This window comes from Ursus maritimus (genome assembly GCF_017311325.1).
Source record: "Ursus maritimus isolate PB19 chromosome X unlocalized genomic scaffold, ASM1731132v1 scaffold_X1, whole genome shotgun sequence".
In the NCBI taxonomy this organism is placed as follows: Eukaryota; Metazoa; Chordata; class Mammalia; order Carnivora; family Ursidae; genus Ursus; species Ursus maritimus.
This window is the reverse complement of record NW_024423319.1, coordinates 123,499,883-123,571,971: the sequence shown is the minus strand read 5'-3', so window position 1 is coordinate 123,571,971 and position 72,089 is coordinate 123,499,883. Positions and strand designations below refer to the sequence as shown.

The window sequence follows — 72,089 nt, the reverse complement described above, 5'->3', positions numbered from 1 at the left end:
AGACACGCCATGACTTCCTTGGCCTGCCATGATGGGGGTGTAGGTGGATGGATGCAGCTGGATTTAAGACGCATTTTTTAAAAAAGATTTTATTTATTTATTCGACAGAGAGAGAGAGACAGTCAGCGAGAGAGGGAACACAAGCAGGGGGAGTGGGAGAGGAAGAAGCAGGCTCCCAGCAGAGGAGCCTGATGTGGGGCTCGATCCCAGAACGCCGGGATCACGCCCTGAGCCGAAGGCAGACGCTCAACTGCTGTGCCACCCAGGCACCCCTAAGATGCATTTTTTGAGGTACAGCGAACAGTGCTTGGAATGGATTGGATGGAATTTGGGGATGGAGAACCAGTCTCGAGCACGAGATAGTAGTCCTTAACTTGGAGCGAATGTCCGTCAAGGCTGTCGTGCTTTTCTGAGCATATGATAGCATTTAGCAGTTTCAAATGCATGAGTCTGTATACAGCCTAACATTTAGTAACATATATATGTATGTTAATTTTCCTTTTTCAGGTGTTAAATGAATGTTACTTTAAATATATATTTTAATGTACTAAAAAGTACAACTAAGCATCAAAAAGAAAAAAAAAAGCCAGACTCGCTGGCGATTTGCCTCCAATTTTCTATTTTGTTTACATTTTTTATTCAAATAAAGCAAATTACTAGGCCTTGCACTTAAGTTTAAATGCAATTAGGGCTTCTTTTAAAGGGTATCCTATCATGAAACCATTGGGAAAGTTATAAGAATTTCACTATCACAAGGCATAGAATATTAATGTGTATGCTATACTATGTTAACAGAGAATAGGACTTTATAAAAATATTCTGGGGGCACTTGGGTGGCTCAGTCGGTTAAGCGTCTGCCTTTTGCTCCGGTCATGGTCTTGGGGTCCTGGGATCGAGTCCTGCATGAGGCTCTCTGCCCCCCAGGGGAGTCTGGTTGTCCCTCTCCCTCTGATCCTCCCTGTGCTCGTGTTCTCTCTCTCTGCCTCAAAAAAATAAATGAAATCTCTTAAGAATAAATAAAAATAAATAAATGAAATGAAATAAAAAGAATTCTGGTTTCGGAGTAAAGCAGTCCAGCTTCCCTGTGTAGCGGGAATTGATAAGAGAGCGTGATGTTGTATTTTCAGTGGCCCGCGATGCAAACACGGATTGACAGTGTGTGTTGCTGTGTTTGTCACGTCCCTCAATGCTTCCAGGACCTGCCGGCTGTCAGTATGCCTGTGCTGTTGGCTTGGGGGCCTGAGCGCAGCGTTCGTGACGAGGAACTCCAGGCCCAACATCGTGCTGCTGATGGCGGACGACCTCGGGGTGGGGGACCTGTGCTGCTATGATAATAACACAGTGAGGTAAAGAAGCTGCCCCTGCCTGGCTGTGGAGGGGGGCGCCTCTGGCCCGCGGGAGCACCTGGGTCCTGGCAGGGGAGCGGCGGGCCTTGGCGGCCCGTGAGCACCGGGAATAGCCGAGGTCGGCCTAGGAAGGCTGCAAAACCTCAGGATGGCACTTGGCATCCTGGCCTCTGGGTCTGGTAGGTTGCTGTTGTGGTTTTGTGGTGAGATACCCATAACACAGCACGCACCTTTGTGACCCACGGAAAGGACACTGTTCAGAGGCGTGGAGCCCATGCACAGGGTTGTACACCCATCCCCTCTGTCTGCTTCCAGAACTTTTGCATCGTCCCCAAAAGGCAACTGCACACCTAGTACCGGTAGCCTCATCCCTCAGCCCTCATCCCACAGCTCCTACAACCACCGATGTGCTCTCTGTCTCTTGGGATTGGCTCATTCTGGAAATTTCATATGCACTGAATCATATAATGTAATACCGTGCTAGGGCCGCCATAACTTATGTCACATCCTGAGTGGCTTCCACAACACACATGTATTCCCTCCCGGTCCTGGATGCTGCAAGTCTGAGATCCAGGCGGGGCCGAGTCCGGTTCCTCCCAAAGCCACTCTCCCTGGTGTGTAGACCCTGTGTTCTCCCTGTGTCCTCACGTGGTCGTCCCTCCGTGTGGGTCCTCATCTCGTCTTCTTATAAGGACCCTACTCCTGTTGCATTAGGACCCACCCCGACTTTGTTTTCACTCAGTTTCCTCTTTAACGACCCCACCTCCAGAAACAGTCCCATTCCGAGGTCCTGAGGGATAGGACTCCTACTTATGAATTTTGGGGAACCTCCATTCAGCCCATAGCACGCCTTATGTGCCCTTTTGTGTCTGGCTTCTTTCACCGAGCATCGTGTTTTCAACGATGGGGTAGCAAGTATCACTCCTTCCTTTCTGTCTGCAACTGAGTAATATTCCACGGCAGAGGCCGATGATATTAGAGTTTTTCAGGGTCTTCCCTGAATTATTTCGAAGCCTTTGGTGACCACGATCCTTCTGTATGTCCTTGCTCCCCAGCACCAGACAAATCTCATTCATGTGCAAACACAAGGTGCGTCTTAGCATGAATTTAAACACCATCGTTTCTCCTTGGAATGTGGCTCCTGGAATAGTCCTGTATTTTAAGCATATTTTTGGACTTTGAAAGGAGCTGGTCCTCTTAAAGGCATTTAAGGTCTACACGAGCACCTTGGTTTCCCTATTTAATTCCCACGGGGAAGTAATGGGTAAGGCAGGAGACACTGCTTGAGAGCCTGGTCCTGTCCCTCTCAACCGGACACTGACTCTACCTGTACAAAATATCAGGCTGCACACAGACTCTCCCCCACACAGATCGGAGAGTGTTTGGCAGTATAAGGCTCTGTCCCCCATCATATTGCTGTGGGGTTGTGAGACTAGTATGTCATTCATGTGTTATTCAGACTCGGGATACCTTAGTTTATGGGATTTGCTAAAAACACCTGTGTGAGCCTATATTCTATGGATGCTCTAAAAAATTTTTGGAGACCTTAAAATACGAGATGAGCAATGTGGGTAGTAAATTAAACTCCAAAATGTCACCATTTGGTTATTTAAAAAAAAGATACATTTTACTATAAGAAATACAGTGAAATTTTATGTAATCCAAATCACCCCTTCATTTCAGGAATATCATATGAGCAAACGGGCTAACGTGTGCATCTAAATGCCTATGAGCTCAGACGGATTATAGTTTAATTACACCCGTGGACCTATATTAGTCTGCAATTGTTTTGCCTGAAGATATATTGTTTTAAAGTCTGCTTTCCATTTCCTTGCGACCAATGAGGAGGCATCTAAACAGGTAGATGGATGGAAGCTTAAAATGCATCTATTTTAGGTTTACTGGAAACAGAGTCAGTAGGGCTCAACGCAGGGTGGCTTTCAATCTCCTTTGTTTTGTTGAAAATTAGAAACCCGCACGCTGAACCCTCCTTCTGTCCGCAGCACGCCGAATATTGACCGCCTGGCCAGCGAGGGTGTGAGGCTCACCCAGCACCTGGCAGCTGCCTCCGTCGGCACCCCGAGTCGGGCTGCCTTCCTGACGGGCCGGTACCCCATCCGATCAGGTGGGGAAGGGCAATGCAAGACAATGTTGTCTTTCTGTCATGCTTTCTTCTTTATTTTTTGTTACTCTTTGTAAGGGTTCTCAAAAGGTCACTTAGGTTATTAAGAATCTACATGCAAATGGGGGTCCTGTTGCTATGCCTGCAGAGCTGAACTTGCCAGGGGCCACGAAGCCTGCTCACCTGTGTGCATAGAATGAAGGGTTTGCAATTTCCCAGCTGCTTGTAGGATTTGCAAGTACTTGTAGTCAGAGCCTTCAAAATGCTCCTCTTGTGTTCAAGCTAGTAGAGAGCTTGTCATAGTTTCATGAAAAGTGGGTCTGTCCAGTGTCTGGGGATGTGATTGGAATCAGACGGAGATCTTGGGAAGATCACGGAAAAGAAGGAGACTCATATATATTCTCTCTCTCACACACACACAACATGATGTTGTAGAATCAACATTATGAGTATCAATTTCTATACTCAGCGACAACATATTGAATCTTTTACGATGTAGGAGTTACTAATATTCCCGATCCCTAAGTTTCTAAGTTTCTACCTAAATATAGAGACATCTAGATAGGACCTCAAGTTCAGAGGAGGGTCTAGAGGAGACGTGGATTTCTCACCATGTAGCAAGATGGGATCAAAGTTCTGCTCCATCAAATTTTTATACACACACTAACATCTATACATTTATTTATAATTAATTAAAAGATGTAACCACTCTTCTTGAAAACGATAGGTAGGCTTCTGTCTTTTAGGATTTGGCAAAAGGCATCCTTTTTAAGGTATCTGTTTCTGTTGAAAACGGAAAAACAAGAAGCCAATTGGATCACAATACTATTTTAACATGTTTTGATTTTTTAAATTAATTGTGCATGTTTGTGTGATGCCTTTCATTTATAGGTTTATTCTTGTTAGTTGTAACGTAAGTAGGACATATGCATCTCAAGATGAAAGTGTTCCAGTGGTTGAGATGCAAGGAAGAGTAGTTCTTGGGCACAGGAAGCCCATAGGGGCCCCTATAGCATCCCAGGAAAGTCCTTCTGGATGATGTTCCTTGAAATGTGAGGAGTCAGGAGGGAGGGTGTGCTCAGCAGAGGAAGCGGCATGCACAGACAATGCAGTCAGGCATGAGTGTGCTAGACGAATGAGGTAGCCACAGCAATAATCAGTCGTCTCAGATTACCAAACGCTGTGTAAGTTCTACCCCAGATTTAGATTTCAACAGAGGGTGATGCACAGACAGTGATGAGGTTTGCCCAGGGGAGGGACATGGGTTGGAAGGGTTCTTCAGAAGGTGCTGGGATGGTAGACAGAGATCGAGCTGGTAGACATCATAGCACAGCCCAGCTGAATCTCTGCTCCAAAGCTATGGCATTGGAGACAAATATCCAAACTGTTTACCAGGGTACAGTTATCAGGACTTGACATAGGATTGGATAGAAGACGTGTGGCTGCCTGAGAGGGAAGATCCCAAAGGAACTCGTGCACTGGGTAGCTGAGGGGATTATGGCGTCCTCTGTTGAGGCATGTTTGAAGTACGATAACCACGGACTCTGTGTTGGTCATGTTGAGATCCGGATCCCTAGGTACAGAGACGTCTAATAGGACCTCAACTTCAGAGGAGGGTCTGGAGGAGATGTGGGTTTCTCACCATGTAGCAAGATGGGATCAAAGTTCAGAACCGAGATCCAAGGATATCATCCAAAGACCCATGCAGTTACATTTGAATTTCGAATCATCAATGACTGGATTTTTAGGACAAGTATGCCCCGTGCAATGTGTGGGGCATCCTGGACTAAGAAGCCATTCATTGTTCATATGAAATTCCAGCGTGACTGGGCGTCGTGTATTGAGCTGGTGATCCTGATCCCTACAGAACATCTGCATTTGACAGATATGAGGACAGGCTAGAGAGAGACCAAAAAGCAAGGAAATGTTAGGGAAAGAACAGAATGGTGAAGGCTCAGTAGGAGACACTTCAAGGAGAGGAGAATGAATCTAGGAGTTTGTCATGAGTGTCATGAAAGAGGGACCGTGGGACTCATGGGGGGCCTCCTTCTTTGACTTCAGGAATGGCGTCTCCCTTCAACCTGAACCGTGCGCTCACCTGGCTTGGAGGCTCAGGCGGTCTGCCCACCAATGAGACGACTTTCGCTAAGGTGTTGCAGCACCGCGGCTACCGCACGGGGCTCATAGGTATGGCCCGCAGGACTCTGAACTCGGAAGCACGCTCATGCACATACACTTTCGCTGGCACTTAGCCTTCCTGGGACGTCAGCTGAACCCACACCAGCTGACCTCCTGTTGAGAGGAGACACGCGGGGTAGGGATCTAATGCATGAGTATTCAGGACCTTTGGTATCTCGAGCAGGGTATTGGCAGAATCATGCCAATGAAAGCAAATGGGCTCACCTATTGCTCTCACCAAAATGGAATACTCTGTAGGGGGTGAGGCGGGGGTATACTATTTTTATAACATCATTACTAGCAGAGAAGTGAATGCATTTTTTTAAATTAAATTCAAATTTTATTTAAATTTTAATTTAAAATTTAAATTTATTTATTTAATTTATTTTTATTTATTTATTTTTTTAAAGATTTAGCAAAGGGGTTTCTGCTGCCCTGTTTTAGTCTGAAAGATGCAGGGCGTAGGGAAAGCAGTATTGGTGACAAATATGGGAACCTTCTCAGCATCCCCCAGGGAGGTGACTGTGGTACCAAGAAGATACCCCAATGGCAAGGGAGGTCAAGTCGTAGTTAACTTTTGTGAAATGAAGCCCACGTTTAGAAACAGGTGGACGTGTCTGCTGCCATTTTGTTTCTCCTGTAGGCAAGTGGCACCAAGGTTTGAGCTGCGCCTCTCGGGACGATCACTGCTACCACCCCCTCAACCATGGGTTTGACTACTTCTATGGGCTGCCCTTTGGCCTGATCAGTGATTGCCAGACGTCCAAGACACCAGAGCTGCACCGCTGGCTACGGGTCAAACTCTGGATCTCCACGGCGGCGCTCAGCCTCGTCCCCCTCCTGCTCCTTATCCCCAAGTTCACCCGCTGGTTCTCCGTTCCGTGGAAGGTCATCGTCACCTTCGCCCTTCTTGCCTTCCTGTTTTTCCTTTCCTGGTACTCCAGTTACGGGTTTACTCGGCGTTGGAATTGCGTTCTTATGAGGAACCACGAAATCATCCAGCAGCCGATGCGGGAGGACCAAGTGGCTTCCCTTATGCTCAAGGAGGCTCTCGCCTTTATCGACAGGTATGGAGTCATTTCCAGCCCGAGTCCTTGGGTGGGAATTTCGCTTGTGTTCCGGAGAAGTCGGGGTTATCTTGGGGATGTGGGCGTTCTTGTGTGTGTGTGTGTGTGTGTGTGTGTGTGTGTGTGCAAATGCATGTGTGTGTGTGATATTTGCCCTATACTACACTTTCTCCTTAGAATAAAATTGAGCGTTCAATTTCCTGCAGATTGTAAACACGGAAACGGTAAGGAAATAACTTGTGGTCACTCTTTTTTAGAAAAATCGGAATCCCTGTAGCTTGATCCATATCGCTTCAATATGGATTGGGGTCTAAATGGATTCAGCCTTTGGGATTGATGTTGATTTTGGTGTGCCTTAGAAGCAGCCCGAAAATACTTCTGCATCCACGAATGATGAGGGAGGGGGTCTATGTATAGATACCTAATTTGAAGTTTTATGTGTTCAGTAGAAGCCACGTGGGCATGAAGGTAACAGTCTTTGCATACCAGCTCCCTTCTAGGTTACTAACTAGAAGCAGATTCAATTGTGGGTGTGGACACTCATTGACCTGGTGTGAATGGGGTACAGGGGAGTGGACAGAAGAGAAAAAGGCATAACTCTGTGGGGTTAATGCATCCGACAATGGGATCTCATGCACTCATAGGCTTTGACTCTTTGCTCTAACACAACGGTCAGAATGCAGTCACTCAGGTCTGCTCGTCACTCCCATGGCTGTTGTTGACAGAACACACCCAATCTCTATGCCCTTCCCCCTCTATAATGCCCAGTTGTGAAAGCGTGTGAAGGAGGAATCTTAAATGGCTCAATGTGACATTGAAATGCAGAACACAACAAACAAGACGTATTAACACGTTAGCTCCTTCTATCTTGCTACCTGTGGTTCTGTGCAAGCAGCCTCATGGCCCAAAGTTAATGCCAAAGCTCCGGCCATCACGTTTATGTCCCAGATATCATAGAGGAGGAAGAGGAAGAGGAAGGAATGAAGAAGTCTTCCTTCAGAAGACAGACTGCACTCATTATTTTGTTGCTAATGCAAATGTCCCGATATTCTTTATTCCTACTCACGGCCTTTCCGCTGATGTCCTTCTGTTCTATTGTTTACTCTCGTGAGTGGCATTGGTCACTTAAGGACATAGACAACCTCTATCAACTGTTGCGAGATCTTTCAGAGGATGCGGAATCCTATCCCAGTGGAGATAACGCCTTTGTTTGTGATGATAACTCAGTTCACATTCCACCCCTCAGGTATAAACGCAGCCCCTTCCTCCTCTTTGTGTCCTTCCTGCATGTCCACACTCCGCTGATCACCAAAGACAAGTTTGTGGGGCACAGTAAATACGGACTCTATGGCGATAATGTCGAAGAAATGGACTGGATGGTGGGTAAGTGTCGAGAAAAGCAACGTTAAGTAACTGATGCATGGGCTCGAGAAAGTGAATGCATATTTGCTTTTTTCAAAAACCCTTTGTCCCCAGGATGCCTGGATGGCTCAGTGTGTTAGGTGCCCTTGCGGACCTTGGGCAGTGAGTAAGCATTTGTTCCTAGGAACTGAATCAAAATCTGGCTGTAGGTGCAGCAAAATCATGACTATTCCCCCAAGAAAACAGTCCCAATGGTACATACGGGATTTTCCCATCTTTAAAATAAAGACTGTTCAAAACTGATGACGTTACTTTGTAAAGGATACTCCCCTTCTCCATCATTTTGATGGATATAAAAGGAAATGTGTTTTTCTCATTAGTTCACTTTTAGGAGACGTGCTTAGGAATGCAGGAGGGAATTTACCTCAACCGAAGCCATTTGTGTCAAAGTCATAAGGGTCAATGTGAAAACGAACACAAAGGGTCATAAATGAGGATGGGGGCTGCCGCAGAGACAGGTGGGGAGGGGAGGGAGGACCACATGCATATCAATAAAACAACTCATCGTGCATTCCAAACAGCATTTTCCCTCGATTGGACATGATGCAGTATTTCTTCATCTCAAAAAGCGTATTTTACTTTCGAAGCATGCGCTAATTTGTTTTTTTCTTCTACTACTGCAAGATGCTGAAAAGGGTTCTGTGCAGAACCACCTCAACTAATAGTCACAGAATTTTAAATTTTTTAAGTTTCTTAAATATAAAAATGTGACTTTTATATATATTAGGTCTATGAAAACATGCATTTAATATCTATTAATATTAAACCAATTAAGAATATAATTAATTTAAATTATTATTTTAAATCTACTCATGCACATTAAATATAATGTTCATATATGGATACATACACATATACTGTTTCTATGGCTATATGTGCATACTACAATATATATGTATTTTTTAATTCCCTGCTAGATACAGACGAACACTGAAACCTGCTACAGTAAAAAGAAGCTCTAACATTGTAACTTTAGTGTAGTTGTAAGATGATGGTTTCTTTCCTTGATGTCTATTATGGTCCAGGATACTCTGCTTTGGAAGCAAGGCGTTTTGCTGCATTTGTATCTTGTGAGCAGTTTTATGCAAAAAGACGTTGTGACCATGTTTCTATGCACAGTTTGCCACGAAGAGCTAATGAGGTTTATTCTGTGCTCTATGTAATTACGAGATGCAGGTGCTCTGTAAGTACTATTAACAGCATTTAGTAATACTTTTAACGGTATTCCCAGCGTAATATCGTTTATATGGGAGAAATGGAAAGTAGGTATTTCTCTGCGTGACATTTTCTCAATACGCTGTGTTTTTTTTCTTCCCTTCATGGCTTATGAAAGTCGTATCAAAACCAGAGGCAGATCAAAAATCAGACAGGTGTCTTTTGTATGTGTGTGTGTGTGTGTGTGTGTGTGTGTGTGTGTGTTTCTACTTGGCAATAGAAGCCTAAAACTTAAGCTCATTTCCTAAGTTAACCTTTTCAGGAAGAAGCCGTAAGAGTGCTGTCCTCAGAATGACTTGCAAAGCAAATCCTCTGAGGGCCGCAAGCGTTAAGCGATATTTTAAATTCTCTACTCGAGGGCACTTGTACTTTAAAAACATACTTTCGCGGCTTTTCATTCTTGCCTTCTTTCCTTGTATTTTTGTCTTGTAAGAGATTTTATGATTCTTCTGTTGCGATATGCACATAGATATGTACACACGTTTCTACATGTTTTATACATTGCATACGCAGAAGCTTGCATATATGTATTTCCCAAAACTGAAAGGATTCACGTGTATTTTATGTACTTGGTATAAGTTACAAATAACCTTTATGCTAAATACGATAGCTAGCTCTAGTGAGAATGGATAGTTCACATGTAATTATTCTCTTACCAAGAAGCCATAATAATGTTTCTCTTACAAAATCTGGGCTTTAAAATATATTAATTTCTAGCTGCAACGTTTCTAAAAAATGGCCAGTGTGGCTTCCAAAACAAATCACTTTTAAACAAGGAAACAGAAAGGTTAATGAGTTTATGCTTAAATAAGCTTTCTTTGCACCTGGCCACGTTGTCTTTCCATGTTTGAGCGGCACAAGATTGTGGTGGAGGGTGTCACGCTGAATGGTAAGACCTTGGGGTGACATTAAGAAGCCCAGGGGGAACGTCCAGCTGGAAACAGAAATTAAATCAGGGTAGTTTGGGATGTGGCTAGATCAGCTTTTTACTTGTTTTTTTCAAAAACCCTTTGTCCTCCAGATGGCTGGGGGGCTCAGTCGGTGAAGCATCTGCCTTTGGCTCAAGTCATGATCTCAGGGTCCTGGGATCGAGTCCTGCATTGGGCTCCCTCCTCAGCGGGGTGCCTGCTTCTCCCTCTCCTACTCCCCCTGCTTGTGTTCCCTCTCTCACTGTGTCTGTTTGTCAAATAAATAAGTAAAATCTTTATTAAAAATAATATGTTATTAATTATAAATTTATAGTTATAAAAATTTCATTATACTTACATATCATATATTGCATATTTGCATACCATATATTACATATTGCCATATAATATTCATAATATAAAAAGTATACAGGATTTAATACATAAATTATATTTTATATATTTACATACAAATAATATATTTATCATATAGTATATATCATGTATCACAATTTATTATTTACAAATACATTATAATATAGAAACACCTTTTATATTTTTAAATATAATTATATTTTTATCATATTATTAGATATAATTTATATTCTATATTTAGTATTTATTATGTATTTATACTGAATATATGCTTTTATATACATACATAAAATATTATATAATGTAAAATATGTAGTAAATAATTATCAACATATAAAGCTCAATTTCATATTGTACACTAGTGTATGTATTCTATGGCATATAGGATATATTTATGTCTCTATAGAATGCTTATATATACTACACATGTATTAGAGTAAATAATCATGATTTATTATATATTATATATAAAAATATATATTATATAATATATATTAATCATGATTTATTATGTATTTATTATATATGTGATTAGTAAATAATCATTATTATATATATTATATATATTATATTATAATGTATGTTATACATTATATATTTATATATATAAATAATCATGATTTATTATATATTATATATATAGCGCCTATACAATAAAATAACCCTGAATTATACTGTTGTGCTCACACATGCCTAATAATAATCAAGTCATGGACTGACAGTGGTCCATGGTGAAAGGTGAGAGTTTCTTGCTTCTCCCCGACCAGGTAGGATCCTGGAGACCTTGGACCGGGAGCGCCTGGCCAACCACACGCTGGTGTACTTCACCTCAGACAACGGGGGTCGCCTGGAGGTGCAGGAAGGCGAGGTCCAGCTGGGCGGCTTCAATGGGGTCTACAAAGGTGATGTGCAGAGAATCCCTGTGTTTTGGTTCAATACCTCAGTGGTGTCTACTTCGTTTTGCCTGCACGTGCGTTCATTTGCAAATTCGGTTTGGAGATTTGTGTGGGAGTTATAGTCTCTTATGAAGCTAGATGGAAAGAGGTGCAAGGTTTGGGGCAATGTCTGCGAATGTAAGACAAAAATGCCTGAAGTAATGAGAGCCTCTTGAGTGCAAATGCAGAGGGTTCCAATGACCATCTGAAGGAGAGCTCTCAGGCTTGGCATTCTGAACATTTGGGGCTGGATGACTCTGATGTGGGGCGTTCTGGGCACTGTAGGGCACTGAGCAGTGTCCCTGGTCTTCACCCTAGAGTTGCCAGGAGCACCTACAACTCCCCTCCTCATCAAAATAGTGACAACCAAAACTGTCTCCAGACATTGCCCAGTGTCCCTGGGGCCAAAGTCCTCTCTAGTTGAGAACCACTTGTTCTGGGATAATACTCATCTGAGTACCCAAATCCAGGTTGTTAATGGAATGAAATCAACTATGTTATAACTATGCTTCAAACACTGTGAAATGATCAGGGAAGGAGTTGTTCATTTGGAGTGGGTGCCTTTCTCCTCATTGTGAGTGGATTCTTCTGACTTCTTAGATGTAAAATCAGAACTTTAGGAGTTCCTTGTACTTTATGAAACAATTGAAGATCGATAGGTAGATGATGGATGGATGGATGGATGGATGGATGGATGGAATAGAGAGATGATAGATAGATGGATAGATAGATGATTGGATGATGGATGGATGGATGGATGGATGGATGGATGGAATAGACAGATGATAGATAGAAGGATAGATAGATGGTTGGATGGATGGATGGGTGGATGGATGGCTGGATGGCTGGAATAGATAGATGATAGATAGAAGGATAGATAGATAGATAGATAGATAGATAGATAGATAGATAGATAGTTGGATGGATGGATGGGTGGATGGATGGATGGATGGAATAGATAGATAATAGATAGATGGATAGATAGATGGTTGGATGGATGGTTGCAAAGACATGATAGATAAATGAATAGGTAGATAGATGGTAGATACATTGGTTGATCCTTAGATACATAGATAGATAAATGATAGGTGATTGATAGATGGATAGATAGATTGTGGATAAATAGATATAATAGAAACGTTATATACTGTGATTGACAGCAAGTGAGCTCCTAAATATATTCACCTTTTCTGGCAGGTCATGTCAGCTTGCTGTAGACAGACTGTTAATTAGCGTAGACCAAATTGGTGGCAAGCCTAGTAGAAAAGGTGTGTAATAAAATTAATATATGCCATTATATATGCCATCAAATGAGATGCTACGATTTTAATAGTGACATTGCTTGTGTATGTGTATGGGTGTGTGTAGTGGGGGGTTGTGTGTGCATAAAACCACTACTCTAAAAAGAGTGTTCGCATACCTCGCAAAGAGGCATGGTACAATTGTCGTGAGCAGTTTTTACCTTTGGAACTGGCCTCCAGCTCACCAAGAGGAGCTGAGTCCCTTTGACAGACGAATTTGGGTGTCTGGGTAGTTGATTAGACTTGTAGGTCCTAACACAGTTGCTGGCCATTAAATATGACCATGAAAATGGCAAGGTGTGTTTATGTTTGCTTTTTTGTTTGTTGCATATTGGTGTACAAACATATTCAGTGCAGGGAGCTTGTTAAGTTTTCCAGACAGAATAGTGCTGGTGAGCTGGGATGGCTTTGGACACTGGCTAGACCGGAGTCTTTGTCCTAAATGTTTTCCCCTCTACCCTCCCGTGTAGAGAGACCCCGTCTTGTCTTTTCTTTGTAATTCATACTGCCAGAGTGACCAGCATGTAAAAGGTGTTCCATGAACATTTCATGTTTGTTCTACTTTGGAAGAGTTTCCCCCCACCCCACCCAGAGAATCCCATTGTTTTCCCTTAAAGAGTCTGTATGATCTTGACTACGTCATTTGGCTTAGGACTGTATCTCTATTCTGCAATGAACATCTTGACCTCAGGATAGGTCCTAAAGCATGGGCTCATCTATTTTGTGCTCAGAAACACCCGAAATGTCCTTTGTCTGAGATGGGATCTCAACGCTTTCTCTGCGTCTGCACCATTCATGTTTCTATGACCCCTCTGTCTTCGTCCATATGGGGGATCCAGAATAAAATCCAAGTTCCTTAGTTTCTCTCAAGGATCAGCATGGCCCAGGTAGAACATATTTCTCCAGTCTTACTTGGAGCCTCATTGACTTATCCACCTTTTAGAGCCCAGTGTGATTCCAATAAAGACTGAAGATTTGCCAGCTTTCAGAATGTTCTCTTTTCTCATAACAGTGAAACTTGGTGGCACTCATTGGCACAAAATAACACATCGTATTAGGACGGCACTTGTTTTTATTTATTATAGTTGGGTTTGTCACTTGATGGCTGGACGTTCAGAAGTCGAGTTTCAACTCCTGGAAGGCAAAAAATCTATCTCAGGTTGTCTGTATCTCTCTCCGTGTGTGAATGTAGCACACTGGCCGTAAATTTGGCAAGCGACAGAAAACGTCCCATCTAGATGTAATTTCCAATGGAGTGGAGAGATATGGTTGACTTGACTTCATCTTTGACTTTCATCTTTGGTTTTAGGTGGCAAGGGGATGGGCGGATGGGAAGGGGGCATTCGTGTCCCAGGAATATTCCGGTGGCCGACAGTCCTGGAGGCTGGGAAAGTGATTGACGAACCCACGAGCCTGATGGACATTTACCCGACACTGTCTTATATAGGCGGAGGGATACTGCCCCAGGACAGGTATGGAAACAGTGCTTGTTCCGAACCTAGGCAGATATACCGACATAGCCTTGGATACATCTGCGAACGTGCTGTGTGTATGTGTGGTGTATTACTGAATTTTCAGTGATCTGCTAATATGGCCAGAGGCCATCTTTCTCCCCTTAATGAATGGTGGCATAGCTTGTCTGTTTCCCTATTAGAATACGTTCTACTTTGTCTCTCATACTTACGCAGACACAGGCTTGGTTGTCCTCATGGTTGGGATCAACCCTCATTGAGTTGTATATCCCCCACAACACCTAGACCATTAAGCAAATATTTATTAGGTGCATTACGGAATAAAAGTAAGTACGTGTCAATGGATGTGTGATGAATTATGTCTTATTTCTCTATGGGCTTTAAGATGAACAAATGCATTTCATGCTCTAATAGTTAAATTCCATGTGTGAGGACTAGTATCTGTTCCTCTGTGGTGGGGTTTTATTTGAATCAAATGAGTGTCAAGACCTGAATTTTCTAATCTGTGACACTCACCCATAGTATCTTACAAGCTATCAGAACAATAGCTAAGACACCTCCCCTACTGTCTTAGAAATTGTGTGAGATTTACCTCATTTTCTGGGTTTTTTTTTTCTTTTTGATATAAAATGAGTGAAGATGTGTAGTAAGTTTTTTTTTAAGTCTTTTCCTTTTCTTCCCTTCCCTCCCCCTCCTTCCCCTCCTCCTCCTCCTTCTTCTTTCCTTCCTTCTCCTCCTTTTCTCCTTCTTCTCCTTCTTCTCCCTCTTCTTCTTCTCTCTTCTCTCTTCTCCTCCTTCTTTTTCTTCTTCTCCTCCTCCTCATTCCTCTCCTTTTCCTCCTCCTCCTCATTCTTCTTCTTTTCCTCCTCCTCCTCCATCTCCTCCTCCCCCTCCTTCTTCACCATCTTCTTCCTCCTTCCCCTTTCCTCCCTCCTCCTCCTCCTGTCATAATATGTGTGACCAAACCATGCTTACTTCACCACTTCCTGCATCTCTCCCTCTCTCCTAAGAGTTATTGATGGCCGGAACCTAATGCCGTTGCTGGAAGGCAGGGTGTCGCACTCGGAGCATGAGTTCCTCTTCCACTACTGTGGGGTCTACCTGCACACAGCCAGGTGGCATCAGAAGGACTGTGAGTATGAAAATGGCAGACGTGTGGGAACGTAATAAAGACAAAGCCCTTTCCTCATCCTCTTGGGGGAAGTTGGGCTGTGTACAAACACCACCCAGCCATGATGGTTGTTTTTCCCTAGGGAAGTTAATTAAGCAGTCATTGGTTTGTGGTAGATTTTAGAGACATGTGAGCTCGTGTGCATGAATATGTCAGAAAGAGAGAGAAAAGATATGAATATCTACAACGAAGGACACTGAAATAAATAGCAACAAGGAGTAAAGTCTGCAGTGTAACCCACATAGCAGTTACTATCCCCTTCCAATTAATCATCTCTCCCTTACCTTCATGCTATAGGATTCGTGGAAACAAATATAAATTAACAAGAGATATTCGTTTCCTTACATCTGTAGACACCAGAATTCTTACTTGATGGGACTTAACTTAATTTGCAGAAAAGATATGGATTTTTCTCCCATTGGGACCCACGACTTGTGGTGTGATCCATTCGTCAGGTCAGTGTGGATGGGTCTCCCTCATAAAACAAGAACAATCCAACAAAAGACTCTTCCTTCTAGATTCTGTATCAGTTAGGGGCAAGGTCAATGGTAAGTAACAAAACAAAACAGCTCCCTCAACAACAAAGTCTTCCCAAATTTAACTACAGAGGGTTAAACAAATAGAATTTTACTTACATTTTCATAATAAGGATTTCAGAAGTTAGAAGCACAGAGCTGGTACAGTGCTCAACACCATGACCATGGTCTGTCCTTCTCTATTTCCACTCAGCCCTCTTTGGCATGCCAGTTTTCATTCTCATGCTCCTTCTAATGCTCTGGTTGCAAAGTGGCTGCTGTTTCTCCAGCCATCACCTCTGCACTCCATGCAGGAGAGAGAGAGAGAGAGAGAGTGCAAAGGGGGTAAAGGACTGAGTTAGGTGATTTAGCCCAATTTTATTAGAAAAGCATAGCCTTTCTGCAAAACCCCACCCACAGACTTCCTTGTAAGCCTCATTGATCAGAGGCTGAGAAACACAATGTTTCCCATCTAAAATTGATCTTTGGAAATAGAACTACTAACCACTTATGCAGGAAGAAAGAAAGGAAACAAGGAAGGGAAAAAGAGAGAAAGAGGGACAGAGGGAGGAAGAAAAGAACAAGGGATGATGGATCCTGCCAAATCACCTTTGTCAGTATCAGACCTGAAAGTGGTATTTAGCCTTAGAAAATTTTCCACTTTGCCTATGCCACGTTGGAGAAAAGTAGTGATAGGAGTTAGAATTTCCAGGATCATGGGTGCCTGGGTGGCTTATTTGGCTAAGCATCTGCCTTTGGCTCAGGTCATGATCTCAGGGTCCTGGGATGGAGCCCCACATCAGCCTCCCTGCTCAGCAGGGAGTCTGCTTCTTCCTCTGCCCCTCCCCCTGGTCATGCCTTCTCTCTCTCTCTAAAACAAACAAATTAAATCTTAAAAAAATAAACTCAAAAAAATTATCAGTTGTTGGTGAAAGTGTTTGAGAAATGTATCTTCAATGGAAAGAGTCCTAAAATGAAAAGAAATATGGCCTTCCAATGGAGTCCTGTTTTCCAGGTGCAACCGTGTGGAAGGTCCATTTCGTGACCCCCAAGTTTTCTCCAGATGGAGCTGGCGCCTGCTATGGAAGTGGAATGTGTTCGTGTTCTGGCGATGTCACTTACCACGACCCTCCACTGCTCTTTGACATCTCCAGAGACCCTTCTGAGGCCCGTCTTCTTAACCCTGACAATGAAGCACTATTTGACTTGGTGGTCAAGAAAATCGAGGCGGCCATCAAAGAGCATCGCAGGACTCTCACACCTGTCCCACAGCAGTTCTCCGTGTTCAACACCATTTGGAAACCATGGCTGCAGCCCTGCTGTGGGACTTTCCCCTTTTGTGGGTGTAACAAAGAAGATGACATCCTCTCCACTGCTTGGTGAGCAGAAAGGGGACACTTGTTACCCACCACCAACACACTGTTAACCGAGGTCATGGGAACAACTCTCAGCTGACTCATTCCTTCCATGTGGGGCAAATAATTATGCCCTCCACCATTTTTTTTTAAACCCTCAGATTTTAGTTCTTTCTTCCAGTCATGTCCAGGAGCTCAATGAAGTGAATATGGACCTGGATACCGTGTACCTAGAGTAGAGCTTTTGTGGTGTCATGTTTTTAGATAATTGTGTCATTGTTCAAGCAAAAAGATAGACCAAGGTGACCGTCTGCAGCTCCTTATGGATCTGTGGTTCTTAGAAGACGATTAGAAGTAGTAGGTCTGATGGCATTGTTTCTATGTGGTAATGGTAGAAACGTCTACTTGTGGGTCCTCAACCCAGACATCTCATTTTTATCATCAGTGATGATAAGTATTTTGTTTCAGCCTGAAGTAGATGGTGTACATAACGCTGGAAGTGATGTCACACTCATTTCCACTCCTCGATTTCCTGTCTTGTCTTCTTTCCTTCTCTTCCTGTCTTACAAAATGCCTATCTATACATCTCGGTTCTTCTTCCTGCTAACTTTTGATTGGGGAGGACTTGTTGTGCCTTGGTGTTTTCATGTGTAAAATGGGGGAAACCGGTGTCTATTGCATGGAGGAGCTGTGAGCATTACATGCATTAATTCACCTGAAATCACTGTATATACAGTAAGCACTCAATCAACGTTATTGTAATGAATGTTGTAATTGTTGTCCCTTGTAATTCATCATAGTCCATGAAGTACAGAGTAGGAAGCATAGAGAAGAGGCAATATTTGAAACAGGGAAAAATGGATGAAAAATGTTTTTAATTGATGAAAGGCATTCAGGAAGCATACTTAGAAAACGATTCTAAGCATCATAAACAAAAATAAATCCATACCTTGAATAATCACAGGAAAACTGCAGATTACAAAAGACCAACAAAAGATCTTTAAATCAATCAGAGGGAAACATCAGACTTCCTAAGAAATAAAAATTATTAAAACAAAAGTAGATTTGCTAATGGCCCCAAGGGAAGCCACAAAACAACAGAATAATCTCCTCAAATTATTAAGAGAAAACTGTCAACCCAGAGTTACCCACTTAAGTTATTTGATAATGATGGTGAAAATTTTAAAAACATAGACAACAATTATTTTGGAGTTTTTATCCTTTTAATCCTGCTTTCATGTATTTTGAAACTCTCTGGTATTAGGAGTTTTTTAAACAATTATTTTCCTGATGAATTGAACCTTTGATCATTATGTAATTTATCTCTGTATATCTGATAATGTTCTTTATTTCAAGTCCAGGTAAGCTGAAATGAACATAGCCTTTGTGTTAAAATAATTAAATTAAAATTTGCTTTAAAAAATTAAAATTTTGCTTAGTATTTAATGGTGTACGCTTTCTCATCACTTTAACCGATGTGTGGCTTTATATTTAAACTGCTTCTCATGGTGTGTCAAGTATTCTCAAATAAAAAAATAGATTAATGAAAAAAATAGATTGTTTCCTTTCTAGACATCATATAATTGGGTGTTGCTTTCTTATCCATTCTAATAATCTCTAGTATTAATTGGAATGTTTTGTCCATTAACATTTAGTGCAATTATTGATATGATTGGATTTAGGTCTTCTAATTCTGTTTGCCCCATCTGTTGCTACATTTCCCTCTTCTTTGTGTTCCCTGATTTTTTTTTCTTTTAGAATATTCTTTTATCTTTTGTTTTTTTGCTATTCCTCTGCATTTTTTAGTGCTGGACCTAGAAATTATATATGTTTAGCTTATTATGGTCTAATTAGAGTTAATATCCTATCACTTCCCCTAAAATGGACAACTTTGCTACTCTCTCTCTATTTGTCAACACACCATCATTCTATATGCTCTAGGTGTTATATGTATTACAACTACATGTGTTACATAACCCCTAGATAGTGTGATTATTTTGTTCTAAACTGGGCCTATACTTTAAAGAAATCAAGAGAAAAAAGTCGTCTCTTATGTTTAGCTCACTATTGACTATTTCTCATGTTCTCTGTATCTGGGGACTTGTGTTTTCATCAGTCGTCATTACCTTTCAGACTAAAGATATTACGTTAGCATTCTTTTTTTTTAATAGTTCAGATCTTTAGATGATGACTTTTCTTACCTTTAACGTTTTCCTTAACATCTATCTAAAAATGTTATTCTATCTTCATTCCTGACAGGTACTTTCCCAGGTTACAGACTCACACGTTGATTTTTCTTTGATTTTAGCACTTTAAATATGTTGATCCCTCAGTCTCCATATTTTTCACGAGTATTTGGCAATCATTTGAGTTCATGTTCCCTTGGATCTCAGGTATTATTTTTCTTGAGCTACTTTCAAGATTTTCCTTCTGCATTTGGTTTTTTGCATTTCGTTTACCGGGCGCTTAGACATGTTTTTCTTCATATGGACCCTACTTGCGTTTTGCTGAGCTTCCTGAATCTGTAAATTTATGGGTTTCAGAAAATTTTGGAAATTTTCTATTTATTCAAATAATGTTTCTATCGTATTCTCTCTCTCTTCTCCTCTGTGACTCTAATTTAGACTTTTTGATATTGTTTCATAAGACTTCATTTAATTTTTTTCCTCCCTGATCTGAAAAGTGGATCATTTCTGCTGATCTGTTTTCCAATTATTGACTCTCTCCCCTTTGTGCTCTATTTAGTTCTCAGGCATTTACAGTGAATTTTTGCTTAAGGTCTACATTTTTTTTTAAAGATTTTATTTTTTTATTCGACAGAGATAGAGACAGCCAGCGAGAGAGGGAACACAAGCAGGGGGAGTGGGAGAGGAAGAAGCAGGCTCACAGCGGAGGAGCCTGATGTGGGGCTCGATCCCAGAACGCCGGGATCACGCCCTGAGCCGAAGGCAGACGCTTAACCGCTGTGCCACCCAGGCGCCCCAGGGATACATTTTGATTCTAGAATTTACATTGAGTTCATATTGGATCCTTACTCTGTCTTTGCTGAGATTTACTGCTTTGTTTTTGTTTTGAATGTATTTTTCTTCATCTCATTGAGCATAAAGATAACAGTTGCTTTAAAGTCCTTGTCTAGGTCATCTTGGGGTTGGTTTCTGTTGGTATTTTTATTTGTTGGTTTTATTCTTGAGAGTAGGTCACATTCTCCTGACTCCACATACACAGAGTAATTTCGGACTCTATATTGGATATATTGAATGTGGTGCATGGGGGTTTTGGTTGCTTTTATAGTCATCGAATGAGTGTTGATGTTTTTGTTTTATCAGGGAATTAACTTGGTTGGACTCAAATCAAAAGCTCTGGCTACTAGGTCGCAGCTCAGAATACCCTTCCAATCTTTTCTCTTTAACTGGTTGTTTTTTGTTTGCCGTGCATGTGTGTGGTTTTGGCGCCAGACACAGATCTGAGATGAGCTCATATGCAGTGTTTACAACAATCTCACTCGGGCTCTTTCTTTTCTTTCTGTGAAGCTCACCTTCCTTTCCATCTGTTTTGGATGTTTTGGGCTCTATGCTCGAATCCTGTCTAAGCTTTAGCTGCCCCTTGTGGTATTACACGTAGGTCACTCGTGGATTTAGAGCCTTAAAAACTAGAAAAACTCACCTCTTGACAGTCCCTTCTTCCAAATGTTGACTCTTCTCCAGTATCTGCCCTTTTTTTGTCCACTCTTCAGAGCTTTCACTACTCCATTTTTGTATTTTGTGTAGAGATCATAGCTGTGATCTCTGGGAAGATGTGTCTGTCAGGACCTTGCTCATGCATTCTTGAGGTAGAAATCAGAGCAATTATTCTGAGCCAATGGATTTGGGGATCAGACATTGCAATAAGTCACTTCAATCATTCTCAATGACACTATTCTATTTTTGTGACTCAGTTTCATGGCTGAATCGTGGAAATTGGTAAGTGTCCATGAACCGATAAGAGTATGTATGTTCTTACTCTGAACGATCTTTGTGCAAGTGTTAACAACAGGCTTACTTCTTGCTTAAAAGAAATAACTCAGCCAACCTCACTAAGTAAACTAAGCCCAAGGGCCGAACTCATCTTACCTCTAAGGAGAGTCACCTCTTTTAACCCCGTAATATCTCACCTGGAAAATGCAGATAGTTATCCCTCCTCATTAAAGGTTAATGACAGGCATCACAAATTTATTTATGACGTAAATCCCACACAGCTATTATTGCTATTAGAGTGACCACAAGAATTTCACAGTCATTAAGTATGGAAATTTACTCATTGGTCTCACAGGATTACTTTTAATCATTACTGTGTTTTAGGAAAAATGCATAGCTGTTTCCTCATCACAGATTTAATCTTAATGTCCTCAGTAATTACATCTTTTTCTTCCATAACCCTCGTGATGATTTTGTGGGGCCGGGCGCACATTAAGTGCATAAACACATGGTAGATTCAAATCTTGCATGGCTCCACTTCCATGAGGTGTCGAAAATAGTCAGACTTGTAGAAATATGTAGTAGAATGGCGGCGGCCAGAGGCTGGAGGAGAGGGGACGTGGAGAGCTGTTCAATGGGTATAAAAATTCAGTAGTGAGAGATGCATAAGTTCTAAAACATTGTATCTACAGTTAACAGTATTATATTCTGCACTTAAAAATTTAAGAGGGTAGATCTATGTGAAGTATTCTTACCACAGTAGAAAAATAAATAAATAAAGGAACTTTCAAGGCTAGAAACCGCCTTGAATAAATTAGGTCAAAAATTGGATGCCATTGCTACTCCTTGCGTCCCTGGAGGGCTCCCACATTTGCCTCCCTCTTAAAGAAAGTAGGATATAGGACTGGAAGGATCGGTAAGAGAGGGCAAGTAGAAACTATCCATGGTCACGGGGCTTAAAACAAGGTAAAGAGAAAGAAACTTTTGCGTGAATGAGTCATTTGACAGATCAAAACTATATCACCTCATCAAAGAATTTCAAGGTAGTGCCCTATTATTATGTCCTTTAAAACATACAATTTGCAAATCATGGTCCTGGTCACAAGACACACCTGAGTGTGTTTATAGTTTCTTCACTGAGATATGAAGAAGCTTGTGTCGAGATACCACATACTATTTTGGGGGGGGGAGCGTTTTTTTTGGATGGGAGGCTGTTTGATTGGAGGATTCACTTGTATAAAACAGATACTGAATTTATGCTCATGAACTTGCTTCTAGTAGAAAAGAAGACTGTTTTGTCCTGTGGGAAGGCTGTCCAGGGTTTGCAAGACTCATTGCCTCCATCGGTGTCATACTGCCTGCAGATGGCCATGTCTTGCCTTACTTTCTGCTCCCTTGAGGCTAATGTTAGTTGTCTTCTGGCTTCTAGCTCTATCTCTCTTCAGTTTAATGCTTCCCTAAAAGCTTGAGAGTATCAGGACGGAACACAAAGAGTCAGTGTCTAGCATATCCCTGTGTAAAGGAATTAATCCACCATGACTTCCCTGTGTGAATGTACAAAGTAGGTGACATGGCGTGAAGATACGACTGAAAACATACTTATGAAGTCATGCGTTCCAAGGGTATTTGCACAAGAGGAATGAGACACATGGTCATGAAAAGCCCTGTACAAGGATGTTTATAGGACACAGTGGTTTCCAAACAAACTAGTCAAGCATTGGTTTGTCTGTCTTATCATGGAACTAAGTCTTTGCCATATTTTTTTCAGATTTTTTTTCTTTCTCGTAAACTTTGGTTGTTGGGATTTCCTATAAACATTGTATTCATAATAGCCATTAGTTACTTCCAGTCCATTGATAGAATAACGAAATTCTGTCTTTGTTGATAGAATAGCAGATAGACAAATTGCATAGGATGGGGTACTTACTCCAGAGGGAACGAGAAGAGGCCTCGAGTGTACGTGACACCCATAGAGGAATTTCAAACCCACCATCCTGAAATTAAGAAATAAGACACCAGGGGCGCCTGGGTGGCGCAGTCGTTAAGCGTCTGCCTTTGGCTCAGGCGTGATCCCGGAGTTATGGGATCGAGCCCCACATCAGGCTCCTCCACTGGGAGCCTCCTTCTTTCTCTCCCACTCCCCCTGCTTGTGTTCCCTCTCTCGCTGGCTGTCTCTGTCAAATAAATAAAGAAAATCTTAAAAAAAAAAAAAAAAAAGAAAAAGCTTAAAAAAAAAAAAAAAAAGAAAAGAAATAAGGCACCAAAAGAGTACATATGGTATTATAGTGTTATTCTAGTTATAGGAAACTCTAGAAAAGGGCAATAGAATCTAGAGTAGGAGAAAACAAATCCGTGGTTGCCCAGGGCTTGGATTTTGGGTGGGCAGATAGATTTTCGTAGTGGTTACATCAGTATTACATTAAACAAATGTTTTTCTTTGTCAAATGTCATGGTCTCGGCACTTGACACACATCTATTTTGTTGTGTGTAAGTTATTAGTTGATAAAGTCGACAATTTAAAAAATGTACCTTCTTTTCTTTTTTAATTTTTTTATTATATTATGTTAGTCACCATACAGCACATCCCTGGTCTCTGATGTAAAGTTCGATGATTCATTACTTGCGTGTAACACCCAGTGCACCATGCAATACGTGCCGTCCTTACTACCCATCACCAGGCTATCCCATTCCTAAAAAATGTACCTTCTAAAATATTTATGCATTGACCTATAAATTTTTCATTGCAAGCTCACACATTGCTTTTGTAAACATTGCTATCTAAAAATAAAACTGAGGTATCTTGAAAATGCATTCAATTCAGTCTAAATAAGTTAGGTTTTGACCCTCATCCTTGAGCATGTAACAAATACCTGAATGAGCTCCTTTTTAAGACCCTGAAATGTACATCTTTCTTTGTTTCCTTCCAGATCTATTTCTGTCCTGATTTTCGACACAGAATTTTGTCCTGTTGAGAAATGCACGTCACCTTGAAACTCTTATGTAGATTGCCCAGGGACAGAGAGGAAGGGAACTAGAGGGGGGAGAGAGAGAGAGAGAGAGAGAGAGAGAGAGAGAGAAAGCACACAAAATTATTACAGAAGAAAGGAAACTCAAAATCCTACAAATACTAAAAGAAAAAGGAAGAAACCAATACAATACACTTGGGAAATCAGATGCTCTGGACTCTGGTGACCCTTGGGTTCACTTGGTGGAAATGTATCAAATCACACACTTGCAATGTGTCCTTCCTCTTCCATGTATATTTCAATGACAAAATTACATAAAAACAGCCTTTTCACATGTTGTTCTTAGATGCTCCTATATGCATTTTCCATTAAAAAAAAAAAACCAAACTTGCAAAACATGCTGACATCATAATAATCTTCAAGGATTAAAAAGAAGTTGAGGGCTGTAAGGAGAGCTGTGAGGGTTTCAGCTAGTTTTCTGGTTGTTCGGTGGCTCGGAACAAAGAGGATGGGCGTTCCCCAAACCAGGAGGGAAGCCACCCACTGTGACGGCTCAGCTCCTGCAGGGTAGATAAATGTGTTTTTTTTTTTTTAACACGCCATGCAACTCGAATGAGGCAAGTATTATGACCTCCGTTTTCCCACGGGGAACATGAATTTTGGAGTGTTTAAGTAATTACCTGAGCTGACACAGATGGGCTCAATCACACTGCTCCCTGGAAGGGGGGGTCCAGTGGCAAGGCAGTGGGCGTGTTTTTCTGAGCTTTCCTTGGCTTTGTCCCTGTTCCTGCGGGAGAGTTGGTGGCCTTCCTAGGGCTTTGTAAATACTGATGTTTCAAGATAACAGTGTTACACTGTGTTTTAAATACTTTCAAGGGCAGCAGACCACTGGGCTTTGAAGATCTAATCTTGCAGGCGTTGAAAGAAAAAGGAAAGAAAGAAAGAAAGAAAGAAAGAAAGAAAGAAAGAAAGAAAGAAAGAAAGAAAAGAAAAAGAAAGAAGGAAAGAAAGAAAAGAAAGAAAAATAAAGAAAGAAATGTGAAAATGCTTCTCTTTCCCAGTGGGAAGGCTTAAATAGCTTCTTCTCCGTGAAATTTTGTTCCTTTTATCGGTTTAGCAGTTCCATTGCTTTCCGTATGGTTTTGACTTCAAGTTCTTCCGGTGGTTACTTTATCATATTCCTCTACCGTACAAAATAGTTATCAGTGATGTCTACTTTCAAGTTTCCATTAATTTTAAATTATTTAATTTTTAAAAATTTAAAAAATATTATTAGTTTTCTGTTTTTGTTTTTGCTTTATGTTAAAAACCGTTTCTGCCTAATTGGGTTGTCAATACCATCGTTACTGGTCTAGAATGCAACAAAATGCATATCCACATATTACCTGTTTTTGTAATGAGTCCAAACGAAAGCTGATATTTTATTAGAAGCCTATCCATGAACGGGACGGAGCTGGATTTCTATTCAGCGAACTCCTGTATTTGTGCGTGAATATTATTCAATGCCAGAAAGAGATGGTATACAGGATCACTTTTCTTCCTGGTTGTCTTTTTCTTTCTTTCTTTTTCACGTTTTAAGAAAACGCAAAAAAAAAATAAATAAATGGATGGAGTTGCAGAAGGAGGTTAGTCATTCAACAGGAAATCATATAATGACTGTTCAGAGCTGCAGGTCGGCTCTACTGGGACCTAAAGGGTCTAAAGGAGCAGGATTGAGGGGCTGCAGATGGGAACAGGGAGGGAGGGAAAGACAGTAGGAGAAGCAGGCAGCAGACTTCCGAAGAGAAAGACAGAATCGTTCGTTCGGCAGCTGGGAGAGAAGCCGAGTCCCACTGGAGGTCGGCGTGCAAGGGTCTTCGCTTGCTCACGAGTGGGCTGTGGCCCCATGAGCCTGACGTGTGTCTCTCTCTGCTCTCCCGTTGGCCAAATAGGCGGAGGAGATCCAGAGCGGGGACCCAGTGTGAGGTGGTCCCGTGGGGCTGAGATGCCTCCAGATGTCCCCTGTGCAAACCAGGCAGTGCCATCTGTGGCTGGGGTACAAAGTAACCCAGAAAGGTGGGCACGGAGCTGTCACCAAAAACGTTTTTCATTCAACTCTCATGGGAGTCTTGGTTACCCGTTTCTGTTTCAGTGAAAGCAAACAATCCCAAACTCAGCTCAATCACAATAGGATATGTGTGACACCATCTTAGAACTGATCGGGTTTTTTTTTAAGGACATTTTCTGAAGTATTACCAGGATGCCTTATTGAGAATTGTGGAATAATTATGGTTTGCAGGAGAAGGAGAACCTACCAACGTTCCAGCTAAGTGTGTTTACTTATAGCGGTTCTCGTGACATCCTTCAATGACCTGGAACGTCAGAGAAATGGGCACACTAGCCTTTCCGGCTATGAGACTACGAGAGGAAATAAATGGTGTGCTTTTCTTAAAACCACACCGTGGTTCTTAAACATGAACCATGCAAGCATCACACCCTAGATGCATTGGAGCTCCGTGTCTCCTTTTTGCACATGCAACGGCTCTTAACATCTGGGCCAGGAACGCGTGTCTTTGCCAAGCAAAACTGAAACAGAGAGGAGTATCTTCATATATTCTGCATACCCTGAGCTCACACAGTGGATGAGGATAAGGAGGGTTTTTCGTGTGGTTGGTTTTTATGTTTACAAAGGCGGGTCTTATGAATCATGGCTTCCGCCATCTGTAGTTAGTGAGCAGAGAGGACCCTGCCAAAAATCCAGAGACAAGTGCGTCTGCTGACATGGGAGCTGTGAGCTATCAGATCCAGCCTCCCGAGTGACCCTCTGTCCTGGCTCCAGAAAGATAAAGCGGACTAGGAAACCAAGTGAGGTCTGGATAATGAGCTCAGAGGGAGGGAGGCACGCCAAGCTTTGTGCATATGCGACAGGCAAGAACAGTGACAGCACCTAGGAATCCAAACGCAAGGTGTGGCCATAATATGTAAAAGAATTTCTGGGGGCGCCTGGGTGGCTCAGCGGGTGAAGCGTCTGCCTTTGGCTCAGGTCATGATCCCAGGGTCCTGGGATCGAGCTGCACATTGTTGGTGGGGGGGAGAATCCCTGCTCAGCAGGACGTCAGTCTGCTTCTTCCTCTCCCTCTGCCGCTCCCCCTGCTTGTGCTCTCTCTGCTAAATAAATAAGTAAAATTATTTTTTTTAAGAATTGCAGTATTGGGATTGAGATATTGGCAGCAAAGAGTGCCCTCCTCCTCACCCCTGAGAACGAAACTCAGGGGCTTTTACAGACAAGAGGGAACGCCCGTGTATGCTGTTTTATAAGGCATTTTGGTGGGTGTTTGTGGCAGAACAGAATCTTGGCGGAACCTGACTGTGTGTAAGGTTTTCACTAAGCCAAGCATCGTAGGGGAGGTTACAGGGCTCAGGGCTGAACCCTTGGAGGATTTGTGTTTTGGCTCAGTTCTCAAGTTCACGGTTTTGCCTGCGAGGACATGCAGAAGGTCCACCTCCTCAGTGGCCTCCTGGGTCCATCCCACCTTCCACGGAAGTGACCTGGGTCACCTGCTGGTTCTAGTAGAAGTTGGTTTGTTAGGAGTGAGTTGGACACTTAGGGAGTCAGGGGCAGGGTCCCCAACACAGGAACATGCAGTCAGGACAGCTAAGATCTAACAGCACTGACATCCTGTTTTGCTGCTTAGACAGGACCCCACTGACATTCTGCTTTGCAGCCTTTGCAGAAAACACTAACGCAAATCGTCCTAAAACAAGACAATGAACCATAAAGCATTTGTCACTATCATGGGCAAGGGGCAGTGAAGACCTAAGCCCCCAGATGTGAGCAAAAAAAAAAGACCAGCAGCATGTGGACATGGACCTCATAGGTAGATAGATCCGTGACCAGAGCCCTGATTGGCATGACTCAGCACATAACCCCGATCGCTTAAGAAAGTTCCTCAAAAGAGCTCATAAAAACCCTAAACTTAGAAACTCCAGGGGCAACCCTCTTGGGTTCCCTCCCTCTCCAGGAGCTTTGTTCTCTTGCTCAATACACATTGCTTTGCTGCCCACCAGTCTTCCTCTGGTCTACTTCTTCATCTGGTCTACCTCTTTGTCTGGTCTACTTCTTCATTCTTCAAAGCAGCGTGACTGAGAACCATGGGCACTCAGGGGACACAAGTCCTGTAACAGGCTGTCCCACGACACTCCTTCTGAAGGCTGCCACCTCGCTCGCTGCTCGATACAAAACCAAAGGCTCATCAGGGTTTATGCCCGTGACGCTTCCCAACTGAAGCCAGGTTCCTTGAAAAGACAGACAGGGGTCCGAAATCCCACAGTCGGGATAGCTTGCATTTAATCCTCAGAATGAGAAAAAATAATGAAAGGATTATAAGCCTCAATACATGTTGACGTGACTTTTTTTGTTGTTTTTACTAACAGTAAATAATAGCATAGGTCAGATCATATCTGTGTATTGACAATACAATATTATAAATAGTATTACAGGTCAGTTCATGCTTCTTTACTGAGAGTAAAACAGGATAAGTAATAGCACAGGTCAGTTCATATTTGTTAAAATTAAGCAATGACTGAAGTGACATTTTTTGGACTGAAAATACATTTTGCCGCCAGAGACAACGTGTAATGTTTCTGATATTTAATTCATAGGAAAATGAAAATGTGAACCCAATTCTTAGGCTCCTCAACGTCCGTGTGTTTTGAGGTCCAGTTGTGAGATCCAGTTTTTTTTTTTTTTTTTAAAGATTTTATTTATTTATTCGACCGAGATAGAGACAGCCAGTGAGAGAGGGAACACAAGCAGGGGGAGTGGGAGAGGAAGAAGCAGGCTCATAGTGGAGGAGCCTGATGTGGGGCTCGATCCCATAACGCTGGGATCACGCCCTGAGCCGAAGGCAGACGCTTAACCACTGTGCCACCCAGGCGCCCCATGAGATCCAGTTTTGAGTAGAGTATAAATAAATAGATAAATAATAGAATAAATACTAAATAGATATATATAAAACAATACAATCTAGTATATATTTCATATATTCTCTATATAAATATGTGTTAATTTATATATAAAACATAAACATTAATTTCATGTATTTCATATAAATGTATGTAAATTTATACATAAAATATAAGCACTTACATATTTTATATATAAACATGTAAATGTATATTATATATGTAAAATTATAGCATCCCCTAGGGTTAAAGTGTCATTTAAACATTTCACTGTTTTTCTCTTTAAAGCTACATTTTAGGGGTGCATGGGTGGCTCAGTTGGTTGAGTGCCTGACTTGGTTTTGGCTCAGGTCATGGTCCCAGGGTTGTGAGATCGAGCCCTGCACCAGGCTCGGCACTGCGTGTGGAGTCTGCTTGACATTCTCTCCCTCCCTCTGCCCCTGCCCCCACGTGCATGTGCACGCTCTCTCTAAATAAATAAGTAAAATCTTAAAAAAACCAAAAACCCAAAACCTACATTTTGGCATTGTGGTTTTCCAAAGGTATTTTAAGTTTAAAAATTTCTTTATACTTTAACATATAACAAGTTACACTTAATTGTAAAATATGATCATATTTCACATTTAAGAATTCCAGCAGGTAAAAGGACAGAAGGCGACTAGTAGACGTCTGTCTCCAGCCCCCAACCTCAGCCCTGAATAATCTCTTATAAGAGTGAGTATTAACGGTGTATGTTTTACTTTTACAGTGTTCAGCACCCAGCGTATAATAAAGCACACACCTGATGTCACCAGCGTGGTGCTGATAGACATTTAGGAACAACAGTGATTTAGTCAGTAAATGTGGACAGGCACCTGGGAAAGTGTCCCTAGCTCACCTCCTTGCAGAGGGAGGAGATTCTGGGTCACAAATGAAGACTTTGTCACTTTGATGACATATAGCCCAATGGCCCTCAGTCAAAGAGAACAAGAAAGTACCAGTTTGCACAGCTCCCTTTTTCCCGAGTGAGACTTTCCTCACCCGTGACCCACAGGAGCGTCCTCGGGGTTTCTCTTCATTGGTGCTTTGTCGCTAGTGTTTTTAGGAGTGAGCTCTGAGTGCGGTGGGGGTGCCCCGTGTGGGGACTGGGGAAGCCGGCATCCATCAGGCTCTGGAAGACGCTCTCTCTTGCTTCACACCCGGTCGGCTGGGAGTTGGGCTGTCAGGAGGACAAAGGTAGCAGCCGTGCCCATAGGCATGTTTGGGCTCGCAAGCTCGCTCCCCTCTTTTCTACACGAGGGTCATCCTGCTAAGTCCGGTCCCATTGAAACTCATCCAACGTGCGCCAGTTGAGGACACACTTGCTTGCTTTCCCTGCTGCGTGGCGAAGACCGCTTGCAAAGCAGGACTTTCAACGTGACATGATCTCGCAAGTGAAGACAAGTGAGTAAATGAGCTGGATTTGCCGTATTTGAAGCAGAAATCATTGAGAGTAAGTCATCGCGTATGATGTCAGTTTGGGTTTCGACTTGAGTTGGTTAGGTAGATTATTTTATTTTATTTTATTCTCAAAGGCAGGACCTTCCCCTAGAGCGGCTGGAGGGAGTGCAGCCCTGCCCATTGCTTGGTTTTGGCCAAATGATAGCCAGTGGAGAATTTCAGCCTCTAGAATTAGGAGAGAATGAATCTGTGGTCATTAGTGTCAGTTGGCAGGCTAATAAACCAGTTGGGACCCCAGGCTACACAGCTTTTTGCATAACCAGTGAATATCCTTGCATAATATGTTAATATGGACATCTCATTTCCAAGCCTAAAAGTTATGGCCAATAGTCATCTCAGGGAATGCATGAATATTTCCTCGATGATTCCAGTCTGCTGGCTGTGATTCCCTGTTTTAGGTGGCGATGCTCCTCTGATTTATCCTGCCCCAGAAGAGAGCCGTTTCCTACACACATAATCAAAAGCAGACATCATCTTTGCAGTAGATAAATCAGAATGTCCGGGAGATGTGCTATAGAATAGGGCACGTGACTGACGATCGCAGATTTCTAGAGGAATAATGGTGCAAGACCTAAAATGAGATTCATGGATTTATAATACAATATATGTATTATGTATACACATGCACAATATATAAATATGTATTTATCACATGAACTCATAGACTCTGTGTATATGGCAGAATATATATGTGGTGTTTGTATATGGAGAGCATATACACACAACATATCTGTGTACATGGTATGTGTGTATGTATGCACATCGTATAGAAACACCACACACATGTACTCTCTCTGTATATATGCTGTGTGTTTATATATACATATGTACATATATATGCAGGAAATGCATATGGTATAATAGATGGCATGCGTGCACATATATAAGGAGTATATATATTGTATTTATTTGTGGAGTGGACGTATATACAGAGTATATATCATGTGTCTATATGCACATGGAGTATGTATATTGTATCTATTTGTGGAGTGGACATATATACAGAGTATATATATTGTGCGTCTATATGCACATGGAGCATGTATATTGTATCTATTTGTGGAGTAGACATATATACAGAGTATATATACTGTGTGTCTATATGCACATGGAGTATGTATATTGTATTTATTTGTGGAGTGGACATATATACAGAGTATATATATCGTGTGTCTATATGCACATGGAGTATGTATATTGTATTTATTTGTGGAGTGGACATATATACAGAGTATATATATCCTGTGTCTTTATGCACATAGAGTATGTATATTGTATTTATTTGTGGAGTGGACATATCTACAGAGTATATATATCCTGTGTCTTTATGCACATAGAGTATGTATATTGTATTTATTTGTGGAGTGGACATATCTACAGAGTATATATATCCTGTGTCTTTATGCACATAGAGTATGTATATTGTATTTATTTGTGGAGTGGACATATATACAGAGTATATATATCGTGTGTCTATATGCACATGGAGTATGTATATTGTATTTATTTGTGGAGTGGACATATATACAGAGTATATATATCATGCGGCTATATGCACATGGAGTATGTATATTGTATTTATTTGTGGAGTGGACATGTATACAGAGTATATATATCGTGCATCTATATGCACATGGAGTATGTATATTGCATTTATTTGTGGAGTAGATAGATATACAGAGTATATATATCCTGTGTCTTTATGCACATAGAGTATGTATATTGTATCTATATGTGGTATATATATATCCAGAGAGAGAGTATATATATGTGTACTGTGTGTACATAATATATATAGTGAGTACATACATATGTAGTGTATATGTGGTGCATATAGCTGGTATATAAACGTTATATATGTATATGGTCTATATATGTATAATATGTATAATATATATATTATATAGGTATACATCATATATAGAGATGCGGCACTTGTCCTGAGGGCTTTATAAGCATAATTGCCTTTATTCTCTACAGGAACCCTGCGACGTAGGAGTGGTTATTATCCTCATGTTATATTTCTGGTGCATATAGCTGGTATATAAACGTTATATATGTATATGGTCTATATATGTATAATATGTATAATATATATATTATATAGGTATACATCATATATAGAGATGCGGCACTTGTCCTGAGGGCTTTATAAGCATAATTGCCTTTATTCTCTACAGGAACCCTGCGACGTAGGAGTGGTTATTATCCTCATGTTATATTTAGCTAAATTTCCCCAATCACCCAGGTCTAAGTGGTGAAACCAAGAAAGAGCCCAGCCCCCAGGGTCTTGACACGCCATGCTTGCAAATTCTATGAACAGCAAGATACATACGTAGCAATCAAGGGGTTTTTGTGCAAGGAAGATGGAATTCTCGAGGAGGTACATACAGACACTGAAAATATAATGCTGTGAGTTAATTATCCATCAATAAAATAAAATTAATTAGGTAAAGAATTAATTTAAAGATTTTACTTATTTATTTGAGAGAGAGAAGTAAGACGAGACTCCTCACTGAGCAGGGAGCCCCACGCAGGGCTGAACTTGAGGCTTGATCCCAGGACTCCAAGATCATCGCCTGAGCTGAAGTCAGATGCTTAACTGACCGAGCCATCCAGGTGTTCCAAGTAAAGAAATTAAATAAATTAAATACATACATACATACATAAATACAGTTACATGAAGTACATAAATTAAATAAGTAAAAAATAAAATGAAATAAATTTAAAAATAAGTAGCATAAATTAAATAAAATTAATAAAATAAATTAAATTGAATAAATAAAACAAAATAAATGACAAAATAAATAAACAAAAAGTAAAATGAAATAAATTAAATGAATAACAAGTCAATAAAATAAGGTAAAGTAAAATGAATTCATTAAATAAAATTAATTAATTAAATAAAATAAGTAACATAACATAAATTAATAAAATAAAATGAATTAAATTGAATAAATAAAATAAATAACAAAATGAATAAAGCACGTTAATTAATAACATAAATAAACAAAATAAGGTCAATAGAATGAATTACATGAATAAATAAAGTAAAACAAACACAACTGAGCCCCTGCTGTGCTCCACGTCCTGTTCCAGGGGCATGGCCACAATGCTGTCTGTGTTTTGCAAATATGGACACAGGTGCTGGTAGACAGAGAGAAGCCTGTCTAGGGACAGAGACTTATTTTCTAGCGGACAGAGAATGGAGTCCAGGTGCACAGATGTGGTTTCCGGCGGCTGTCCCCAAAGCCGTCACCTGTTCCCTGGGACTTCTCCTGGGCAGGACATGGACACTGCCCACCTGACGGATCTCAGCTTCCCAAGGCCTGTGGTGCTACCATTTCTATTTCTGCTAGCCACGAACGGCTGGCCTGCACACGTGTTCCTTTCTCCATTCAAGATTCGCAAACGCCCTGTGTTCTGTCATCACCCATACCATTCTGTGTGCACTCGTTATGTCATAACCGCTACTGCTCTCCCTGAAAGTCCCTGGGGAGATTTCTCAGTCCCGCTGTTGTGGGAAAGGCAAGCCTTCCCGTCCACCATGCTCGCTGCCACACACCAAGCTTTCCCCGGTGGAAGACAAAGGCACACCTTTCAAAGTTACCTACATTCTCCGGCCGGTTCTAAGTCTAGATGTATGTAGGCGCTCACTCTACTCTTTACCAACTTAATGTCTTCACCACACTGAATCCGCTGGAGAGGACTTCCTTTTGGTTACTTCCTTCATCTTCCTGCTTTGCTAGTTGACTTTGCCTACTGGTCATTAAAAATATATTTTAAAAAATATATATTTATGTATTACATATGTCTATAATATTTATTATATATTACTATAATAATATTTATTGTATATTACTATAATATATATTCATCATATCTTAATATATTATACATTTATTGTATATTACTGTAATACATATATTTGTCATATATTACTATAATATATATTTATGATATATTATTATATTATTATATATTACTATAATATATATTATTATATATTACCATAATATATATTATATATTATTATAGATTACTATAATATATTTATATATTACTACAATACATATTAATTATATATTACTATCCTATATATTGTTATATATTACTATAAAATATATCTATTATACATTTCTATAATATATTATATTATTGTTATATATTTATTATATATTACCATAATATATATTTATTATATATAACTATAATATATATTTATTATATATTACAATAATATATAATTACCAAATATGTATTTATATACTTATAATATATATTATACCATTATATATTTTATATTGTTTATTATATATATTATATATAACATATATATAACATATAACACATATAACATACTGTATTATTACTATTAGTAAAATATATATTACTATATATTTATTTCTTATCCTATATTTATATATCATATATAGTAAGTATAATATATATAACATATATATCCTCTAAATATAGCCCTAAATGTCCCACTTAAGACTCTAGCACAATTTTCTTCAATAGTCGACACAGTTTTATAGAGCTTTAGAATTCAGCCATTCAAAGAAAACAGCTAGAAATGACACCCTTGTGTAGAAACACCTTCTAAGAAGTAACAGCAGAAGAGTTCTGCTAGAAAAGTACAAAGTGACGGAACATAGCTCTTTTTTTTTTTTTTAAGATTTTATTTATTTATTCGACAGAGATAGAGACAGCCAGCGAGAGAGGGAACACAAGCAGGGGGAGTGGGAGAGGAAGAAGCAGGCTCATAGCGGAGGAGCCTGATGTGGGGCTCGATCCCAGAACGCCGGGATCACGCCCTGAGCCGAAGGCAGACGCTTAACCGCTGTGCCACCCAGGCGCCCCAGAACATAGCTCTTGAATGACAGCTGGCTTTGTTTTCCATAAACCTGCTTTTCTTTCCCACCCCCACCTCAAAGTAAAAATAATTTAGAATGGTCAAATTTTCATTTTAAGCCCAAGAGCAACTCCTAGAGTATTTTCAGGAGCCCCTGTCTCTGAAGCTCATGCCAGTGGTGTAACTTTCCTATAGCAATCATGAATCATTCATCGACAATTGATAAGATAAAATTGATTGTGAGTTAGAGGGAAAAAAAAGGAGAATCGTCTATGAGCAAGGCTGGCAGCTGGGCCGCTTGTCCAGGGATGAGGCCGGGGGAGGAGGTTGCTTTCCCAGAAATGACCTCCAGCCATGTGCGGCATCATGGGGACGTTCCTGACACTCATCATGAGTAGCTCAGTTTGTGAGTTCAGTTCCAGGAGAGGACACGGTGTCTGCTCTGCGCCACCCCGGGCGGTCCATTTTGCACGGACGTCTCATTTAAGGAGAACTTCTGACCTGCTGGGTGATGAGCATGGAGACACGTTTCACTGCCAGTTGCATAAGGAAATGAATGTTCAGCACCTCTGAATAAATGCTTTATGATGCTGGCACTTAGTCATAGATTTGGGTGTGTGTGATTAGTTGTGAAGACAGGACAACTGTCTCAGGTGATGATCCCACCCTGTCCTGAGCCTTAGGCGTGTTGGCGCTCATGCCAGGCTGTAGGAATTCTGACCGTTCCCACTGCAGACACAGGAAAGAGCAATCACCCGGCTACTTACCGTGGTGCCTGCCCACCTTTCCTGTTGTAGAAGAGGTAGGCTCTGTGTATATCACTTTTCCCATCTATTGCTCCATTTTATTCCCTCAAAACACTTTCTATCTTCTCTGTAGTTCAGCACTTCTCGACGAGAGCGCATCTCAATCTGACGGAACACTTGAATGGCTCTAATGGGTGCTACGCTGTTGTTATCGTTCTCGTGCATCAATGACCACAATGTGCACATCGACGGGCATGCACGTAATTTATTACCTGCACCCAATTTACTCGTCTTTGTGTAACGGCAAGAAGGCACATGGCGCTGCTCAAGAACGTGCCTCACGGTTTCAGGCCACATTTAGAAAACGAACAGATATTGGTTGTACTTGAATAGTCTACCGATAAGGGGCATGACGGGCACTTGACGTCTGTCATCTCCAAATAAGTAAGAAGCTGGTTGGAGAATAGACTGGGGAATGGGTAAAGCCCGGTGCCCACCAGGGGCTGAGACTTCTGTTTATGCTATGTTTGCTCCTCATGACAACTCTGACTGGTAGACACGTGTCCCCCTGCTTTTCAGAGGTGTGGGGTCTCTGAGCTGAGAAGCGATGTGTTTGTGATTAGCCCATCACAGGCCCTATATGGTCAGTGTCGTCGACAGGGAATGAGCTCCCCCATAGCCTCACCTGGCGATCACTGTCATGTCTGTGCAGCACTGACCACATCGTCATTTCACGTCTGCAACTACCTGTACAAGTAGGGCACGCTCAGCATGGATGTCAGCCTTCTAAGCTCTCACGGTGATAGTCCTTCTCCAAATCCGAGACTTGTGTCAGTGTCCGCAGGGACAGGAGCTGAGTCTGTTGACTTGAACCCCATGACATTGTTATGGTGCGGCTGCGTATGACTTACACACACATGGGGGTTTCATAGGACTCAACTCCGGATTTATTCAGGGCTCAAGAAACATCCTCGGAGGGAAAAAGGTTGAGATCAGCCCCCATGTGTGTTATTAGGATATCTAACCAATTGGGATGGGCAAGATAGACACCTGTTATAAGAAAAGGCACTAAAGAGTAATCCCCTGCATTTCCAAAAAGAAGAATTGTGCATATAAGCTCACTCCATGCTCTCTCGTTTGCACGCAGTCGTTTCTTCCAGAAAATTCTGGAAACCCCTCTGGACTCAGCGCCTCTGACCGCAGTGCCTTGGAGCCATAGTTTTGAGCTAAGGGAAGGGGTATTGACACTAGTTGCATAGGACTCTGGACATGCCACAATGTCTCTGGGGCCTTGGACAAGCCCCCGGTCAGGCTCTGAAGGAACAGGGATGTGTTCCAAAAAGAGCCTCTGTGGTCCCGGTCTGATTTGGTGGCACAGCTGAGCTGAGCGGGCGGGTGGCTGGTGAATATACGCTCCTTCATGCCTAACCATGTGTGGCTTAAAATGCTGGGCATATTCGTTCCCGAAGGAGATGGGATTGGGTCACAGTAGAGATGTCAAGGTGCCACAAGGTAGTGTAATCTTGTAATTAATTAAACAAGAAGGGCGCTGGAATGAGGTGGCTCTGATACCGTGATAGCAAACAGAGCAAACTGAAACCAGCAAATGCACTTGAACCCGAGGAAACGAAATCGGGAGAAGAACCAGCCACACGTAGTGGTCCAGGTAGGCTTTCCCAAAAGCCATAGAGCCGATCTGATAACGGCCTTGCTGAACCTGTCCTATAAAACCCTTTCCCGAGCTGTCATCCCTACAACTCTCAGGACCACGGTAGGTTTGGCAGTGCCCGCAGCAGACAGATCCTTCATTGCTCAAATGAACTGCAACTTTTTAATGGGTCTTTGTTGGTCTTCTTCTAAGTCCAAAAGGGGACTTGGAGGATTCATGGAAAGATGTCATAGAATAGGACCCAGCTTCATGGTTCTGTCTTGAAATTATAAACTGGGAACCTGGGTTTGTTTGTGGAAGGTCTTATGGGTGCTGGGAATGCAGTTTGTGTGGGGGGGTGGCAAAGCCTGCCCTTACCTTCATGTAGCTGACATTTGAATGGGGCACAACAAGTCATCAGAAGAGGCTCCCAGGCATTGGGTTCGCCAGGCAGGGATCCGAGCAAGGAGCCAATGAGGGAGGAATGGTCAGAGAAGGACCTTCTGGTGGTAACGTGATGCAGTAGAGCCTAGAGATGGAGAGGGGAGACGTCCCCTGGATGAGAATAGTGTGTCTCTGTCTTCAGGGAGGACGTAACAGGCCAGGGTTGAGGGCAAGTTGTGGGTTCAATGGGGTCGCCTACCCCATTCTAAATCACATGCTGAAGCCCTAATTCCCCAGTACCTCGGGTAAGAACATGACCTATTTGGACAGAGTGTTGCTGTAGGTGTAATCAGCTATGTTGAGGTGAGGAGTCACCTGGTGGGACATCCTGGAGTCACGTGGGACATGACCCGGTGTCCCTATAAAAAAGGGGGGAATTTGGACACGGACACATGGGGAGAAGGCCATGTGCACATGAAGGCAGAGGTGGGACCAGCCAAGGGATCCCCAGGACCTCTGGCAGCTCTGGGAGTCTGGGACACAGACAAGGAGCAGCCTGTCCCCTGAAGCCTCCAGGAAGAACCAGCCCAGCCCCACCTGGATCTCACAGCCCTACCCCACCTGGATCTCAGACTTCTGGTCTCCAGAGCTGGGACAGAATGAATCCCTGTTGTTTTGAGCCACTAAATTTGTGGGTATTTGTCACAGGAGCGCCAGGAAACTTGTTCACCTTCCATCCCTCTATCTGTAAGGTTCCAAAATTCTGTGTCTACTTCTGCCAAATAGAGACAAACTGTATTTTACTTTTATAGACAAACTGTGTTTTAATTGAAAGTACACTTAATTTGTCTTTCTTTCCCGATCTCTATAACCCTGAGTTTATTCTTTACACTTTAAGCTGAACACAAGCAAACCAACACATTATTAGGGTGTGTCTACTCTTACCATTTTATTGGATTCTTATGCAATCGTAGTTTTAATCCGTTGTTTGGACACGTGAAGAGAGTCTTGTGGGTTTTCAAAGATTGTCTTGTATGTGTGTGTGTTCCTTCTTGTCTTTCTGGAGTTGTTTTCATCATAGACCTTGTGCATCTTTAAATGTTCATCTTCCACATGCTTTGCTCTTTCTCTCTGGCTTGTCATAAATACCCACCCCACGTCCTGTGGGTTTTCACTGTGGTATTATGACCGTTGCTGGTTTTAATTCAGCAATGATTTCTCATTATGAAGTATCATTCCTTTAGTGCATGGCGTCTCCCTTTGCCAGTGACAAAGTTCCACTGATGACATACGTTAGTGGTTTTAGCATGGCTTCTCTGTTTTATGGAGACATTCTGTGTTGTGGCGTATTGTGAATTTTTAGAAGGACGTCTATGGTCTGTGTGTTGGATTATAGACTCTTTCCCAGCGTCAAGTTCTTTTCCATGTATCTGAAGTCTGGGCATTTCTTTTTCTGTGCAATTACGTGGCACAAGGCAAGGGGGAAGTTTACTTGTCTTTGCGGTATGGTGGAGTGGATCGGGTCCGTCTTGAAGGAGGTGCTGACAGGGGTTGGGTTCTTGGAAAGTGGGAAGTCTGGGCTTGGATGCTGCCTGAGCATGTGGTCCCTCTCCCCGCCCCGCCTCACATCCTCCTCCCTGCAGATGTAGATGTGACCCCTGGGCGAGTGGCATGCGAGCTAAGAGGAACTTGTCATCACAACCCGTGACCATGGCATCCATGTTTTATAGCAATGATGATGCTCTTTGTTTCCTTCTTGCCAGGATGATCCAACATCCCAGGCGGCTCTGCACCCCCACTTTGTCCATCTTTGTCCCCCTGCGCTGGGGACCATCACCGCCTCTGCTTCATGCCATGTGACACCATGACCTGTCACCTTGGCGCAGATTCCTAAGGCTTTCCATTAGTTTTCTCAGACTTTCCATTGACTGTTGGTTTTCCGGGCTGAACATTTCTTTCATAAACAGTAGCAAGACCCCGTCCTTTCCTTCTTATGCTTATTATGTTCACTGGCAGAACCTCTAATACTGAAGTTTAATAGTAGTGAAGAGGTAGGTCACTGCCACACCCCTGCCTGGATTTTAATGTGGTTGCCTCCGCTGTCCTGCTCTAGCTGGCCGGTGTTGGCCGTGCACAGCAGTGCACACACACACGTGTATACACACACAGAGACGCACAGAGACACAGTGTGCATGTGTGCACGGAGACACAGAGGCACACACACACGTCCATGCACAGACACATACGCCTACACACGTACACACAGACACATCCTTACACACAGATTATCCCTTTCTAAAAAAAAAGAATGAAACACTCCGTTGTCAGCTTGCTGAGGTTTTTTTTTTTTTTTTTTTTTTTTTAATTGGTGGATGTTTACGAGGCATATCGAGTGGTTTCGGCCATTACCGACAGTGTGACTTTGTCTATTTCTTCCCAGTGAGGTCGGGTGTCACATTAAACAGTGTCGTCCATCCTGTAAACTTCTCTGTGATCAGCGTGGCAGCTCGTGGGCTGTGGGGTGGGCCAGGCACAAACCAAACGCCCCAGTTAGATTTGGATTCCAGATAAGCAACAAATACTTCTCCCCGGTGTGAGGTCCCCGTGCGGTATTTGGGACACACCGGCACTAAAGTGAATTTGGCGCATGTCACTGAAAGTCAAAGTGAGCTGGGGACATTGATCTGCTACATCTGGTCACCCCGCGACAGTGGGATTCAGCCTCTGTGCTAGAGAACAATCCCTTCAGTGGCCCCGGGGAGCCTGCATGGATGGGGCTGATGTGGAGGGTAGTGGCTGCAGGAAACACACCTTTGTGTGCTCTCCTAAGACAGGCGTGTCGTTCTCCACCCTATCCAGTTCTGGAAGCCAGGGTGAGGGCTGTGGTGATGTCAGCCGGGCAGTAGTTTAGGGTGAGGGACTTCCCACCCCTGCTGTTGCCTATGGGAGCCAAGACAGCCCCAGGTGGTTCAGCCCATCCATGGGGCCTCTTGTGGCTTTGGAGAGGAATCAAACACACTTGTCAAGAACCATGACACATGGGGGCGCCTGGGTGGCATAGCGGTTAAGCGTCTGCCTTCGGCTCAGGGCGTGATCCCGGTGTTATGGGATCAAGCCCCACATCAGGCTTCTCCACTATGAGCCTGCTTCTTCCTCTCCCACTCCCCCTGCCTGTGTTCCCTCTCTCCCTGGCTGTCTCTGTCTCTGTCAAATAAATAAATAAAATCTTTAAAAAAAAAAAAAAAAGAACCATGACACATGCCAATGCCTTCCGACAAGACCGTTGCGGGAACCATGATATCTGCATCGTCACATTTTCTTTGCCATCGATGCTTTCTTTTTTTTCGAACATCACTGCTGCAAACTCAGCAATCAGTCATGAATCACGGAGTAGCTCTCCTTCGCTGTGGGCTAGAATACAAGCTCCAGGTAGCAAAGTCCAAGGTCCCAGCACTTCATGATTTATTTCCTTCTGTGCTGCATGGATTTCCCCTGGCAAACCTGCACTTACTGACCTGCGTTAGATGCACCTTGTCAGGACTTCAGTCCAAGAGTTCCCTTTTCCAAGATCCCCATCTGAACATTTTACCCCAGGTAAAATTCTTTGCACGTCCTCATCTGTGTCTACTGCAGATATCAAATGCTTCCCTGGCGTTGTTAAAACATCATTGAACAAATGCAATTTTGCTTGAAGGAAGAAGAGTTAGTTCTCCAACATTTGGTGGGAGTCTAACCATTTCCTTCCTTCCTTCCTTCCTTCCTTCCTTCCTTCCTTCCTTCCTTCCTTCCTTCCTTCCTTCCTTCCTTCCTTCCTTCCTTCCTCTCTCTCTCTCTTTCAGATCTTATCCATTTATTTGAGAAAGAGTGATAGAGAGAACAGGGACTGGGTGGAGGGGCAGAGAGAGAAGCAGGCTCCCAGCTGAGCAAGAAGCCCGGTGCCAAATTTGATCCCAGGACCCTGAGATCATGACCTGAGTCAAAGGCAGACGCTTAACTGACTGAGCCACCCAAGCGCCCCTGGGTATTTTTCCATAAAGGATATTCTTAGCGTGTTGTTCATTGCCAAAATGATGGGTGTGTTTTGGCTTCCCTGAAAGTGGATTATTGTCAGGCAATGTTTTTATGTAGGAAAGGCAGGGTAGGGTTTTTGCTTGTTATCCGGTAACACATCTTTCATCTCTAGGGAGGGCAGGAGAATCTGATTCCATATCACTTGGTAGGTCTATGCAGTCCTCAGCATCTGATCATTGTGAAGGATGAGGATGATGACCCCCTTTCCAGGGGGCACCTGAAATTATCAGTGGACACAGCCAGGGAGAGTCCTTGAGAGGGTTACCTTAATAACAGTGCGTATGTACACATGAAAGTGCGACCACGATTTCATCCATTAAGAAAATGAACTTGAGAGGGGTGGGGGAATGGGATAGGCTGGTGATGGGTAGTAAGGAGGGCACGTATTGCATGGTGCATTGGGTGTTATATGCAACTAATGAATCATCGAACTTTACATCAAAAACCAGGGATGTACTGTATGGTGACTAACATAATATAATAAAAAATATGATCATAAAAAGAAGGAAATGAACTTGAGAGTCTAAGGAGCTTAGCAAAGTTCTCCACCGTCGGTGGTAAGCAAATGACTGTTTATGGTCTAACTCTATGTCCTCTTGGAGGCAACACCCTATTCTGTAGGCACAGTCTATGCTCTCAAAAACAAGGCCAACTTTGACAAGGCAGACATCCTATCAGTCTTTCTTGGAAGACTTTGATCTCCACTAAGGACACCATGCCTAACATGATCACGAATGTTTGCATGTAGTCAAAGTCCTGCTCAAGCCTCTGCTAGGGTTTAGATCTTAAGATTCATGCATTTCTTTCAAGGAGAGTAGCTGAGTGGCAAACCGTACCTATTTAGGTAAAATCAGGTTTTTCCAACTCATTCCCACAAGCACTGAATCTGAGGACAGGGTTGATTTCAAATCATGGTCATTAACAGGATCACATCTGATGAATACAGCTCAAGAACATGCCCCCAGTCTGGCCAACGTCTTGCATCTTGTCTTCCAATGGTTTCATGTCTGGACCTTAAGATGGTTGCTTATGACAGCGGTGTTGCATTACATAACGATGATTGATTAAGTTGATTAAGTAGCATGAATCAATACTTGAAACTTGAGAGACAATGGCCACTTATTTGCATTTATTAATATAGAGTGGTAGCCAGCAAGTACTGAACGTATCAAGATCTGCAAATCCCATGGAAACAAGTTACTAACAGGGAATTCAAATGTACGTGAGTGGAAAACCTATCGTACGATAAGTAAGGGCCCCGAGCAACTCCCTAAGAAACTCACCCACAACACAGGGAAAGATGGGATGTATAACGAGAGGCCCCAGAATCTGGAAGGAGAGGAACCATTGAATGAACATACCGATGAGACTTTAAACCAGGTGATTATGGAGCTGTCATGGGAATCTGTATTTGGAAACACTTTTATGCCTTAAAATTTATGTTCAGGATGAAAACTTGGTATACACTTCATGGCGCTCATTCCAGCGGATGGGTTCAGAACTTCATGCATGCTTTTTGGTGTGCGTATGCAATTCCCATGCAGAGTTCCTCGGGAACAAAGAGGACCTGGGGATCATCTGTATGTTGGGTCTGACAGTCCAGGATCTGGTATCTAGAGTTGATGGAATGACACAGTGACATCTGGAGTAAAACATTCCATTTCAAAAAAAAAAAAAAAATACACAAAGCTATGTTCTGGTGGAAGAGGGCTTTATAACGCGGATCCGTACAGCTAATCCGCAGGCAAACTGCTCTGGTTGGTTTAGCTGGGTTTTCACGAGCTTTTCTTTGCATGTAGCATGACAGTGCCTTGGTTCTTGTTCACCCAGATCCCTTCGTCCCGTGGGAGAGTGGCCCTGCCTGTCTTGCTATGCTTCACTTGCTGCTGAATGGCAACCCATCTGGGGCATGATGCTGACTAATATTATGTGCATGAGCCCCCAGATTGTTCCCCCATACTCGGTCTTGTGGAGCAGAATTGAGAGAGAATCCTGGGGGTTGGGGAGAGAGTGTATTTTGCCTCCTTTAGCTGGGTGTCTAGATCTCCCCGGGGCAAAGCTGGGGTTCATGAAGTCGTCAGAATCCAGTGGCCAGGATCAAGCGATTGTTTCTCTGTAGGAGACCAGCCTGATGAATCATTTTGATGATAGTTAAGATAAGAACAGTCAGTTACTGCAGGGAAGGTGCCAAGGGCATTGCTGACTATGACATTTCCCCCCTGGGTTGTACAAGGAGATGCAAATGAGGGAGGCAAATCAGGTTGCCTCCTTTGTTGTCTCACAAACCTGAACCATCTGGAAGGGCAGAGTGTGGACCAGCCTCCACATTGCAGAGGGAGGTGGTACCAGCGGGGTGACGTTGGAGTAATGAGTCCAGGTGGCTGTTGAGGAGAAGCAGGGGTTCTTCAAGACGGTCTTCTGCTTTTGTCCTGGACGTCAGGTAAACCAGCCCTGACAGGTGAGTTGAGGAAGCCTTATTAGGATGGACAGTGTTGACTCTTCTTGCTCCTTGATTAGTTTCTGTTGTCAGGGGCAGAGCTGGGATTTTGGAAGCCCCGTTGGCCGACTATTTTCTAGAGCCCAGTGGATCAGCTTATACACTGAGAGGTTGAATCCAAACCAACGTTTGTTTGAATAAGCTTCTCTCCTTTCTCCCTCCTTCCTTTCCATGTCTTAGCCAATAGCTCTTTCTCTGTGGTCTCTGACATCTTGCTTTGGACAAGACAGATTGATGAAGGAGGTAGTTTGTATTATGTTCCCAATATTATTTTAAGTACAAATATGAGTGATAGCTTGCACGTGAAAGACGAGTGTCTGTTTTCTTTCACTGCAATGAATTTTGCTGTAATAGCATGTGCTCACCGCAGCCCGTCCTCATGATATATAATGATTATCCTAAAAATCACTGTACAGTGGTGTGGATTTGTGCTAATGCAAAACCAAATTAGTAGATATATTCAAGTAATTACCTCTTTTCGGGTGACCCAAATTCACCCCATGTAGACATTCTGAGTACAACCCCTTTCCTCAAGACTATACTGTCATCCAGATGTGTTTAAAGGTAGGTTTAGGGACTGAGCCAGTTAACTCAAGAGGCAGAAAGAAGCAGGTGGACCCAGGACTTGGCACAGCGAGAACTCCTTAAAAACAAACTAAGAGCAGCAGAGACATTGATGGCGGAAGGTTCCTGTCTTGACAGATTTTGGAAAACCACTTTTAAATGTCAGAAGTGGAAATATCTCATGAGGATTTCTCGATGGAGACTAATGTCATTAACATGAAGATAACATCTGTTTGTGTTTTTTCAGCACATTTTATCTCTGGCCAAGGAAAATAAGAAGGCACCTGGCACTGTGCAATGAAGCTCAGGTGAGGAAAGTCGTGAGCTATTTTGCAAATGCATTGAATGTAATGGGCAACCCGGAGACACCTGTGAATTCAGCCTCACAGAGAACAGGCATTCAATGTCACATGTTCCAGTTACGGTTGGTTGTAGATGTCTACATTGATATTCTGGGTTCAGTATGTCCATGACAAAATAGGAGATATCTTGGCAACTCATACAAATGTAAAGTGTGGATTGCCGACATAGTAGTAGTATTTTAAGATGCTGTACATAATTCACTAGCGTTGCATGGTAACAGGTGGTGGTACATTTGTGATGGCAGCGTAACATAGAGACTGGTCCAATCACTCTGCCGCGCACCGGAAACTGATGGAACACTACGTGGTTACTACACTTCAATGACGAAAATAAAATAAATGAAATATTGTAAAAGTAGGCTGTGAGAAAAGCAATTCAACCCACATTGGGTAGATGAGAACACGCCTCTCATTATCCTGATTTGGCAACGGGAAAAGTCCTGGCCGTCTAGGTCCCGCCTTGGAGAAGTTCACAGTCTTGGGGGAATATGTTTGGGTAAAAGCAAAGAGTTGCGAATCATGTGACCAGCATTGTTTCCAAGCATTTACGGAGGGTTTTGGGAGCAGGTGAGGGTCAGCGGCCATTTCTCTCCTCCCTCCCAGAGGAAATATTTGAGGTGAGTTTTGATAAAGACAAGAGGGAGATGTCACTGATACTTCCAATATTCATTACCTGGTAATTGAGTAAGGATCCAGTGGGAAGGGAATTACATATTTCTTTGAGACAATGGGACTTTGGTTGGGACTGAACAGCATCCTGAAGGGGGCTCGACTGGTTTTCAGATTCCAGGCTGTTCCTTTTCCACAATTCACTTCTTCACCAACGTTCTCCCTTCTCCTCTACCCTTGGGTTGCTTTTTCTTTGTTTGTTTGCTGTTTGTTGCTGCTGTTGATTCTTGCTCCAACCAAATGTCCCTTTGGCAAAGCTCTATGCCTGCCCACATTGGAATTCTGTCCGGCGTGAAGGAAAGTCAACAGGCTCCTTCTCCCAAGGGTGTGACCTCAGGAGTATTATTGTCTCTGGCCTAAGGAATGCTTTGTCCCTGAGTAAACAATTTCAGACTTCACCTTGTGGAAAAGCATTTACTGTATGGGAGCGGGAAACCCAGGAGAGGCTCCCTTTGAGTGTCATGGGCCCCATTCGACAGCGGCAGTCAATGCTTGGTAAGAGAAATTCGAGAGGCTCGCCTGTTCCTCGGGGTGAAGTGCCTGGTCTCCCATGAGCCCTGCTGCTTTCATGGGAAGGGGACAACTGCAATGGGACGTGGCTCCCAAAATCATCACATAAAATCCATGATTGCCTTTCAGGAGTCTCTTCATCGCTCTGTCTTGGATGTGTGTACTTTTAAACCCATGCCAGTCCCAAGAGGAACATGATGATAAGCCTAATGTAGTCCTGATCATGGTTGATGACCTTGGGATTGGGGACCTGGGCTGCTTTGGCAATGACACAATCAGGTATGGCTTCGAGCTGAGTCACACTATTTCATCTGTTGTCTGGGCTCGGAAGGTTGATAAAGTTTTATGACTCCATCACATGCAAAACCAAACTTATGGGTTGGAATGTGTCTTCAAAAGAAGCAAACAATGTTAAAATCAGGGCTGTTTGGATCTGAATCTTAGTTCTGCACGTATTGGTTGTGAAATCTCAAGCAATTTACTTAACGTCTGTGTGCCTTGCTTATCTTTCTTGTTGGTTGAGCGCACAGCTGGGTAGTATACAGGGGTGAGTTCATATGTGCTAAGCATTTAGAGTAGATATGTGGTACGTAGTGAGTCTTCTGTGATATGTAATATTATGATGAGTGATGATTTTTTAAAAGATTTATTTATTTTAGAGAGGGAGAGAGAGAGAGAACAGAGGAGGGACAGAGAGAGAGAGAGAATCTCAAGTAGACTCCCCGCTGAGCACAGAGCCCAACTTGGGGCTCGATCCCATGACCCTGAGATCATGACCTGAGCCAAAACCAAGAGACATCTGCTCAACCGACTGAGCCACGCAGATGCCCCTGATGAGTGATGATTTTTTATGCATACTTTTATTTGGTGGAACTGGTCGTTTTATGCTTCCTAATTTTGGAAATCTTTTAAGGTGATATTCTTCTATTTTAAGAATGGGCACTCCAAAAGAAAAAAAAAATATGTGAAACAGAGTCAGAGCTCTGTAGTAGGCGACAAAAACCGTTAGCGTGGGTCATGCCAACACCGTGGCTTAGGAGCTCATCTCAGCAAGACTTACGAATCCTATACTTTAACAATTCCATTTTGTTCTGTCATCTTTCTCATGAAGAAAGCTAGGTCTCGTTACATTTTATTTGCATCCAGCCAAGTGAGTCTTCGTTGAAGTCTGTCCGATGGTCTCCAACCTCCAGGTGTCTTTACAGGGAATGACAAGGCAGGGGTTGCAACCTTTGTCTAGAGCGGGACATCTGTCTCTGGAATATGTGCATCAAACTTGCCCTTGTGTGTATAAGTAGGTAGGCGTAACTAAGGTCTGTAAGTCATTAGCCTTAATTAATCAGCCCACAGACGCGTAATTTTTTATATATACTTTAGAAGGCAGTGCCATATACTCAAGACACCATATTGCAGAAGCAAATTATATCAACTCTGCAATGGACAGCCAGTGCCTAAAGCGTCAACTGTGTTTTTTCCATGATGTGGGGAGAAAAAGGAAATAGGGCACTGTGTGCAGTTACTTTTTCTCCTGTTCTGGGCTTAGGAAATCATCGTAAACAGGTGTTAGTTTCTGCCTCTGAGTCTCCCCTCCTCCTCTCTGCAATTCCCTTTCTGTCTCTTTTTCCAGGACACCTAACATTGACCACCTAGCCAGGGAAGGCGTGAAGCTAAATCACCACATCTCTGCGGCCTCCATGTGCACCCCCAGCCGGGCTGCCTTCCTCACGGGAAGATACCCCATCCGATCAGGTGTGTAGACGGATAAGCCTCTGTTACGCTCTGCGGACACATTAGATTCAAGGAAATGAAAATGTAGCTAGTCCATTTTGAAAAGTTTGCCCCAAAAAAGTGCAAACACACACACACACACACACGCACGCACGCACGTCCTTGAATATGCAGCTGTGGATGTCTGCGTGGAAACCATTGTTCTCCTAGTTGACCCAAGCCCGCCCTGCATGGCTATGTCTATTCACCTCGTGCTGACTGTTTATCCTGAGTGTCCCGTGATCAGGGGTAGGCAGGACTTTCCATCCCAGGGCAAGAAGGAGACGCTCTTTTGGGAGGAACTAAGAAGATGCATCGGCACTAATTGGGGGTGTCATGAGATGCACCTGCCAGAGTGTCTCAATGTTTATCACACATTTTCGCCATTGTGTGAATGTAACACCTTTTCTTTATTCATCCCTCAGTTGACCAACCATTGGACTGTTTCCGGCTTTAGGCTCTTAGAAATAGTTCAGCTGTGTACCTGCCCGTACACGTTTTTGACTCAACACGTATTTTCAATTCTTTTGGATGCATACCAAGGGGTGGAATGGTTGGGCCATATGGTTATATTTTCAAAGGCGGTCAGACTGGCCGTGGTTTAGGGGCACAGATTCTGTAGTTTAAGAGGAAGCAGAGCATACATTTCATAGGTCAGGATTTGTGTCCAGTTCTTAGTCAAGCTTGAGAAGCCCCTCGCCCAGCTCCTTGTGTGTGTCCCATAACATTTTGAATCCTGTGAGGTTGATGATATCTTGCTTAACTGTTGCTAAGGTGAATCAGGTCCAATAAATGATAAATTATTCTTTTTTTTCGTATGGTAAACTTATAGGTGATTTGACTTTTTTTTTTTTTTTTCCTGTGCTGCTCACTTTATGTAAAACGAGCTTCTGTAACATTTAGAAGGAGATAGTTTCTAGTAGAGGGCATGGTGACCAAATCTAACCTGGAAGGCTTTTCTCTTGCCTCCTTGTCTATGGTGTTTAAACAATGGGCTCTCCCTCTCTGAAAGTCTCCACCTGCATTGCCTCCTTTGTTTTTATCTGGAATTTCTCTTTCTTTTCACTCACTTTATCCTGTCTTATTCGATTTTCTCTCCACTCCCGGATATTGCTTCAAGGTTGGGCCGCCATTTTGGTAGGAAGCCAGGATAGGTCAGTTTAGGGAGTTCTTCATTCTGGATCGCTCCAACATTTTCATACCCAGAAACCTTCGGTCACTTGCAGTGGAACTGGGGAAAGTCCCTCTGTTTTTGCTCCTCTCCAGGGAACACCTGTTGGCTATTCTGGGGTTCTTCGGTGACTGGATCCTTCAGAAACTGGTTTGCTTTCTTCTGCTTCTTTTCTCTAAAATGTAGGTCTTGGGCTTATGGTTGACATGTCCCCATCTATCTGTCACCTAGTTTTGTCAGTGATGTCCACAGTGAACAGTTTTCTTTTCTTATTGCTCTATTTCTGGGAAGGAACGGAGAGGTTCAAAAACCGTGTGTCCACTCTTCAAGGAAATGAACACTGGGGCAATGTCAGTGTTTTTGACAGACATTTGGCTTATCTATCTTTTGTGCAAATACAACTAAAATCTATTGTCAGAAAAAAAAGAATCCATTGTAGAAACAGTAGGGTTTGAAGTTTTCACAAGATTTCATTTTTTGGCCCTTTTTCTAATACAATGATTCCCCCGCCAAGGGTAGCCCACGTTAGATGTTCAGTTGCCAGTGTGCATTGAAATGATACCCCATGTCATTGTAAACATGCTGGAGGCTATTATTTGTAGACTGTTATTTGAATGGTGTGTTTGTGCATGTCTGGTAGTGTTGTGTGTGTGCATGCAAGCGTGGAAAGGGGTTTATAGTGGGGACCAGTGTGAGTTCTGTCTGGGAAACACAATCTTCCTCCCCCACATGATGATTTTCTCTTCCTCGCTTTTTATGTCTTCCAGCTCCATAACTCACTTCCTCTTCAGCTGATGGGCATCTACTCATTGTGTGTGTGTGTTCTGTTGTCTCTGGTTTTGTTTTTCCATCCCACTCAGGAATGGTATCTGACACAGATAACCGTGTCATTATCACACTTGGAGCCCCTGCTGGACTCCCTCATAATGAGACGACGTTTGCAGCCTTACTGAAGAAGCAAGGGTATAGCACGGCAGTGATAGGTAAGAAGTGGCCCAAGGCGTGACTTATTTACTATAAAGAAATAATGTGTTGTTCTTTTCTTTTTTTAAGATGTATTTACTTATTTGAGAGAGCGCGAGTGGGAGGGGCAGAGGGAAAGGGAGGGGTGATCTAAAGCAGACTCTGTGCTGAGTGCGGAGCCCGACGCGGGGCTCCATCCCAGCACCCTGAGATCACGACCTGAGTGGAAACCAAGAGTCTGATGCTTAACTGAGTGTGCCATCCAGGTGCCCCTGTGTTCTCTACTTGACATGATTTTCTTGGAAATCTTTTATTTCAAAATAAGCATGCGTCTTGGCTATGGCAGGGAAGACCCTCCTTATGATGTAGGCTTCTGATGGATCTGCTATTTCATTGGCTACCTCTGACCTTTCTCTTTACTTTTCAACATTAATCTGCTTAATATATTATACGGTCTTTCTCAAGTAGACGCGTCCCCCCGTGTCCTCCAGAATTCTCTTTCATTGTTGTGTTTTGCTCAGCTGGGACCCTCTATCATAATGACCTTCCCCGTCTAACACACACACACACACACACACACACACACACACACACACACCCTTCTGAAACGGCACCTGTTTATCCTTTTCAGACATAATTCAGGCACGACAGAAGACCTCTTCCCACCTGACCTCCAGGCCTTTCCAGATGGCCACCCCACGTGTTTCTGTATTACCCTGTTTCTTCATCTTTGCAAAGACCCCACTATACTATGATAGTCTTATTATACTCTTCTCTGCAGACTCTGAAATCCTTCATCTCATTCACCACGTATGATTTAAGAAATGTGATGACCCTCTCAAGAACACACAAATAGCTTTATGCATCATGAACTTCTTATGGAGTGTCCACTTTGACTCCATATAAACCTCTACACCCTATATCCATCACCCAAATTGAAAGAAAATGTATCTTAAAAAATGTCTTTTGAAAAATGTCGATACCCTGTATCTGCCACGTAAATCAAGATAAGGAGCATTTCAGTTCCTTAGAAAATTTCCATTGGCCCCTTCCAGTCTGTCCCCCTGGGTTAGCTCCTTCTTTCACCACTCCCACAGCTCGAGAGAGTCAATGCAGAGGAGAAAACTGTGCTGCTCCCTTTGGCAATGATTAAGTCCCCATGTAGTCTCCCGATTGCATTGCAGTGGGCTGGTAATGATCTCAAGTCCTAGTTAATCTCATTGCACATTGTGGACAGAATCATTGATAACTTACAGGCAGAAGGGATGTCTGACAATAACCATCTCCCTAATTTCAAAAATAAGGAAATTGCTTCTTCCCAAGGCTGAGAGACATAGGAGATGTTTTAATGCAAATGTTGCACAATAACATCAAATCTGTCAGCCTCTGTGCTTGTATATTTTCTCAATATAGGTTCTCTGGCCCTCCTCATTATTTCATTAAAATGGAACCATGGATATTGTATGGATGTCTTTTTTCTCACTGCCAAAGATGATAGATGTCAACCAAGGATGACCCATTGGAAGCTAAACCTACTGTCTCCATTTGAGAGCCTGGGTTTCAACTGGCATGAAGATAACATGCCATGTTAAATCAATTTTTGTAACCAATTTGACATTGATGAGAGAAGACAACCTTAGTGGAGGTGCGGGACAGAAAACCCTGGGCCATAGCCTTGCCTCTCATCTGCACTCACTCAGGTGCTCAGAGATGTGAATACGTGCATCCTTCATGTAGCCCCAGCTCCACGCAGGGAACCATTAATGTTTTGGTGGACACACATGACCATACTCTGTTAGACTCCACATGCCAACAGGATGCCCATGGGTCTTCTTGTTACAGTTCAAGGCGTGACAAGTTTGATCAAATAAAGTTCAGTGAGCTTTAGTGGGAGACCTAGGATTTCCATCCAGCGAGCTATCCAACCATCCATCATCAATCGTCCATCCTCCGTCATTCATCCATATCTATCTTCTATCTATCTATCTATCTATCTATCTATCTATCTATCTATCTATCTATCATCTATCTATCTATCTATCTATCTATCATCTATCTATCCATCATCTATCTATCCATCCATCCATCCATCCATCCATCCATCAGTTCATCCATCAGTCCATCCATCCATCCATCCATCCATCCATCCATCCATCCATCATGTCTGTCTATCTATCTATCATCTATCTATCATCTATTTTCTATCTATCTATCATCTATCTATATCTATCTATCTATCTATCTATCTATCTATCTGTTATCTATATACCCACCTATCCACCTACCCACACATCCACCCACTCATCTATCTATTCATCTATCCATCTGTCCACCTGTGCATATGATATACATCCCCTGTCTATCTTCCATCATTTCTATCATCCATCTATCTCTCTATCTAACTATCTATCATCTATCCATCTATCAACCTATCTACCTACGTACCTATCTATCCACCCTCCCTCTTGTCCATCCACCTCATATCATATATATCTCATTATTTAATATCAATTATCTACGTACCTAGTCACCTATCTATCCACCACCTATAATCTCCCCTGTCTCTGCCATGTATTTATCTTTGTTGCTATGATTCATTTCTTTCTGTGAATGAGAAACTGCCCAGTTCACATCCTTGCTTCAAACTCACAACTGTATTTTCCTCCCTTTATTTTTCATCATATCTGGTCACTCACAACCAGATCTTAACATAAATGTCTGTGAACTAAGGAAGAGCAAAAGATGAATCGGGTGCTGAACTCAGATTTTTAGGCAAAAGAAAAGTATTTGCTGCTCCATTTTTTGCACGAGTCGTTTGTTTTGAATGAAGAGTGCTCACATGGTCTTCATGGTGGGCGTGCGTACTACGCTTTATTTGTCTGTTTGTAATTTCAGGCAAATGGCATCAAGGCTTACACTGCCAGTCCCGACATGACCATTGCCATCATCCGTCTCAATATGGATTTGATTACTTCTATGGCATGCCATTCACTCTGATAGACCCCTGCTGGCCAGATCCCTCTCGTGACACAGAATTAGCCATCGGGAGCAAAGTCTGGTTTTGCGTGCAGCTGGTCGCCATTGCTGTGCTCACTCTCACCTTGGCGAAACTGTGTCACTTGATCTCTCTTCCCTGGTCCCTCATTCTCTTTATGATCCTTTTTATTTTTCTACTGGGCTACTTTTGGTTCTCCAGTTATACGTCTGCTCTGTACTGGGACTGCCTCCTCATGCGAGAGCATGACATCACCGAGCAGCCCATGAAGGCAGAGCGAGCTGGTTCCATCATGGTGAAGGAAGCGATTTCATTTATGGAAAGGTAAAAGTAATTTACAAAAAAAAAAATCCACGTATCTGAATGGATTTAAGACGGAGTATTTTAAAGACAAGAGTCTTCTAAACATAACACAATGAGCGTTTTATAAAAATAAGAGGTGATGATTTGAACAATATTGAATTAAGAAAGGGAATATTACTAGCTAGTGCTTGAGACTACCATACTGTATTTTTGGAGGCAAGCTGGATTCTTCACGCAGTACCTAGCGAGGGCTATCTCATTTGACTTCTTGTGATTAAAATCACAATTTCTCCATTGGCCTTGAAATTCATATTTGGTCAGACCAAGCAGGTAGACTCACACTAGACTCAAAATTACAAATCTGGCTTGTTAATTTAGAATTCGTTTATATGCATACTGTCTGCATATGAATGCACAATGGGAAACATATTTGCCAGGAAACTAGATAGTAGAAGAAGTTGGCTACTACACTGTTTTCCTATTAGGAAAGAAATCTCCTTGAGAGATTAAAATCAGAGGGCTTATCATTGAGCATGAGCTATGTAAGGGACATTATTCAGCTGAGATCAGTGGTGATCGTTATGAAGCCCAATGCATCCAGAGCACAATCGCTGGGAACTTTCCAAGGGAGCCACATTTATAGGCCTCCAGTTTGTCACATTTTTTTTTTAAGACTGTGAACACATTTTTGATTCACCATTCCAACATTGCCTGAGGCTGTATCTTTACTGATCACCATCCTGGGGTCCAGACTTCAAGGATAAGATCATATTTAGTGATGACAGCGTATGTACAAGCCCATAATAAGAAATAAGCTAATGGGCACAAATCCAGGTGTTATCAGTCCAAACTGTAGGGACTTTCCAAGAAATCAGGGAAGCCGTACTTGAGAAGGTATGTTAACTGAATGTTCAAAGGTGAACAAGAACAACATGAAGAAGTGGCCAGGCATTACTACATGAAGCTCAAGCACAAGGAAGATAGGTCCTCAGCTAACGAGGACAGCACACAGTGCAAATGCCACTCTGAAAAATTCCTGCTCTGATGAGATTTCAAAATGTAAAGAGTGGAAAAAAATGAATTAAAAAAAAAAAGTTGCACCATGGTGAGCTGGGTTGGTTGGTGTCCTTCCAAAATCCATGTCCACCTGTAATCTCAGAATGTGATCTTATTTTGGAGTAGGGTATTTGGAAGTGTAATTCATGAGGATGAGATCAACCTGGGGTAGGGACCTGTAAGTTGGTGTGTTCAACTGGCATGTAGAGTCGTTTGGTGGTATAAAGGATCTTGGGCAACCTGTAGATAGCTTTGTCCTTACCTTATAGCCAAGGTGGGCACAATACAAATTTAGACTCTTAGAGAGATTAAACCATCTTTGCATTGTAGATGCCACAGAATGGCTGGTTTCTCTTAGGGCAAGCTCCTCATTTCCTGGAGACTTCCATATGTGCAGAGGGACAGATGCTTTGAGAGGTGACTTCCATCACACTGAAAGCTCAAGATGAGCGATCCTGTTCCATTCAGTGAGCCAGTTCAAGTCTGAAGACACCTGCACACATTGTTGCTTCCTGTTTACATTAGTACATCAAGAACAAATGCTGGGGTGTGAAAATGTGCTTCCATCACCAAAACCTGTGTTGAGTTTCAGAAGGTCTATATGATCCACAGTGGCACCATGTGGAAAGGGAACAGGGACTCTGATGATTCAGAAGCTACTCCATTGATTAGTGATGTGGCCACGAGCATGTGCCTTGGGTTCGTGGATGCTAGAAATTGCTTTTACCTGAATTCTAAGTGTGTGCGTTTCCTGTGGCTGCTGGAACAGATGTGTTTACTATTTTATGGCGCTAGAGGTCAGGAATCTGAATCTCATCTTACGGGGGGAGGGGCGCTAAAATCGAGGCATTGGCAGGACTGGCTCATTCTGGAGGTTTTAGGGCAGAGTCTGTTTCTAGTCCTATCCACACTATTTTTTGTCTGATTTTGATCGTATTGGGGTTCCTCTTACAAGGACCCTTGTGATTGCATTGGATACACAGACAGATAATCCAGGATTATCTCTCCATCCCAACATCCTGAATTTAATCCCATCTGCAGATATCCTTTTGTGACATAAAGCAACATCTGTATAATTTCAATCCTCAGTAGTACATGCAAACCATCTTTTTCTTTTAAGGATGCCAGGTCTTAGATTCTGGCCTCACCCTACCCCAGGATGACCGCCTCTCCACTAATTACATCTCCAAAGACCCCATTCTCAAATGAGATAACATTCTGAGCCCCCAGATAAGCACCAATTTTGGAGGGATGCCATTCAAACCAGCTCACCATAAGCCAACTTTTTTTCATTTTTTCCCCTCATTCTTTATACCGTCGTATGTCATCAGAGAAGAAATTTCCCAAAGAATGGCATTTGTGTTGTGAGCTGCCCTGGTTACCTGGTGACCTACCTTCCCCGTGGGTTGTCAGGGCTTGAAGTGAGTCAACCTCATTTCCTGTGTCATCCCAGGAGACCTGAAGGTGTGTGGACAGCTTGCCAAGATGTTTCTGTCCATGCTTGCTTCGGGGTTGTGAAAGAATTGGCGTTTCTAAGAAACCACTCCCGAGCCACCATCCCTTGGGTCTGTCAGGTGTGACTCTGGCCTGAGACATTATCAGCCATGGGACAAGTGTGCCAAGCAGAGCTGGATGGGCTTGTGAGCTCCATTGTGCCAGGCAGGGCCACTCAGGAATCAAGCCATCCCACACACGTCCTGGGGAGCAAGTCCAGATGCTGGAGGTGCTGGCATCCACCCCAGCATCTCCAAGGCACTGGTATCCACCCCTTGCTCTCTCCAAGGGGCTGCCTCACACATGCATTCCCTCTCCTGGGGCACATAGAAGATGAATGGACACTGGGTTTTTGTGACAAAAAAATGATGTGGTTCACCTTCCCAGACTTTGCAAACACATAAGCAGAGTGATTGATGTCTCCCCAGGCACCGTGAAGGACCTTTCCTCCTTGTTTTCTCCTTTCTGCATGTACACGTGCCTCTCCCCACAACAACTGAGTTCATCGGCACCAGCAAGCACGGCTTATATGGGGACAACGTGCAGGAGATGGACTCCATGGTGGGTAAGTGGCAGGACCTATGGAGCCTGGAACTTCGTGCTTTGATAGTTCAGGGCACCCAGACACGCCCCCCGCCCCCGGACAACCCCAACGATGTAGGAGGTGGAAGCCTGCGACAAAGTCGGCACAAAACCACGCTCAATGCTTCCCCTATCCCTGTGAGTCCCCGAGTTTCCATGCTATGTATATTAGTTACCAAATCGGACTCAAGTTTTCTGAGAAGGAAGACAGAAAAGCACATGACGCTGGTCTCATGTGTTGGCGGGACAGAAGCTTTGGGTTATAATCATCTCCAAATGTAGGATGTTGGCATGGAATAGATTTTAGTAAGCAGAGAGAGGCTTTAGAAATCAAGCCTGAGCAGGGCACCTGGCTGGCTCAGTAGGTTGAACACCTGACTCCTGGTTTTGGCTCAGGTCATGATCTCCAGGTCCTGGGATTGAGCCCTGCCTTGGGCTATGTGCTCAATGCAAAGGCTGCTTCCCCCTGCTCTTTCTCTAATAAATAAATAAATAAACAAATAAATAAATAAATAAAATCTTTACTAAAAAAAAAAAGAATTCAAGCCTGACCAAAGGAAAGTCAATAAGGTATTGTCAATTCGCAGTCTCAGACATAGAAAACATTTTACAATATTTTTTAAATTTTTTAAAAAGATTTTATTTATTTGAGAAGGGGAGAGAGAGAGAGAGCAAGAGCAGGGGGAGGGAGAAGCAGACTCCTTTCTGAGCAGAGAGCCCGGGATTCTAGGACCCCGGGATCATGACCTGAGCTGAAGGCAGACACTTCACTGACGGAGCCACCCAGGCGCCACTAAAAATTATTTTAAATATAAATACTAAATAATGAAACATAGGCACATATGTCTATACTTAGGAAGGCATATGTGTATGTGTCTGGGTGTGTGGTGTGTGTAGAGGATGCGATCACTAAAAACAGGCAAAGAACAAAACAATTCTATCTGCTTTAAAATTTTAAATCAAGGCAAGGTTTTCAAACTATCTAAGCTAATAAAATGACAGTGTAGCCTTAAGGCACCTCTCGGTACGGTTTGATCTCCATGGGACTTTTTCCGTGGTACTCAGTAATGACACAGCTATCCATGGCTGTGCTGAATATTTGAGGACAAGCCAGGGTATTTGAAAGCCACATTTTGGAAGCGTGTGCCTGAGGTTCACAGACTGTTGGTACCCACGGGCGGTGTATGTTTTCTGTCCAGTTGGAACTGACCTTTCAGGACAAATAATCATCTGTTTTGATATGCAATTTCAGAAATACTGAGAAGTTAATTTTTCTCCAAAATATCCACCTTGGAAGCTAAAACAAAACCCCAGGTCTCAGGAATTGCTGCTCTCCTTGTTAGAAAGTTTTCCTGGTTCCTGGTTGGGGTATCATACTAACGCATTTGTTAAAGTGCCCTTTAACAGTTAAACGGTGGGAGCTATTGACTGAATGAACCCTTAGATGCACGAGGAGGGCACTGCTGCAAGTGTGTTCTGGATGGAACCCCATAAACATTCTAGGAGATGGGGACCATACTCAGCATTGTTACTCCCCTTGGCAGATGAGGGAACAAGGGCATGAGATATTGGGGCCTTGCTCAAGATTACAGGACAGGCCTCGGGGAGCCAGGATCAGAACCTGTTCACTCCTATTTGCTAGTTCAGCTGCTCCTGGTGTAGGGCCAAATATTATGGACGGAGATGAGGAAACATGGCTCCGTTCTTCTGAACCATCCCGTAACTCCCACAGGCTGTCATTTCACAGGTGTTGGGAAAACTCTAGAAACTCCCTCCCCCCACCCTCCCCTTGGCTTCCTCCTTCCTCAAACCCAGGTAGAGGCTTCCAATGCAAATGGCATCCCCTACCCAACGCAGGGGAAATCCTCTGGTGCCTAATTAGTCATGCATCTGAAATGAGTCTCAGAGAATTCTAGAAGCTCAGAGCAGGTTCCTCCAGATCGGGAGGAGAGAGTGTCCAATGTGAGGCAGACGGATGATGAACCATGGGAGTAGGAGGAGAGGCCTCGCTGGACCTGTTTGCACCAAAGTGATGATGGCTGGGATTGGATTCTGGGCTGGCTGTGTAAGGGCTGCAGGTGTGCTTGGAAGCAGGTGCGCTCGGCTGCTCCCCTGGGCTGGGCGACAGGAGCTCAGGAGAGGGGCAAACTGTCTGAGGAAGTTACGTGCACACGCAAATACCAAGACACATGTATGAAATGCATATTTAAAATGTAAGTAGATATGATAAATATGTTACATCTATCCAGCATCACTGAAATCTCTAGGGTTTCCAACATAGACAGTTATATTCTTTACAGGTATCAAGTAATTTTGAGAGAGATTTAAAAAATAATTAGTGGCCGTGGAGATGATTAGCACCTGTCTAGCATCAGCTGAAGCGTGTGTTTGTGTGTATATTTATAGCATACAGTATCTATAATGTAATATATACTATTTGTATGTATATTTGTATTATACAATATCCATAACATAATATTTGTATGTATATTTGTATTATACAGTATCCATAATATATAAAATTTGTATATATTTGTATTATATAGCATCTATAAGATAATATATATTTGTATATATATTTGTATCATACAGTATCTATGATATATATTATAATAAACACAATATATAATACATAGTAAATATATACTATATATAACACATAATAAATGTATAATATATAATATAATACATAATGTTAATTTATATATTATGAATAATAGAAATGCAATGACTATAAATATATAGTATCTACAAATGTTTATATAATCTATTTCAGTTGATATTAGAAATATATATATTATATTATAATATAAATTTATTTTTACCTAAAGGTGTTAAGCATTTCCATTATTTTTTCAGTTACCTTAAACATGATGTTGGCCAATGCTTTTAATTGGCTCTATTCTCAATGTTTTGAGAGATTTTAAAAAAAATATTAATTAGGGGGGTTCCTGGGTGGCTCAGTCAATTTGGTGTCTGACTCTTGGTTTTGGCTCAGGTCATGATCTCAGAGGTTGAGCCCTGCATCCAGCTCTGTGCTCAGCTTGGAGTCTGCTTGAGATTTTCTCTGCCTCTCCCTCTCCCTCTGCCCCTTCCCCCACTCTAGTGCATGGACGCACACTCTGTCATAAATAAATGAAAAAACCTTTTAAAAAATTAATTAAGTAGTAACCATGAAAATACTTACATACTTGCCAGCATCAACTTAAATATGTTCTTCACACATATAATATATAATATAAAATATAATAACACACTATAACATATACATATATCATTAGTAATAGTATATCATGTTTTTTTTTGTTGTTGTTTGTTTGTTTGTTTTTGTATTCCAATGAAAGTTTATTTACAAATATGGGCTTTGAGCTGAATTCAACCTGGGGGCCATAGTTTACCAACTCCTGTAGTATTTAATTTTTTTAAAAAAAGATTGTATTTATTTATTGGAGAGAGAGAGAGAGCGAGAGAGCAAGCATGAGTGGGGGGGAGGGGCAGAGGAGAAGGAGAGGGAAAGAGAGAAGCAGACTCCCCACTGAACAGGGAGCCTGATAAGGGGCTCAATCCCAGGACCCTGGGACAGTGACCTGAGCTGAAGGCAGACACTTAACTGACTGAGCCACCCAGATGTCCCAATTTTTTTTAAGGAGGCTCCATGCCTAGCATGGAACCCAGTGTGGGGCTCAAACTCATGACCCTGAGATGGAGACCTGAGCTGAGATCAAGAGTCGGAGGCTTAACAGACTGAGCAACCCAGGCTTCCCAGTAGTAGTTAATTTTTATTCTATAGCTCTGGTCTAGTACTGATCATAAAGAGATGGTGGCCATATCATGTTCTATATAATATAACATGTACATATATCATTAGCATATGATATTATTGATAGCACGTTATGTTAATATATACTATAGCAATAATATAAAAATCATACAGGCATTGAGATAACAACATTTCTCTGTTAGAAATGTGTGCCAAAAGTAATACTTTTTCTTTAAGTTAAAAATAGCCGATTTCAAGATACGGTAGGAGATAAGGTATCATTCATAACAGCGTCCATATCAACAATCAATATATAGAAATACGTTTGAAAAGTAAGTGATCGCATTGAATACAACTGACTCATAAGAGAAGACATCAGTAAATGGAAATATACCGGATTCTTGATGGGAACGGTGACTCAGAAAATATTAGTGATTCAAAAATTAATATCGAGGCTTAATGTGATTTTAATGGAAGTCTTCATTACTCTCCCCTGGGGAGTGTTCCTCACCAGGATGATGGTGAGGTACACAGCGGGGAACAAAGTGATAAGAAATGAAATTGCTCAAGGACATCAGAGGGGAGGCCAGTTAAGAGAGAGAATCAGGATACACTTTCGTGGTTGCAAAGAAAGAGCTATCAAAAATAGAACTTAAGGGGGGCCTGGGTGGCTTAATCAGTTAGGCATCTGCCTTCAGCTCTGGTCATGATCCCAGAGTCCTGGGATCGAGCCCCATGTCAGGCTCTCTGCTCAGTGGGGAGCCTTCTTCTCCTTCTGCCTGCCCCTCCCCCTGTTCGTGCCCTCTCTCTAGCTGGCAAATAAATAAATAAAATCTAATAAAAAAATAGAACTTAAAACACCAAACTACATGCAGAAGGTTTGACTCTCAGATCAGGGAAGCAGAAGTAGGTGGCCATAGAGATAGTCCAGTGAGGAGCAGAACACAGGGAGGAGGAAGTTAACTCAGAGTTGCAGGGATGGAATATGTTGGGCAAAGTTGTTGTTGAGGTTTGCATTGTGTCCCCCAAAAGAAAGGTCCACGTCCTAACTCCCGGAATCTGTGAATGTGACAGTATTTGGAAATAGTTATGGTGAGGTCATTAGGGTGGGTCCTAATGCCATGGGACAGGTGTGCTTGCAAGAAGACAAAAAGCACGAACACAGACACACGCAGAGGACCCACATGCCATGTGAAGGCCCAGACGTATACACGGACGGTGAGACCACGTGAGCGCAGAGCTCCTAAAATACATGAAAGTCACGACAGAGGCAGAGACCCCGAGGCTTCACAAAATACCAGAAGTGTGCATCGTAAACAGCTCACCTGATGCTCCTTGCAACCAGAGGACCTATTACCAACAATGCAACCTGCTTTCATTCCTTAATAAAGGAGTCGGTATCAATCAAGAACAGAAACAATGAAGCCCCCAAAGAAAAATTAGCAAAAGATCAATATAACTTATAAGTTAAAAGTATAAATGTTGGTGTCCACATAATAAGACAGTAAAAAATAAATGATTACTAGGCAATAATCATGTAACAGTGAATGCTAGTGAAATAGTAAAGAATGAATCCGTTTTCACTCCTAATTTAACATAATCATCTGCCCAACACGAGATGCTGATGAGGAATTCAGAAAACGTGGCTATTCTTGAGCTCACACAACACCCACCGGGAGCAGGAGCATTATGGATGAGAAACAGTTTTGCAGTGAAATGGGCCACGAGTCGTACTAGCGTTACAGTCCAAAGCTCATGATGACGTTCATAACACATGTCCCCCCCCCCCCTTTTTTTTCTATTTCAGGCAAGATTCTCGATGCCATCGATGACTTTGGTCTGAAGAATCACACGCTTGTCTACTTTACATCAGACCACGGGGGGCATTTGGAGGCACGGGTGGGCCATTCCCAGCATGGTGGGTGGAACGGAATATACAAAGGTGAGGAGTGGGGATCGGGAGTAGGGTCTGGTTGTGAATGAGCTCTCCCGTGCTCACGATAATGGGAACTCATGAAGTGAGCAGATGAACATCTGAAAAAGAGAGCAAGTGCGTTTTATTTGACTCTGGGTAGAAGAAAGTGGAGTGTCATAACGGACGACACATTATGGGGGAGGCTAGCCCCCCAGGGCTGGCGTTCTGCTGCAGGCACATCTAGAAACCTGCCCCCGTGGCCACCCCATGAGATGATAAAGTGTTAACATAACCACACGCCTTTGAATCGAATATCTACCTAGTCACCCATTCCATGTACAAGACCATTGATAGAAGATTCAGTGTGGTAGGCGGAGTACAGAGAACAAAGCAGAGGCTCCTTGGGGATTAAGGAAGCTTGGTGTTCTCTTGTGAGGATATGGCTTAGCACACAAAGTAGCAAGCCTGTGTCTGGTTTTATAATTAAATGCACGGATACCAGCCCCATGTCCTGGAGTGACAGTTAATGCATGAAAACATGTTCCGTTAGCCACCACATTGGCCTGGTCCATAACATACGGCCTGATGTGGTAAGAAAATCATCTGGAAAATGTTCAGTTCATGCTATCCTATCTATTGAAAGAGATTTCGGAGTTTTTTTCCAGGGGAAAATATAATATTCATGATTTGCCACTGAATGCAAAACAACTCAGCCTATTTTTGCATAAATAATGATAATACAGACTCAGTAGGAAATAATAATTTTTGCATGAATGGGATAGTCTCTGCCTCAGTCTGGCCACAGGGCATGGATGTCTGCTCTTTTAGGGGTTGCACAAGTAAAGGGCATGCTTAGGAAAGCAAATAAATCCCATAAGGGAAAGTGTTCTTATTAAAACTCTATTTTTACCTAGGAGGACATCTTTTTAAAAATCTCCATTTCTCCGTGTGCTGCGATGGAAACTCTACTTTGAGTAATTTAATGAACTAATAAAACTCCATGAAGACCGTAGGGTGACCATTCCTCCTGGTTCACTCAAGCGACTCCTGGACTATGCCCATTGTCCTGGGGTCATTGTTGCCTTCCGGGTCCATGCTCTATAATGCCCTGGTTTGGGGTAATAAATTAGCATATAGCCATACTATTCTATTCAGTTTGTTTCCAGGGTGCTGGACTGAGCAGTGAACAAAACCAAAGAATCCGTGCCTTCATGGAACTTACATTTTAGTGGAGGGAGGCGCACCAGGAAAAAGAGAATAAGTGAATTCCATGATATGTTAGAGGATAGTGAAAATCTCAAAAAAAAAAAAAAAAAAGAGCAGAAAAACTTCTCGGGGTGGAGGGACTGTCATTTTAAAGGAAGTCTGCCAGCAGGGATGACCAAGAAAGTACCTTGAGCAAAGGTGTGAAGGCAGCCGGGAACGAAGCAAGTGTATTTGTGGACCAACAGTGCTGTAGGTAAATTAGCCTGTACAAATACCCCATATCAAATGTGATTAGTTACTCAGTTGAAAACCTATCAGCAGCCCAGGGAAAAGTAAACCCACGGACAGGTACTGCTGACCCCATCAGGACCAGGTACGGGGTGGGCTCTGAGCACATTGTACTGATGTTCATTTACATTTTTACTCAGTCTTGGTACCATGACAACTTTAACTGGCACTCCGTTGCCTCGCCTCGTAGGTGGGAAAGGCATGGCCGGCTGGGAAGGTGGAATCCGCGTTCCAGGACTTGTCCGCTGGCCGGGAAGATTGCCAGCTGGGAAAGTGATCGAGGAACCTACAAGTCTAATGGACGTGTTCCCCACACTAGCAGCCGTGTCGGGAAGCACGGTCCCTCAGGACAGGTGATGTCATACGCTCTGTTCACACCATCTTTGTTCTCAGAGCATTTGGGACAAAGGCAACAAAATCTATCTTAGTGGGTTGGATGTTGTCCCCGATACCTAGGGAACTTTAGTTTCGTCTATGGCTATGCCTACTGAGTGTTACTGGTGTAATGGACATCAGTCTTAGATGACTATGGCACATTCCAGACACTGGATGGCTTTCACCGGGGAGGAAAAGACCGATTCTAATGTCTCCTTCATGCGAGGGACCTCATCTCTTTCTGAATCAAAATGCAATGGATCCCAACGTAAATTAGAAACAGCAGCAAAGAAAGACCTCCTCATTGTTTGTTTGTTTTACCTTCTTTTTACCGAGTCATAGGATTTATTGAGAATTTATATAAAATAATAACAGAACACAATTCCCCTCTACTAAGAAGTACATTTATCAATTTCAGCTAAGTGACCCATTTAAAAAATAGTAATATCAGTGGAAATGTAGTTTCTTTTTTTTTTAACTGAGCCAACTGTAGTCATAAAAATGACTTTCCACTCTACCAGTGGGGTTTACTGACTTTGGGACATCGTCATACAGTGTATATATTGGACTCACAAAATGTTATACAGAATTACAATCTCAAGAAATATTGTCCTCTGAGCTCTGATTAGGATTTTCCTTCATAGAATTGATTTGGTTTTAGTTTTTCAGAATTAGCTCTAAAAATGTGCTGTCTTTATTCCATGGGCTTTTTTACTCTTCAATGGAAAACTGAGGCGAAGGACTCCATGAGATTCTAAAAGCAAACTGGGTTCTTATGCTTCAAGTTGCATTGGACGTCTTTGTGTAGACATCAGTGCTTTATTTCTTTGGGGTAAATGCCCAAGAGTGGGAAATCTGGGTCATAATAGGTGCCGATATACCGTTGATATATCTTTATGAGAAACTTGTCGGATTGACTTTCAAAATGGCTGCCCCATTTGGCGTTCCCACCAGCAACGCGTAAGATTTCCAGTTGCTCCACATCTTTGGTCACACTTGGTATGGTCATTCTTTTCCATTTTAACCATTATAATAACTGTGTACTCAAATCTCATGGTGGTGTTAATTTGTTGCCCTCATGATGAATAATGTGGAACACCTCTCTGTGTTCTTATTGGCCATTCACGTCTCTTCTTTGTGAATTATCTATTCAAATCATCTGTCCATTTTTTTTTAATTGGGCATTTTGTTTTCTTATTGTTGAATTGTAAGAGTTCTTTATATATCGTGAACACAAATTCCTTATCAGATCTGTGTTTTGTCAATTTTATCTTCCGTCTGTGGCTCGCCTTCATTCTCTTCCATTATTATTTGAAAAGCAGATGTTTTCAGTTTTGATAAGGGTCATTTTACCTTTTGTTCTTTTATACATTATGATTTTTGTAATATAGCTAAAGAGTATTTTTCTATTCGAAGGTCACAAAGATTTTCCTCTATGATTTCTTCTGGTGGTTTCTTTAGTTTCAGGTTTTACATTTAGGTTTATGGTCCATATTGGGCTAATTTTTTATATAGTGTCAGTATGGGTTAAGATTTATTTTTCTTGCATTTAGATATTCAGTTATTCTACTGCCATTTAAGGAAAGCCTGTTCTTCCTCAAATGGATGACCTTGGACATTTTTTGAAGATCAATTGACTGATATATGCATTGTTCTGTTCCTTGGACTCTCTCCTGTTTCACTGATTTGTATGCCCACCCTTATGACCACACGACACTGGCTTGATTACTCCTGCTTTATAGTAAATTTTGGGATTATTTAGTTGAATCCTGGAACTACTTCCTTCTTTTCCAAAATTATTTAAGCTATTCCAGATCGTTCTCCTATGTCAATTTTAGAATACATTTCTCACTTCCTACAAAAAAGCCTTCTGGGATTTTGGTAGAGATTACATTGAAACCATAGATCGGCTTGTTGAAAATCAAGGTCTTAACACTTTTGAATCTTCCAATCTATCAATATTGTTTATCTCTCCTCTCAGTTCTGTTATCAGATGTTTTGTGGCTTCAGTACACAAAATTTTAATATTAGAAAAAGGTATCCCTCGCTATTTCATGTTTTATGATGCTGTAGTAAATATTTTTAAAAATGTAACTCCTGGTTGTTCATTGCTAAGATACAGAAATAAAATTCTGTACTCGTGACCTTACCAAGCTTAATTACTTCCACTAGCTTTTTAAGGAATTATCAACACAAGCAATCATTATATCTGAGAATAAAGACAATTTTGTTTATTTTACCATCACTTTTAGGATTATGTGACACTTATTATTGTATGTTTTCTTTTAAGGTAGGTTTTATTTTTTTAACATAAGGGAGCAGACCCATTTTCTAATATAAGTTAAAAAGCATCAGATCTTTTAGAGTTTTTTTTTTTAAGATTTTATTTATTTATTTATTTATTTATTTATTTATTTAGAGCGAGCATGCACACGCAAGTAGGGGGAGAGGGGCAGAGGGAGAGAGACAATCTCAAGCAGACTCCTTGCTGAGCACAGAGCCTGACGTACAGCTGGATCTCACAACGCTGAGATCATGACCTGAGCTGAAATCAAGAGCTGGACACTTAAAGCATTGAGCCACCCAGGTGCCCCTTAGACGTTCTATAAGATCCCATTTCAGGGTAACAAAGCCATTGCTGATGAAATTTTGATTTGTAAAGTCATCCAGAGCACTGAGCTTTTGAGAGCTCCTGTGGCCAGAGCACCAAGTGCCCTTTAGATGGACACGCATTGACGCATTCCTCTGTCTTGTCATTTCACTGCAAAAGCTTAGATATTTTTTCCTGTCTTTCCCGTGAGATTGTAATGTCCCTGACAGTGTGCGTGGATTTCTAGAACAGTCAGCACACTGTTCTCTGGGCCCAGAAGATGTCATGGAGAGCATGGACCGTCCCTCCAACAGCCAGCTGGTCAACCTCCCTTTCCTGATGTCATTTGTGTGTGTCTGCAGGGTGATTGATGGCCGGAACCTCATGCCCTTGCTTCAGGGTGAAGTGCAGCGCTCGGAGCACAAGTTCCTGTTCCACTACTGTGGCGCGTTCCTCCATGCTGTGCGCTGGCACCCCAAGGACAGTGAGTACACCGGCTCCTGCTCCCTGCGGGTGCCAAGGTCACAATCACTCAAGTCCATGCTCAACTCTTTGTTCCTTTCTCCCTCCCCTCACCCCCAGACCAGTCCTTTTATTCTGGGGTGACCACTGAAAATACCTTCTTGGAAAAGTTTCCAAGAACCACTCTCTTTAGAAAGACAGAGGGATGTCTTGAAGAAATACACCTTTTGAGATGCAGAATGAATGGGTGCTTCCAAGCGTACATAAAGTTATACTAGGGGATTCTGATTTCTTAGTATTGTTCCAAGGATTGAATGATCTTTAGCATTAACCTGTGGGGAAAGAGAAAGAGCAGGACAAACGCGTGAGAAGGTAGGAGAACACGAGGTCTTCTTCTGAGCACAAGGTCAGTTGGAGCAGGGGTTGGGTGTCTCTGACGTGTCTTTTCTGGTCCAGGCGAGGCAGTGTGGAAGGTTCATTACGTGACACCCGTGTTCCAGCCGCCGGGAGCTCATGCCTGCTATGAGACCATCTTTTGCCCATGTTCAGGGAACCTGGTCACCTACCATGACCCTCCCCTGCTCTTCGACATCACCAGGGACCCCTCCGAGTCCACACCTCTGACGCGGGACACGGAGCCCTCGTTTGATGTCGTGATCCAAACGGTGGCCAATGCAGTAAAGGAACACAAGAGAAGCATCATCCCCGTCCAGCAGCAGTTGTCCACATTGAATTATGACAACCTGTGGCTGAAACCTTGCTGTGGTGTGTTCCCGTTCTGTCTGTGTGACACGGAGGGGGGGACCTCAGCTGCGGGGGCATAAGGAGAAGCAACGATTGAGATTGGGCAGCCCACATCAGCTGACGTAGGCACCTGCAGAGTTTCAAGGGGGGAACTGGAGCGCCAGTGGGTTCGACTACCACTCCGGTTTAGTCAATGCCCATTGGTTGTGACACTGTCTGTTAACTTCTTTTCTGCTCTTGGTGATAGCTGTGTATCTAAACGTGTCTTTTGAAAACAAGCATTCACACCATTTGGCCAAATCGGCTCTGCTGCTGTCCAGAGCAAACTGTCCCTGTAATGTCCTGTGTGCATCTAACTCATTGATTGGGAAAGGGAAAATGTCAACCATTAAAGCATAATGATTGAAGTCACGATTGAATTTGAATGGAATCGTTGAAATGATGGCAGTCTGGATAATTGAACAGTTGACAAACGATAATGGATGAAATCATAGTGCATTGAAAGGAAGTCGTCTAAAGTAGCCGTAACGTCAACCGAAAGGATTTATTTTCATCCACAGAAACTGAGTTGAGAGTAGGACATCAAAAACTCGGGAGGGATCCCCGTGTGGATTTTCCCCTGAGAATGGGCCAGAGCTTTGATGGAGTCTCTCTTTTCCTCCTTCCTGCACCGCCATGGTGTGGGTATGTCTCCTGCGTGAGTTTGCTAGGGCTGCTCTCACAGATCCCCACAAGTGTGGTGGCTCCAAACCCAGAGATCTGTTCTCTCTCAGTGCTGGAAGCCGGAAATCCAAAATCAAAGCATCGGCAGGGCCGCGCTCCTCCTGAAACTCTGGGTAGAATCCTTCACTGTTTGGATCTGTCCCAGCTCCTGGTGGTGACCAGCAACCCTTGGTGTCCCTTGGCTTGTAGATACACCACTCCAGTCCCTGTGTCCATCTTCTTGGGACCCTCATCCCTTTCTGTGAGGCCGCCCCCATGTTTCCCTCTCTTTAAAAGGACACTTGTCATTGGGTTAGTAGGAGGCCATCCTAATAACTGCAAAGATCCTGTTTCCAAATAAGGAAACATTCACAGGCAACGGGATTTAGGACATCAACATATGCTTTTGGGGGGAGACCATCCAATCCACGACACTCCTACATAACCAATAAACTATCTGTAATTGTTCTGTAACTTGCTCAGCAGAACACTGTGGCTTGTGCTGTTGGACTAATGTCGGACCCCTGGCCATCCTACCACCAAGTTCCCATGCATAGCTCTCTAACACAAATAACTGTATTAATATCGAATATTGAACAAGGGTTTTGTTTTTCTAAGTGATCCCAGGGACCCATCTTGGACCTTATTCATCCATAAGAGGATTATTTATGAAAAGGCTGATTCATGTCTCCACCGCTCATTTTCCTGTTTCCAACACATCCCTGTTTTATGATACATCTTACGTTGAGTTTCATTTTTTTTTTTAAAGATTTTATTTATTTATGTGACAGAGAGACAGCCAGCGAGAGAGGGAACACAAGCAGGTGAGTGAGAGAGGAAGAAGCAGGCTCCCAGCGGAGGAGCCCGATGTGGGACTCGATCCCGGAACGCCGGGATCACGCCCTGAGCTGAAGGCAGATGCTTTAACGACTGCGCTACCCAGGCGCCCTCATTTTGAATTTTGGATGTCACAGAAGACAATCTGAGAATTTTAGCCTGAGGGAGATCTTCTGAGACTTTCACCAAATCCCCTTATTTTATGGGTGAAGGAGAGTGTGCAATGATGAAGGGGGTTGACCAAGAAAGGCCACATTGGAGCGTGAGGAGGATGACCTGCTTTAGATCGCAGGTTGGTGACCCCTGGATTCAGTAGTCGTTTTATATCCCAGCTGTGTCCCTTCCATGTTCCCAAGTCACACGTTGCCCTGAAGGCTGTAGGAGAAAGCAAGCCATGTGCAGCCAAGGACACGCTTTCCACCTTGCACCATACTGTCTGTAGAGCAATTGTGCCTCTCACCAGTCAGGTGTCTTTGGGTCACTGCTTGGTTCAGTGGTTCCATCGGCAAAATGCCAGTAACAACTGGTCCTCCGTCATGAAGATTCATGGAGATGATTCCTATAAAAGACTTAGCACCCGGCCCCATACAGAGCACTAGATAAATATTTGCTTTTCCATGAGTTGTTTTGAAGATACTTTAAAATTTTTGAGTTAAAGTATGAGGTATGTCTGCGATGCCTGGGTGGCTCAGTTGGTTAAGCATCTGCCTTCGGCTCAGGTCATGATCCCAGGGTCCTGGGATCGAGTCCTGCATTGGGCTCCTTGCTCAGTGGGGAGCCTGCTTCTCCCTCTCCCTCTGCGGCTCCCCCTCCCTGCTCCTGTGTGCACTCTCTCTCTCTCTCAAATAAATAAATAAAATCTTGAGAGTGTAAAGTAAGTCATAGATCAAAATGGCTGTGGGTAACCATTGTCCCAAAATGAAGGTATAAGTCATAAAATTCTCTCTACAGGGGCACCTGAGTGGCTCAGTCAGTTGAACGTCGGACTCTTCATTTCGGCTCAGGTCATGATCTCGGGTCTTGGGATCAAGCCCCAGGTCAGGCTCCATGCGCAGCAGGGAGTCTGCTAAAGATTCTCTCTCTCTGTCTGCACCTCCCCCTGCTCATGCTCTCTCCTTCCCTCTCTTAAATAAATAAATCCTTAAAAAAATAAGATAAAACAAAATTCTCTCTAGATCTATAGTGACTTAAACGTGTCTTTTTTCTCAGTTGGTATTGTGATGGCTATACCTTCTTTTCAATACTGCTGTGAACCTAAAATGCTCTAAAAAATATTTCATATACGAAAGATTTCTTTCCTTTCCGCCATCCTTCATAGCTAATAATCTAAGCTTTATTGAGCGTTAGATGCTTTCAATCCTTCAATTAATTTAACCACTAGAGGGCACACGAATATAGCTGCGTGCGTTCCTGACGCAAAATCCCTAAGAAACAACTTTCCACATGTATCCATTTCTTTCTTTCTTTCTTTCTTTCTTTCTTTCTCTTTCTTTCTTTCTTTCTTTCTTTCTTTCTTTCTTTCTTTCTTTCTTTCTTTCTTTCTTTTTTTTTATAAAGGTAGCATACATTTAAACTCCATTCCTGAAAAAGGATTTTGCAAGGGACGGACACCCTTTTCAATGTATCCGCTCCAACTGGATCAAGAAATTCCTTCTCACTTGCTTTGGAGTTCTTAAGGGGTAATTATGTTACATACGCCCCTCCAATTGATAGGATTGGAGAGGGTATGACTTACATTTCCTGGTAGGAATCGCAGAAAGCAAAAATTAAAGAAGGACACACAGTCAGAGAGGGAGTACTCAATGTGCATAATTTATCATCTGGGTTTTTCTAAGCCATAGTACGTTGA

At 42.5% G+C, this 72,089-nt stretch overlaps 2 protein-coding genes across 2 annotated transcripts in view; both read left to right on the top strand.

Annotated features, from left to right (window-relative positions):
• The window catches only part of ARSH (arylsulfatase family member H), an 18,188-nt gene extending 567 nt beyond the window's left edge, over positions 1 to 17,621 (top strand). Inside the window, exons 2-11 of the mRNA XM_008694341.2 lie at positions 1,197 to 1,346; positions 3,350 to 3,471; positions 5,530 to 5,655; positions 6,290 to 6,713; positions 7,960 to 8,096; positions 11,401 to 11,535; positions 14,179 to 14,341; positions 15,352 to 15,473; positions 17,043 to 17,406; positions 17,564 to 17,621. Of these exons, the coding sequence (XP_008692563.2) occupies positions 1,197 to 1,346; positions 3,350 to 3,471; positions 5,530 to 5,655; positions 6,290 to 6,713; positions 7,960 to 8,096; positions 11,401 to 11,535; positions 14,179 to 14,341; positions 15,352 to 15,473; positions 17,043 to 17,406; positions 17,564 to 17,621 (1,801 nt within the window). The remainder of the gene's footprint in view (positions 1 to 1,196; positions 1,347 to 3,349; positions 3,472 to 5,529; positions 5,656 to 6,289; positions 6,714 to 7,959; positions 8,097 to 11,400; positions 11,536 to 14,178; positions 14,342 to 15,351; positions 15,474 to 17,042; positions 17,407 to 17,563) is intronic.
• A 29,530-nt stretch (positions 17,622 to 47,151) lies between these two features.
• ARSF (arylsulfatase F) lies at positions 47,152 to 69,008 on the top strand. The gene is made up of 9 exons (XM_008694320.2): positions 47,152 to 47,309; positions 48,658 to 48,779; positions 50,829 to 50,951; positions 53,827 to 54,250; positions 57,208 to 57,344; positions 62,929 to 63,063; positions 64,721 to 64,883; positions 67,858 to 67,979; positions 68,414 to 69,008. Exons 1-9 carry the CDS (start codon positions 47,185 to 47,187, stop codon positions 68,779 to 68,781), a joined length of 1,719 nt encoding a protein of 572 aa, XP_008692542.2. The 5' UTR covers positions 47,152 to 47,184; the 3' UTR covers positions 68,782 to 69,008.
• The last annotated feature ends 3,081 nt before the right edge of the window (positions 69,009 to 72,089 follow it).

Coding starts and splice junctions, on each gene's coding strand:
- ARSF (XM_008694320.2), top strand. CDS start 47,185: ATGTGTGTACTTTTAAACCCATGCCAGTCCCAAGAGGAACATGATGAT. Junction 47,310..48,657: donor TTTGGCAATGACACAATCAG/GTATGGCTTCGA, acceptor CTCTTTTTCCAG/GACACCTAACATTGACCACC. Junction 63,064..64,720: donor GTGGAACGGAATATACAAAG/GTGAGGAGTGGG, acceptor CTCGCCTCGTAG/GTGGGAAAGGCATGGCCGGC.